Below are 72,089 nucleotides of genomic sequence, written 5' to 3'. Positions count from 1 at the left end.
GGGTCACAAGTTGTGCAGACGCAACCTGAACTCCAGTCTCAGAGAACAATGATTCCTCCTTGGAGCTGGTCACGGAAAAGTCAAAAGAGACATAAAATAATAATAATAATAATAATAATAATAATAATAATAATAATAATAATTTATTATTTGTACCCCGCCCATCTGGCTGGGTTTCCCCAGCCACTCTGGGCGGCTTCCAACAAAGATGAAAAATACACTAAAATGTCACATATTAAAAACTTCCCTGAACAGGGCTGCCTTCAGATGTCTTCTGAATGTCAGGTAGATGTTTATCGCTTTGACATCTGATAGGAGGGTGTTCCACAGGGCGGGTGCCACTACCGAAAAGGCCCTCTGCCTGGTTCCCTGTAACTTGGCCTCTCGCAGTGAGGGAACCGCCAGAAGGCCCTCGGAGCTGGACCTCAGTGTCCGGGCAGAACGATGGGGGAGGAGACGCTCCTTCAGGTATACTGGACCAAGGCCATTTAGGGCTTTAAAGGTCAGCACCAACACTTTGAATTGTGCTCGGAAACGTACTGGGAGCCAATGTAGGTCTTTCAAGACCGGTGTTATATGGTCTCGGCATAACTCCCTGCATGGTCCTGCGACCCATTAGTCATCCTAAGAATCCATGCCTAAACGCCTTTTTGTGCGTCTGCCCATCCGGCCCCTCCAGCCCCTCTTTCTTCTAGCTGAAGAAAGCCACCTGTGATTTGCTAGGGAGTGGAATGCTTTCATCTTAGGAGCTGCCCAAACAGATGTTCCATCTCCTGGCTGAACTGCTGAGGACTTCTCAAGAGGGAGAAAAGGAACAAACATAGCCCATCTCCTTCAAACCCTACAAAACTGCTGAATAGACACTGGCAATTATTGCTGTGCTTGCATAAATCTGTCATGTTTAGAAGTTCACTGCCATGATCCTGGTTTCATGATTTGTAGTGGTCTTTTCAGGGCTGGGCAGAAAATAGACTGGGGATTCAGTGCTAGATCTCTGGTTGATTTGCAGAGGATTGGCAAGGGTACTTTTATTCCGCCTTCCCAAGGTTTCTTCACCTGTTAATGTCCATGTTTTACATTATCTTTCACATGGTGTAAAAGCCGCTTCTGGAAATCTAGTGGAATCTAGTGGAAGTTTAGCACTCATTTCCAGGTTGATTGTTTCTTGGAAAAATCCATTTGCAACACCGTTAACCACAGCAGTTTTGCATTGTAATTTTCTGTGCTCTGTGGAGGAGTTGCAGTAACAGGAGACCATTCTCCGTCCATCAGTTTATGTACCTTCCACCAAAGGGCTGTGTGCATATCTCCCACTTGGACTACTGCAATGCGTTCTACATGGGGCTACCTTTGAAGGTGACTTGGAAACTGCAATTAATCCAGAATGCAGCAGCTAGACTGGTGACTGGGAGTGGCCGCCGAGACCATATAACACCGGTCCTGAAAGATCTTCATTGGCTCCCAGTATGTTTCCAAGCACAATTCAAAGTGTTGGTGCTGACCTTTAAAGCCCTAAATGGCCTCGGTCCTGTATACCTGAAGGAGTGTCTCCAACCCCATCATCCAGCCCAGACACTGAGGTCCAGGGCCTTCTGGCTGTTCCCTCGCTGTGAGAAGTGAGGTTACAGGGAACCAGGCAGAGGGCCTTCTTGGTAGTGGTGCCTGCCCTGTGGAACACCCTCCCAGCAGATGTCAAAGCAATAAACAACTATTTTACTTTTAAAAGACAACTGAAGGCAGCCCTGTTTAAGTTTTTAATGTCTGACGTTGTAGTGTTTTTAATATTTGGTTGGAAGCCGCCCAGAGTGGCTGGGGAAACCCAGCCAGGTGGGCAGGGTATAAATTATTATTATTATTATTATTATTATTATTATTATTATTATTAAGCTGGAGACAATGCCTTCATGGAAACAGCTTTTGCTCTTCCCACTTCACTTCTCTCCTGGTTCTCAGAGATGGTGGTGCAGAGAAGGATGGGGAAGCCCCTGGCCCCTCACTTGCCTGGCCTGCCTCTTCCTCCTCTTCCTCCAGCTCTGATGCTTCCCCTGCCTCTGACTCTTGCTTCCTGACTGGTACAGGTCCCAAAAGACCACCGCCCACCTCTCCTGAGTGAGACTCCAGCCCTGTTTCCCCCAGGGCACACTTGCCAGTCCCTCAAACACACAGACACACACACAAATTATAGCTATGCAGCAAGATACCAGGCTGCTATTGGGCAAAGTTCTTTTGTATGAACTTCTTTTCATGTCATCCCCAGCTCTTCCCAAAGCGTCACCACTTTCAGACTCTTTTCAGCACATTTGTCAATGCTGAAGCAATACCCCTGGGCCACGTTGGAGAGTCTGCCAGGGGTCACTTGGAAGGCTGCCCAAAGCTGTTGTGAAATGTGCCCTGTCTTGTTGGGCCCTTCGATGCTACATAACCTTCCTGCACCCACACAGAGATAACCCGTATGTTGCAAAGGAGGAAATCTAATGAAATCTGGGTTGAGTGCTTTGCCCAATAAGAGCATTGTTAGGTGCAGGAAAAGCGCGGGGGGGGGGGATAGCATCTGTGGCTTCCACATCACTCCACTGTTTGTTATGGAAAGCTTGTTAATAGGCGAAGGAGACAGGTGAGGTTCAGCAAAGACAGAACAACATATATGCACATGGTGTGTTGCCGAATAGCTGATGTGGCAAAAGAGCAGTCTGGGGAAGAAGGCAGAAGGTGCAAGTAAAACAAGATAGATTGCCATTTGCTTCTGATGCTTAAATAGATAGAGGGCTAGCTGGCTGAATTAGTCCTACTTGGGCCAGCAAGGAGGCCAGGGGAGAATTAGCTATGGGGTCTCAGAGCGGGTAATCTTCATAAAGGGGGTGGGGGAGAGAAGAGAAATAAAAGATCAGGCTGAATTCAAATTAAAGTCCAGGTGGAATAGTTCTGTCTTACAGGCCTGACAGAAGGAGGTTAAATCCTGAAGGGGCCTAGTCTCATGGGACAGAGCATTCCACCAGGTCAGAGCCATCACTGAAAAGGCCCCAGCCCTGGTGGAGGATAGTCTGACTTCCTTAGGGCCCGGAACCTGTAAACTATGGTTATTCATGGACCTTAAGGTCCTCTGCGGGGCATACCAGGAGAGGTGGTCCTGTAAATATTAGTGTCTAATAACCATGTCCAAGGCAGTATTCTTCTGAGCACCAGTTGCTGGAAACTGCAGAAGGGTCCTACTTGTGGGCTTGCTATAGGCATCTAGTTGACTACTGTGAGAACAGGATGCTGGACTAGATGGGCTCCTGGCCTGATCCTGCAGGGTTGTTCTTAAGTTATGCATCTTTGGTGGATTGGCTGGTTTCCCTGCAATTCCTCACCCCCCCTTTTTTTTGTCAGAGAGGTAATGCGTTCCATTCCTGAGACCACCATCTCACCTCCCAGGCTGAGGACCTGCTAGGGGCTCCAGGCCTAATGGCATACCACCTGTGAAATGGGCATAATGGTGCCATGAAAACGGACAGACAGTATTCGGAAGCCAGTAAAATATTAAGAGATGGTCACTTGACATCAGGTATTAAATGTTAGTAAAACAGCATGTGAACATAAGCGTAAGATTAATCATAAGCATCTCCCGAGGGTGAAATTCACCTTAATGCCAGGAATCAGCAAGTCAATGCAATGTCTCAAGTACCACTTATGTTCTTCTTGAGGATTGAAATGTGACTGAGAACTGCATACGTTTTGCACAGAGCTCTCCGACTTCCACTCCAAATATATCAAAGTGCTTAGCAACCAACTTCATTAATCATGCCCAGAGTGCCAATTTTTAAAATTTGTTTCCTAAATGTCACCTGTGCAAAAAAGTTTGTGCACTCTTGTAGCAGTATACAGATGGTCTTCCATATATTCTGGATATGCAAATAGGTAATTTTGAACATTTTTTTTTAAAGTCTGCCTTCTCTCTGTAAATGCCAGATTGCAGACCCAGTAAAGGTGAGCCATATTCCCGTAGCAGAAACAGAAACTATATGCCAACTAGCTACTTCTGCCTCCAAGATAATCAGTATGCTCATATGAAGTATGTAGCTCCTTTAACCTGTAGATTTGTTGGGACTAATTCCAGAACGCTTAGGAATTTGGATGCCTACTTTGTGTGTCCCCCTCCCCTCTTCTGCGAGGGAAAAGGAAATAACGCCATGTGCTAGCAGATGTACTTCTGGAGTACCACGATAAATGGAATAAAAAAATGCATCTTTCAGCAAGCATTACAAAATGCCAGGGAAGTTTTGGGTGGTGGCTAAGTGTCCAGTTGAGACTGGTAGGACAAAAGGCAGGGAGCCCAACTCTGGGTGGAGTCAGAGCCAATGGCAGGCAAAGCCAACTAATGTAGTGTCATGGACTGGTTGGATGCAAGGGAATGGTGGGAGGAACCAGCTGCAGAACCACTGTAGCCTTTTTGGAGTTCACCGATTGGGTCTGCATTGCTCCTGGGAGGGAGGGAGGAAGTCAAATGACACCGAGGGTTGGTTCAGAGAAAGAGTTCTTTATTTCTGCTCTCCGGAGCAGCAGAAAGGCACTTGCGTGGTCAATCCACAGCAAGTCCAAAGAAATGAGAAATTTCATGCAGTATATATATCCTCCAGGCACCCTCTCCCCCAGGAATCCAGCCACGTCAGCTTATACACGCAGGTTGACATCACAGATGTTCCTGCTCTGGTACTCTTAACCATAAAAGGGCTTTCCTTCCTGTATTCCTGACCATAAAAGGGTATTCCTGTTCCTATATTCTTTTCTTGGAACAAGAGGTCACCAACTTCAAGAACATACTCTGGTGCTGTTCCTGGACTAGGTCTGTGCGTCAGAGTGTGGTCAGGACGTAAGATAAGACCTAGACATGTCATCCCTACTCCACTGGAACAGCCAAGGTCATCCGTTGCCATGACTGATAAAGGAGAGAGCTTTGTTTATACAGCTGTGTTCTTGTTATGCATTTGCTCAACAGCTCATGTTTATGCATTTTAGAAATGCTTTCTTGGAGAAAGAAGAAAAGGGGGGGTTGGGGTCCTGTTTCAAACTGACTGCACAGAAACCCATTCCTTCACCACTAAGGCAGGCATAGGCAAACTCCGGCCCTCCAGATGTTTGGGACTACAATTCCCATCATCCCTAGCTAACAGGACCAGTGGTCAGGAGGAGGAAACTGACAGCCAGTGCCACCCCCTGGATTGGATGTAAGGAATGTTAGTGCAAAAGAGCAGCAGACGTTTTTCAGTAAAGGTTGGTTGATCTGGGCAAAGGGGGCACTGTCCCACCAATGTCAGTCTGCCCTCAGCCAGCCCTCGCCTGCCTTCTTCCTTACACCCTCCACCCTCCATTTTGGGGGACTCAATTTTAGGAAAATGAGGGGAGATGGCCCAAAGTTGTTGAGCCTCTCCCCCCAAGCAGCTGGGGCAGGAAACACTCCCTAGATTGTTTTCCGTGCACAACGGCATCAGGGGAAGTTGCGCTCCCACCAGCTGACCCAGGGAGCGCCCTCCACTCACTGCGGCATCGGGGGAAGTTGCGGTCCCACCAACGAGCTGGCTGGCTGGCACCACTTCTCCCCCCACATGCCACTATCTGTGTATTGGACGACCCCAGTTTTTTGACATGATTTTTGAGTCAAAAAACCTTGTCCTGTATACCTGAAGGAGCATCTCCACCCCCATCATCCAGCCCGGACACTGAGGTCCAGCACTGAGGGCCTTCTGGTGGTTCCCTCGCTGCGAGAAGTGAAGTTACAGGGAACCAGGCAGAGGGCCTTCTCAGTAGTGGCGCCCACCCTGTGGAACGCCCTCCCATCAGATGTGAAGGCAATAAACAACTATTTTACTTTTAAAAGACAACTGAAGGCAGCCCTGTTTAGGGAAGTTTTTAATGTCTGTTGCTGTGATGTTTTTAATATTTGGTTGGAAGCTGCCCAGAGTGGCTTGGGAAACCCAGCCAGATGGGCAGGGTGTAAATAAATTATTATTATTATTATTATTATTGTCTAATACATGGAAAAATACAGTAAATGCAGGACCCAGAAGAGGAAAGGGTCACTTCTTACAGGTGGTCTTCCCACTAGCAAATGAGCAGTCTCTTTAGATCACCTCTCTCATCCCAGAAAGGACACTGTTCACTCTAACAGTTCAGGTCTCTGAGCCCAGAGAGAGGGAGAGAGTCAAGTGCTTCATTCCACCAGGTACGCCATTGGGGACTGCATGAGTCTAGGTGGCTCAGACTACATAACTTCATCGAAGCTTAGAATTGTAGAGTTGGAAGGGATCCCAAGGATCATTTAGTCCAACCCCCTGCAGTACAGGAATCTCAACACACACAACCCCCCCCCCCATCCAATTTGAAAGCATACTGCTTAGCTTTGCAAATGTGCTAGCAGTTTTCAGGCAGGAGTCTTCAAGCTGCCTCGGGTCCCTCTGTGTTATTTGTTGCAATCCACACCTTTATTCCTTCAGCAGAACTTAAAATCATATAGAGATACAGAACATTAATGTGCACATAATGATGTTATCTAGAATGATTTCACCAGCTGCTTAAATAGCAGGAAGCCTGTCTACAATACAAATCAGGCACAATGACATCTGTATTAAAATAAATTCAAAGATGCATCTCATTAACATTTACCAACTCAAATCTAATTTTGGATGCAGCCAAAGCAGAAGAAGAGACAAAATGTCTAAGGCTACAATCCTAACTCCACATAACTGGCATGTTAATTTGGTCCAGAGTTAGACTTTTTCTGAAATACACATTTATAGCAGTATCATAACACTGCAAACAGACGTGGCTTCCCCCAAAGAACTAGTCTGTTAAGGGAGCTGAGAGTTGTTAGCAAAGTCCCTTCACAGAGCTACAGTTCCCAGAATTCCTTGGGAAGATGGATTGATCGTTAAACCACTTGGATCAATATCAATTACATGCCTTTAATGTTTAGAGCCACATGTGAGAAACCTCCTTGCCAGTTATACTTTTGGATTTGGATTGGCTAAGTGCTGCAGATACCTGGTTGGCCGAAGAACAGTAGGTGGACAGAAACGTTTGCAGAGTTTATCTGAGTTCCAATAGAATAATGGAATGTGGTGGGAACAGGAAAGAGTGTTTAACTCTGTAATTTTGGAGTACGGGTTAAAAAATTGCTTGACATGCTCCTTGGAAGCGCTGTGCCCTAGCAGCCGTCCACTGGACGTTACGAAGTCATCTATCATTCCTACTTTCTTAACTCACTAGTTTACTTTAGCCTTTGCAACCTTGAATCCCCAGGCACCTATTTTGGACCATACCTGTGCTGGTCTCATGGGTTAACCGTGAGGCAAGGTCCGAGTCCAGTCCGAGGTCAAGGGTGCAGTAGGGAGGCAGTCCATCAAAGCTGAAGCTGGGGCCAAGGCAGAGAGTCGGGTGATGTCAGGAGCTCCGGCAGGACAGGGTGCAGGCAGGAACTGGCTACCAACAATGTTGCTCCCGCAACTTGGGACTGGGGCTGGCTGGCTTTTATCTGCCCCGAGGCATAGGGCGGCCCCGGTCCACAGGTGACTCACCTCTCCTGGCCTGGAGGCGAGCACTCCTCCTGCGGGAACTCAGTTCCCTCCGCCTCTCTGCCCTGAGCCTCTGCAGCTCAGGAGAGGCTGGAGGGTTACTGGACCCAGAGGCAACCTCAGCTTCCCCTGACGGGGCTGAGAGTGGAGCACCTGCAGGCAATGGGTCCTCCATCACCTCAGGGGCCAGAGCAGACTCAGCTGGTGCCTGCACCTGAGGATCCAGCATCGGTGAGGACCCTTCAGGCTCAAGCCCCAGCCCCGGCTCAGCTGGTTCTGGAGGCGGGGAATCCTGTGCAGGCTGGGATTCCTCAGGTTCAGCCTCTGAGTCCGAATCCCAGGCCATCACAATACCACCTACTTGTTGTAATATACAGTTAATAACTCACACTTGCATGCATGAAAGGGTTAACCTGAGCCCTGAGCTGAAGTTACCAGTGGGCGTGGCTTAGCAGGACTCTCAGCAACCTCTTCTCCCCACTTCTCGGTCTCTTTTTTTCCCTTAGTGCCAAGCACTGGATGTGCCGTTGCCTTTATTGCCAGTGCTAGGATTCAGAAAGGACAAAGAATAAAATCCATGAAACGGGAGTTGGAAATGGGGGAGTTTTGCACAGCCTCTGCATGGAATGCTTGATTCAAAGTGCCTAAGACCAGTAAAACTCTGTCTGGGTGTACCTTCATGTGCCAGCAATGCTGTTTTTCACCTGGTTAAGCCTGCAGGATATGTGGAAAGCAGCTATGCAGACATAAGGAAGGACAGGCAGAGTCAAATATAAGTGTACATGACAGTTACAATTCCTTTCGACGGTAGAAAAAATAGATAGCCCACAGCAACAAGATGCAGTTAAGGCATTCAAAAGGTCACTGGGAGAAAAAGCCACAGTGGGTTACTGGCATTATTTAAGTGTAGGAGGGGCAGGAGATTTCAAGAAGTGCTGGATTAAAAAGAAGGTATTTAGGCAATGACGGTTCATGATTCTAAAAAGTGGAGACACTCTGTGAAACCTCTCCCACCAGCTCAAGACATGGAAGCTCATTGGTGAAGGCTCACAAGGCATAATGAAATATACTCGGAGTCGAGAGCAGATTTCATGCTCTTTATTCAGCTCAGGAGGAATGGAAGTTCCCCCAGAATGTCTGCTTTATATGCATTATTTACACAATGGGCCCCACATGATTGGCTAATTTCGGGATTCACCTGTAGGCCAATCAGGTTGTGGATTCACTTCCACCTGGAGCTGGATTGGGTGGCTCCTGTGAACCAATCAGTCTGCTTCATTCTGGATCCTATTGTTCTAGGACCAATCAGACTGCTGCATTCTGAATCCTATTCTTGTTCACAGATCCAGTTCACAAGTAAAGCCAAACATTTAAAGTGCAATTTGCCATGTTTCCACACTGCTTGGAGTATGAATTTCTCCTAACACACACAGTTTTGCATGCGGTTTTGTCTAATGCTCGCCTCGCTGCAAAGCAGCTTCCCCAAACTTTTTTGTCCGTGAATTTTTTTCCTTGAACAACTTTTTATTGGCTTTTAAACAAATACAAATGCAATAACCGCTAAACACTTATCCAGCAGTACATCGAATGGTGTTTGTCTCACCCATTGTCTCTAGACATACATTTACACATTCAACAAACATATTACGTAGCCCTCCACTGAGAATATTGAGCAGTTGGTATAAGAAGGTCTTGATTTCGGTCATTAGCATAGTTAAAGAAAGGGGTCTCTATTCGTTGCGCCTTTAATTGCCTTCCTGTGCCTGGTGAGATGCCCAGACATTGCTATATCCCAGATATTATTTTCCCATAGGTTCAGGGGTATTTCAGTCTGTTTCTTCCATTGGTGAGCTATCACTAATTGTGCTGCAGTCAGTAGGAAGCCTACTCGCTGGCTGTGGTGCAGGGTGGAGCCTAAGTCTATGTCCAATGATACAAGGGCTAAGGCAGGATTTAGAGAAAGGGTTGACCTGTAATTCTGAATATAAAGGAGAATACTCTGTTCCAAAAGTTTTTAACATGGGGGCATTCCCGCCAAACATGGCTAAGTGAACCAAGCTTTCCACAGCCTTTCCAACATATTTGTCTGTGAATTTCAAAGGATGGTTGTTGTTCAGTACATACACTGTTCTGCAAACTGCAAATTAAGCAGGTTCACACCAAAATGTGAGCTGAGTTGAATTCCCCCCCTCCCCCTACACACTTCCCTAGTGAACAGGTACTGTATAAATCCACCGCAAATGCCTCGTTTTTTTCATCAGTAACATGTTGTAGAATATACTTGCTAAAAAAAACCCTGTCAGTTCAGAGGGGCCCTAAAATATTACTCTTCATAGTGCGTAATCTTTTTCAGAATTAGTATAATTCCCTGGGAAGAATTTTGTTTGGAGGGTGCCTTGTCTGGTGTGTTGGTGTGTGTGTGTGTGTGTGTGTGTGTGTGTGTGGTGTGTGTGTGTGTGTGTGTGTGTGTGTGTGTGTTGGTGTGTGTATGCGTGCATGCATGCAGTGTGTGGAGGGGTTGATGAAGTTTCAGTTTCCTCCATTGCACCCTTTCAACACATGCATTATTGGAAATGTATAAAACGAGCTAAATTGTGCTGTGCACCTACATTGAACTCCAAGGAGTGGTAGGGATTGAAGACAGCTCAGAATTTGGCCCAAGGGCTTCTTAATATAAAAAAGGCTGCTTGCCATGCATTATTCAAGCGCTGCATTATTCCAACCCAAAATAGGCAATGCACTGATTTATTTACACAGTGGGTGCTGTAACGGGATGAAATTCATGAACTGCGGCTTGGCTCGCCTGAGTTTCTAACCGTTGCGAGCCAGACTGCATTAAACACATTTGCATGCCAGAGGCAAGAGGTGGAGTGCTAAAAGAGGCAACAAAACCTGCTTCCCGTTTTTGCACCGCTCTGTACCAATTGCCGGACGAAAGTGATCCAAGTCCAGAAGTAGTTGGTTTATGTGTTTGCTTGCTGCTGTTTTTGCAACTGCGTTGTACGTATGGCTGCAAAGCTCAGTGCTTTCCATGAAATAAACATAGCCACATATATTCTGGAAGAAAACTAGATAGTCGTAGCTAAATTGGGTAGCCTTCTGCTACCCAAAGTAGAGACGTGCACATAACCCAGATTAGCAGTTAAATAAGAAAGCATTTGGTTAATGCTGCGGTTTCCCAGTTTTCTACCTTCAGCAAACACATCTGCATCAGTTTGTCTGCTAAGACATCCCACCCTGAGAATCTGCCTTGGATCCCCCATTGCAGACCATCCCAGGCCACATGTTAGGGGGGTTATTCAGTTCACATAGGGCCCCCTGAGTATCATGGAATCATGGAATAGAAGAATTGGAAGGACTCCAAGGGTCATCTAGTCCAATCCCGGCAATGCAGGAATCTCAGCTAAAGCATACAGGACAGATGGCCATACAACCTCTACTTAAAAACCTGCAAGGAAGGAGAGTCTACAACTTCCCAAGAGAGACCATTCCACTGTTGAACAGCTCTTACTGTCAGAAAGTTTTTCCTGGTGTTTAGTGAGAATCTCCTTTCTTGTAACTTGAAGCCATTGGTTCGACTCCTATCCTCCAGAGCAGGAGAAAACAAGCTTATTCCCTCTTCCATGTGACAGCCCTTGAGATATTTGAAGATGGCTGCCATATCTCCTATATGCAGAATTCATCATGCGAAAGGCTGGACTGGATGAATCCCAAGCCAGAATTAAGATTGCCGGCAGAAATATCAACAACCTCAGATATGCAGATGACACAACTTTGATGGCAGAAAGTGAGGAGGAATTGAAGAACCTCTTAATGAGGGTGAAAGAGGAGAGAGCAAAATATGGTCTGAAGCTCAACATCAAAAAGACTAAGATCATGGCCACTGGTCCCATCACCTCCTGGGAAATAGAAGGGGAAGAAATGGAGCCAGTGAGAGATTTTACTTTCTTGGGCTCTATGATCAATGCAGATGATGATAGCAGTCACACACACAAAAAAGTGTGATGACAAACCTAGACAGCATCTTAAAAAGCAGAGACAAAGGTCTGTATTGTTAAAGCTATGGTCTTCCCAGTTGTGATCTATGGGAGTGAGAGCTGGACCATAAAGAAGGCTGATTGCCGAAGAATTGATGCTTTTGAATTATGGTGCTGGAGGAGACTCTTGAGAGTCCATGGACTGCAAGATCAAACCTATCCATTCTCAAGGAAATCAGCCCTGAGTGCTCATTGGAAGGACAGATCCTGAAGCTGAGGCTCCAATACTTGGCCACCTCATGAGAAGAGAAGACTCCCTGGAAAAGACCCTGATGTTGGGAAAGATGGAGGGCACAAGGAGAAGGGGACAATAGAGGACGAGATAGTTGGACAGTGTTCTCGAAGCTACCGACATGAATTTGACCAAACTGCAGGAGGCAGTGGAAGACAGGAGTGCCTGGCATGCTCTGGTCCATGGGGTCACAAAGAGTCGGACACAACTAAACAACTAAACAACAACAACAACAACAACAACAACAACAACAACAACAACAACAACAAATCATATCTCCTCTCAGTCTCCTCTTTTCCAGGCTAAACATACCCAGCTTCTTCATAAGGCTTGGCTTCTAGACCCTTGATTATCTTAGTTGCCCTCCTTTGCACACGTTCCAGCTTGTCAACATCACTTAAAGGGAGCTCCCAATTGCTCCTTTGCTGGAGCTATGTGTATTCCCACTTGCCCATCAACTGAGTACACCTTGTTCCAGCAGCATGAATCAGCTTGTCTTCAAACCATTGTTAGGTCAGAGGGCAAAAGCTCCATTTTAGCAGCAGTTTCAATGAAGACTTGGACAGGTGGGAGGGACAACCCACCTGCAAATAACTGACTGGTTGTCCCAAACACCTTTCATATAAAGATCTGCCTCCCCAGGATGAAAAACTTCCTCACCCCTGTTGCAAACTAACCATTCTTCATCTTAGACATTCTGCAACATAATTGGGCATAGTTTGGGATGCTGTAGCAGTGCATGTGATGAGAGCAGAGCTGCCCCCTGACACCAATATCACTGCTGCTTACCTGGACAGGTGGTGGGGCAATGGTGGGGCTGCATGGTTGCCCTGGTGGAACCAGCAGATTGGCAGCTGGTGCAACATCACAGACCCAACCTCACTGTGGTCCAGAGAAGTAGCAGCAACACAAGTGCTGGGAGGGTGTCTCTGTGTGTCGGGACGTTGCAGATAAGAGGTAAGTTGCTAGATGAGCAACTTGTGAATTTAGCTGGTCTCCTTTCCCTGTCACTTCCAAATCTGCCCTTTCTAAAGCAGGTGTTAAAAGCCTTGAACCCTTGAGCTTCATTAACTGAAATGGTTGAGAAAGCGTTGCAGACCCTGAAAATTCATAAGTAGCACACACATTCCCACAAAGAAATAAAAGGATCAAAAGAGCCCTTCTTCAGGCAGAATTGGGTAATCCAGATCACACCGGGTAATTCTGGCCCTACGATAAGGAAAAGAGACCTCCAACTGCATTTTTCAACTTCAAGAAAAGGAAAAATTTAAAGTCGCAAAATGGTCTTATGTTTCTTTGATTTTTCACTTGAATTGCATTCTAAGAATTAGAGGTTTTCAAAAAGAAAGCTCTTGATCTTAACTCAGGGCAGAAATATAAATAGACTGGCAAGCGTTGCGGCAGCGTAGCCCGAAGTTTGTACTCTTTCGTTTAGCTGGTGAGGTTTTTCACATGTCAGAAAACTTCCAAAGTTCAAATGAGCACTTTAGAAGAAATTTGTTCCTGGTGTAGGAGGAATCTTAGCTTGCTTTTGCTTCGGAGTAGAAACTTACAGCCCATGTTTGAATAGCGGATGGAGGCACATCGCTAGATGTCATTCTCAGCTAAACCTGTGAACGGGCTCCTTTCGGTTTCTGACACTGCAGTGCCGAGAAGTGAGTTGCATGGTACTGGTAATGTCAAGGTTGCAGGTTCAACCTCCGAAAGGGACAGCTGCATATTCCTGCAATGCAGGGGGTTGGATGAGATGATCCTCAGGATCATGATTCTATGAATGTGTGGACTCAATGTCACTCAGAAGTACATTCCATTGGGACTTAGCTCCTGGATAAATCTGGTTCTGTGAAGCAGTGTCCCCCAAACTGGTGCTCTCCAGATATTTTGAACTACAAATCCCATCAGCCCCAGCCAGCATGCCTGTGTCAGGAGCTCGTCCTACTCTCAAGTAGAACCCTGGCAGAGACACATGCCCAACTGGCATGTTCTCTCCCTCCTGGTCGATCGTTCGGGAGCTTCAAAAGCTTTCTTCTGCCCGAACATCATAGCGACCAATGCCAACAGACACCGGCACACTTAGGGATCCGCAGAGTCTTCGCAACTTGCGTAACAGACCTCAGCAACTTAGCATTTTGGCTAATCTACTTTATTTACATATAAACACACACGGAGCACTGCAACATGGCTCCCTCTCTCTCTAGCATCAGACAGCAGAGAGAGTGAACGAAGGACAATAGTCCCACTTCACGGAACACAGTAACACAAACATCCTACCTCTGTCACTTCCCACTCTGTGGAGTCAAAACATACACCATCATGTGATAGACAAAAATCCCATGACTGCAATCATGGAGCAGGAATTCTAACAGCCTGATGGTCAGAGATGATGGTGTTGGGTTTCAGTTCCTCTCACTGTGCAGATATTGTGTAGGATTGGTTCATCACATGTCTGTGTTACGCATGCCAGCACCGACTGTTGGAATCACGGGAGCGGGTGTTTACTGTACTCTGTTTCTGTTTGTTTTTGCTTTCGCTTCTGACTTCTCTCCGAAGAAGACCAGAGAGAAGAGACATGTTTTCTTTCTATTAAGCCTTATGCTTAATAAAGTAGCTTAGTGCTTACAACCCCAGCCTAGCTCTGACTGCATTTTATCTCTGCTGGACTCGGGATGTGTGCTCAATGTCTCCAAGATATGAGTCACTATAAATCATCAGGGAGGCTATAACCCTATATCATTACTCAATGTGGATTACAAAATTTTTGCAGACATTTTGGCAAAAAGATTGAAAAGAGTTTTGGTGGGGGAGATTCATAAAGACCAAGCGGGCTTTCTTCCAGGAAGACATTTGTCAGACAATGTGAGAAATATAATAGACATTATGGAGTTACTGGAAGTTAATATTAATACTAAGGCAGTATTAATATTTGTGGATGCGGAGAAAGCCTTTGACAATATTTCTTGGAGTTTTATGAAAAAGAATCTCCAAGGGATGGGGGTAGGCCAAGGTTTTGAGAATGGTATAAGTGCAATTTATTCTGAGCAAAAAGCAAAATTGATTGTAAATAATGTGGTTACAGAAGAATTTGCTATTGAAAAAGGGACACGACAGGGATGCCTAATATCCCCACTACTTTTTATATCTGTCCTGGAGGTTTTACTAAACATGATTAGAGAGGACCAGCTGGTTAAAGGGATTCAGGTCGGAGCTAAACAGTACAAATTGAGAGCATTTGCAGATGATTTAGTTTTAACTTTACAAGAGCCAGACACTAGTACGAAAAGAGTTTTAGAACTAATACAAGCATTTGGTCAAGTAGCAGGTTTTAAGTTGAACAAACAGAAAACGAAAGTACTGGACAAAAATTTAACAGCTGTTGAAAGGGAAAAGTTTCAGAGTGAAACGGGGTTAATGGTAGCAAAGAAGGTGAAATACCTGGGGATTAATTTGACATCTAAGAATGTGAATTTATTTAAAGATAACTATGAGAAATGCTGGTCAGAAATTAAGAAAGATCTAGAAGTATGGTCAAATTTGAGACTTTCCTTGTTAGGCCGTATTGCTGTCATTAAGATGAATGTCTTGCCTAGAATGTTGTTTTTATTTCAAACATTGCAGATTTTAGACAAAATGGATTGTTTCAAGAAGTGGCAAAAAGACATATCTAGATTTGTCTGGCAGGGCAAAAAGCCCAGAATAAAATTTAAGATATTAACTGATGCAAAAGAAAGAGGGGGGTTTGCCCTGCCGGACTTAAAGTTGTACTATGAATCAGCGGCGTTTTGCTGGCTGAAAAGCTGGCTGCTTCTTGAAAACACAGACATTTTGGATTTGGAAGGGTTTAATAACAGATTTGGCTGGCATGCATATATATGGTACGACAAGGTAAAAATTCATCAAGGTTTCAAGAACCATATTGTTAGGAAAGCATTGTATAAGGTTTGGATTCGATATAAAGATTTGTTGGAAAACAAAATCCCCAGGTGGCTGTCACCAATGGAGGCTAAGGAAGTGAAAAAACTTAATATGGAATCCAAATGGCCAAAGTACTGGGAAATTATAGAACAGGAGGAGGGAAAAGTGAAATTGCAGAGCTATGAGAAACTGAAGTCAAAAGTAAGAGACTGGCTTCATTACTATCAGATAAATGAAGTCTTCAAACAGGACAGGAAAATTGGCTTCCAGGTGGAGAGGTCAAAATTAGAAACAGAGCTATTGGAACCCAATACTAAGAACTTGTCAAGAATGTATAACCTGCTGTTGAAATGGAATACACAGGATGAGACGGTTAAATCAGCTATGATTAAATGGGCACAAGACATTGGTCATAACATTATGTTTGCTGACTGGGAACAGTTATGGACCACCGGTATGAAGTTTACGGCATGTAATGCCTTGAGAGAGAACATTATGAAAATGATTTATAGGTGGTACATGACCCCAGTCAAGCTTGCAAAAATTTATCATATGCCCGATAATAAATGTTGGAAATGTAAGGAAACTGAAGGTACTTTCTACCACCTTTGGTGGACGTGCCCAAGGATCAAGGTATTCTGGGAAATGATTTATAATGAAATGAAAAAGGTGCTTAAATGCACGTTCGTGAAGAAACCAGAAGCCTTCCTCCTAGGCATGGTAGGCCAATTGGTCTCAAGGAAAGATAGGACGTTTTTTATGTACGCTACAACAGCAGCAAGAGTACTATTAGCGAAGTATTGGAAGACACAAGAACTACCTACACTGGAAGAATGGCAGACTAAGGTAATAGACTATATGGGACTGGCTGAGATGACCGGCAGAATCCGTGACCAAGGGAAAGAGACGGTGGAAGAAGATTGGAAGAAGTTTAAAATTTATCTTAAGAACTGTTGTAAAATTAATGAATGCTAAAATGTTTTGGGTAATGCAAAATAGAATTGCAGCGACTAGCAATTGGATATGAGAAATAAGATCTAAATAAAGTGTTATATTGAAATTAGGGGATGCTGAAAAGATTGATAACAGGGATGCAGAAAGGGGAGGTATGGGGAAGTCGCTGAAAGAAGGCTTAAGAAATGAAAGGTTAAGAAATTATACGTGTTTACGTTTTTGTATGTCTTGTATTGTGTTGTATTGTCTTGTATTATGTGTGGAAAAAACCAATAAAAATTTTAAAAAAAAAATCATCAGGGAGGCTGTCGGAACTCCCTAGAGCTGCACGCTGACGGGAGGGACAGGCTGGAAACGTTCCTGTCATTTGCCTGGGGGTCGTCCATGCCCCCGGTCGACCCGACAGATGGGAGTTGTAGTCCAAAACATGAGCAGGGTGCTCATTTGAGAAAGGCTGCTATAGGCATACAAACTGCCTTACACTGAGACAGATCACTTTAATCTCCAGATTCTTGCTTTTGAAGCTTCACCCGTACCCACCTCACCTCTGATGTCATGTGAAAACAGCCTCACGTGTTAAATGAGGAGGCTTGGTGGGCCAAGTCTGACCTACAGGTCTACCCATTGACTAAAACACCATATCGCACCACTATTGCAAAAGCCTGGGCAAAAAGAGGCATCTTGACCAGATGACAACAGGCTGTAGAGAGGGGAGATGGTTTTAAAGCCCAGGGGCTACCACCAAAAAGACTCTCCCATGTGTCACCACCGCTCAAGCCATGTTTGGCAGAGGCATAATGAAAGTGTGTCTCTGACAGATTTCCATGCTTGGGCAGGGCAGAGCAAAGGTGCTCTGTTGGATATTTGGAGCCCAAGCTGTTTAGGATTTTATATGTTCACATACAAACTTTGAATTAGTCCCAAAAGAAAATTAGCCACCCAAGCAGAACTTTTAAAACTGGTGCAATATGTATCCTGCCATTGGTACCTGCCCGTATCCTGGCTGCCACAATCTTCACCAGCTGCAACTATTTGACTGTCTTCAGCATCATACAGAGTGCATTACAGTAGTCCAACCAGGAGATCACCAGGGACTATATAATTGTAGCCAGGCTTTCTCTGGCAAGGGAGGGCTAGAGCTGGGAGCCAGCCAAAGCTGGGAGCCGTCTGGAAATGTTTTTTGTAAGTGGCCTACATAATTTTATTGATGGACAGCCATATAAATTTAATATATTAATAGTACTTAAGAGAAATGTAAGCCTTTCCCTCTCTTTCCTCTCATCTCCCTCTGTCATCTCCTCCACTTTTGGAATTTTATTGTAAGTTCCTCGAGGAAAGGACATTACTTTTTAAAATACTCCGCTGTAAAATGGCATGGATATTTATGGCTGCAATCCTAACCCCACTTACCTGGGAGTAAGGCTGCACACAAGCCATACATTTAAAGCACACTCCCCACACCAGGAATCAGGGAGGGAACTATAGTCCTCCCTTCAAAGAGAGACAATTCCCGGTGCTCTTAGCACCCTATGGTTCCCAGGATCCTTTTGGGGTGTTCTTTAAATGTATGCAGCCTAAGCACCATTGAGGGATGCGGGTGGCGCTGTGGGTTGAACCACAGAGCCTAGGACTTGCCGATCAGAAGGTCGGCGGTTCGAATCCCCGCGACGGGGTGAGCTCCCATTGCTCGGTCCCTGCTCCTGCCAACCTAGCAATTTGAAAGCACGTCAAAGTGCAAGTAGATAAATAGGTACCGCTCCGGCGGGAAGGTAAACGGCATTTCCGTGCGCTGCTCTAGTTCACCAGAAGCGGCTTAGTCATGCTGGCCACATGACTTGGAAGCTGTACGCCGGCTCCCTTGGCCAATAAAGCGAGATGAGCGCCGCAACCCCAGAGTCAGTCACGACTGGACTTAATGGTCGGGGTCCCTTTACCTTTACCTTTAAGCTCCATTGAATTCAGTAGGATTTAGTTCTTAGGACTGCACTGTTCAGATACTACTGCAACTACCAATAATAATGATAGTGATGTAAAAATAAACTTTGTTGTATTTGACAATATGAAGAGAAATCGGGCAAATAACTTGGAGCAGAGATCAATTCTAAATCTGGTAAGTGTACATTTTTGTATTTTGATTCCACGGGATTGTGCCAAAGAGCACGATCCTAACCATGTCTACTCAGGTGTAAGTCCCATTTAATTCAACTGAGTAACTTCCAGGTAAGTATGGTTAGGATTGCAGCCTTTCCCCAAGCTGCTCCACAAAGCTTCTCCTGATATTGCAGAAATGGCAACTTATTTCATGCATGTGATCAAATTTATTCTTATTACTCCAAAGCAGTCCTCCAGCAAATGAGTGCCATCCCCCCCCCCCAAAACCAAGTCCTGCAAAGTTTATTAGTACGATAAGAGAAGAATAGACGGTTAGGAGTTTCTTAGAATATTTTTGTGAAGTTACTGACTTGTCTAAGTAACGCCAGACAACATTGATCCATCCCCTCATTATAGCTGCAAGAAGCATTATCATCCACTACCAGGAAAGACACTCAGAACAGAGAAAAGCTTTGGAAAACCTGAAGAGCTGCCTCAATGGAAAAACTGACAAGATAAATAATCAGAGAATTAGATCGAGTATATACAGATGGTTTTGAAGCAATCTTTTACCTCCAGACCATCATTATCACGAAGAAGACACACAAAATGGAAGTACTGGTTACTATGGAAATAGTGGTTACACCTTCAATAACGTATCACTGAAATGCACTGGTCCCTCCGAAGAACATAAGGATCAAATTAGGCTTGTCCACAGGTTACACTGAACGCTGGTATAAGCTGTATGCACAAATGTTTGTCAGAAAGAGTGTACACTTTTTTTAATTTGGACAGCTCAGCTGTTGTGTACACAAAAAGACCCATCCATTTTAGCATTGTGTATCTTCTTTCTTTTTGGTGACCCCTCATAGCCAAGTAGGATTGTCTTCCAAAAACATGGTTTTAACAGTGGGTCCTTAAGTGACTGTGGAGGCCATTTCTGGATCCACATGTCCTTCCACAGTGGGGACATAGGTTTCCGGGTGGGAGTTGATCACGGTGAAGGTTTGCCAAGCGTGCCTTCCTCTTAGCACGTTTCTTCCTTTCATCCTGAGTTCGAGCGTCTTCAAAACCCATGGCACCCAACTTCTGAAAGCAACAACTAATATTAACAACTAATGCAGACTCCGGAGCTGGAGACGGTTCTGTGTATGGAGGCAGCAAAACAAATTCTAAAGTGGAATGCTGAACTGAGCTAAAAAGAAGAAGAAGGTTAGTTAAGTTGCCTGCTTTTGACAAGGCCGAAAACCCACCTTATTGCTTAAGTTCTTTTTTCTTTTTCTTTTTTCTTTTTGCATCTTTTCACACACTCCTATTGCAGGCTTCCTATTCCAGGTTAGCAGCTCTCTCATGCCTTTGATCTCCCTTGCAATAGAGGGGTTGCCAGTTAAATTGTCATTTTCTCAAACTCCCTGTCAAGTTCACCTCGTTGTGCACATACAAAATCAGCAGCACTTCGTCATATTGAATGTAGGATTAGTTAAACGGATGTGGATGTTTGTATTCATGGAGACATCCTTTCTCTGACTTTTAAGAAAAGTTCCCATTACGGTTAATAGAGTCAGCCTTAGAAGGAATTCAGCTTATATACGAGCTGATATTTATTTATTTTTAGAAAAGAGAACTTGGCATGGATATCACTGCAACGCATAAGAGTATAGTTTCTCTAATTTATGAGAGAACTATATGTTTCACATCTGAGAAGGAGGAAGAAACCTTCAATAATGGCTGCGTAAGAAAAGAGAATACAACAGGCAATGTGGTATCCTTGTTGTTGGACCAACCTCTCAACCTGGTTTCCCCCACCCTGGCATGGGTGGAGCTATCGCCCACACGCAGGGGTGGCACCAGAATCACCCAGGGCTATTGCCCAATCCTGTCAAAGGGTGATAGTGAGGAAAAGCATAAAAGCAGCAGCGCGACATGTGCTTGGCTCCTGCTTTGCGCTGCCGAAAACCCGCCCATCCTCCCGTTAATTTAGGTGTCTCTGGCCTTGCTTTGGACTTTGGTTGGTTGCCCGTCTTGAGTCGGGGACTGGGTAGGAATTTTTTCCATTTGGCAAATTGGCACGGGCCACTTGGTTTTTGCCTACCTCTTAGCAATCGTCACAACTTTGTTAGGCGGTTAAGCATTGGCTTATGGTGAATGGGGGAGGGGAGGTCGGCCATCACCTGCCTCTCCTTTTTCAAAGGTATTCCGTTAAAGGAAGCCGGGGCCTGGTTCCTGTCCGAAGTCCGCATGAGGGTGAGGGCCATGCCAGGCCTCTGGGAACACCAGGGGAGATGCAGGCGGGTTCCCCCGAAGCAATTTCCCTTTGGGTGGTTTACCCTTACAGACTTCCTGCAAAAGGGGACAGGAGTCAGATGTAGTCTTGCCAATGCCTAAGCCAATACCACCCTCATTCCTGTAATCAACAAAGTTGTGGCCAAAATTTTGCCCAAAAACCTTAAACAAAATATCTGTGTCTGTGTGAATTTATTTACCCCATTGGGGGGTCGGCTTGTGGGTCTTGCTACACAACCAACTCCTAGGGGCCAAGGTCCCTTTGTCCTCCCCAATAAAATATTTGAGGGGGCCAGGACCCCCCGAAAGTTGATGGGCATTGCTATTCAAATGGTGTGTGTGTGTCACATCTTGTGATCAATTATGTGGACTTGGGCTACCTACCCTCCTCCAATATTTGATTCAAGTTGGCCCCCCTGGCTGTTATCATCTTCTTATGTGTGAACTGGCCTGTTCTGCCTGATAGAGAAGCGATGAGCAAGTCCTCTTGCTGCTCTCTGTGTGGGTGCCTGTACCAAATTTCTTCAAAAGAGCAGTGGTTTGACTTGCAACCTGATCATTTTCCTCCCCGTCTTGGGTATCATGGAAAACCACCGAAAGATGATTCAGCAGCCTGCAGTCCTGCAGCTGTGGGTTGGCTGGAACAGCAGTATTTCCTTCAGCTCGACAAAAGAACCCTGTGAATTCCTTCTCCGAGATTCAAAGACTTTCCCCAGCCACTTACTTGTTCAAAGTCTGCTAGGAGATAAGGGAGGAGGGCATTGCCTTCCTCTGTTATCTCTTCACAGACAATGAACAGTAGAAGTAACCACTGCCAGCTAACCCACTTTCTGGAAGGACACAATTCAGATATTCTTCCAACCCCACAGAAATGATGGCCGTTTGAAAAGTCACGCATTACAGAGGGGTTGCAGAGTAATTTTCTGGGAGTTCGTGGGAAAGGCTACAGCAAGGGTACCTTGGCACAGAAGAGTACAAAAGGGAAAGCCAGAGATGTTCTGCTCTCGACACCAATTACATCTGGAAATAAAAAATGTTGGAGTATAATGTTTAGCATTTCCAAGGCACTTTGGAGTGTTCAAAGCGCTTCATAGGCACAGAGTTAGTTTGCACTACATGGTAAACCGTAGTTTGGCTTACCGAGTCTTGTAGGTAGGAGGGGGAGAAAAATTCAGTTCACATTTAAAGGCAAATTCACGGTTGTTGAAACAGTTCATGAACCAACAAAACACAGCCATACTATGAAATTCACACTTATCTGAATGCTGCAGTGCAATTAATGTGCACAAAAATGCATATACTAAAGTTTGCATTAAAATGTATATGTTACTAAAAATACGCTAATATAAATAATATACAAAATACATTGCTTTGCAAGAAGATGTTTATTAGGCAAAATTGCATGCAAATGTGTATATTATGATAAATTCACTCTAAAATGCTGGTAAATTTTCATATAGACATCTTAAAATAAACACAGATTGATGTGAAAATGTGGAGAATTGAATTTAAGATTGGAAAAAAGAGAAACAGAGAGAAACCAAAGATTAGCTCATCCCTAGCTACGAACCAGACCATTTTCTCAGTAATCTTTGGAAGATCTCTGCAAGCCAGACCAGGGTTTTAAAATTCCCATATAGTTGGGTTACTTAAAGCCACCAGAGAAAGAAAATCTCTGGGTGCACAAAATATTATTTATTGGGTCTAATGCATTTTGAATCAAATTTTCCTAGGGGTCCTGTAAAATAAAGCCCTCTGTGTTCTGCACTCTCCAAGTACTCTTTTGCAAAATGAATCACTTTCCAAGAGGGTAATTAGAGAGTACACAACACAGAGTGAGGTATTTTACAGTACCCCAGAGGAAGATTTCATTCAAAATGCAGTGGGCCTAATAAATGATATTTTGCACATTAGAGGTTTCCACTTTTTCTTCCTGCTTTGGTGCCTCTCCATTTTTCTTCACTGAGGTGTGGTGAGATTTGGAGCAGGGCTCTATGCTCACAGCTCACACAAGAGATGGAGCACATATGTGAATGTCAGGATGCTATCAGCGGCTCCCGGCTGGTTGCCCAGGGAAGTATAAAGACAAGTTTCTTTACAGTCCTTTATTATTTCAAACTTTACGGAGAGAGGTTATAGAACCGAAACTCTTGGATACTGGCGTTGTCCCAAGTGAATCTCCACCCCACCTCCAATCTCTCCCACTTCCTCATTCGTCACTTTTCTGGGTGCTGCTATGTGCCCTCTGTCTTTGAGTTCTTTGCTCTCCTACTTTTAAGGCTCGCCGGGTTCTGGGAGATGGAGGGTCTGGAATGCTTTCTAATGACAACATGTCAACCAGCTCCCGCTCTGCCTTTCCCATGATTTCCCAACTTTTCCCCTCATCTGCCTTTGATCTGCGACCTCCCACAAACCCCTGCTGTAAATCTATACTGTCTTCCTCTTCCTCCTCCCTGGGAGGGTCAGGATGGGGAGACGGTCCCCACCACTCCTCCTCCTCTGCCCAGTCCCTGACATCACTCCCCCTCCAGTGTCCTCCTTCTTTGCCCTGTCCCTGACAGTGAGATTTCTGACTATGTAACTTGAAATGCTGGCAACTTTTGATTGTTTTGATTTGGGCAGGCTTTGAATATGAAAATTGATTAGTATTACAGCTTGTCTATAAAATACTGTCAAATACCAACCTCCACTATGTGCTACTTGGTACGTGTTCCCAGATCCAAAAACAACACTAATCTGCAGCTCCCAAATGCTATCCACTATTAAATACTATTTAATACATCAAATGTACTAGGATATGGTACAGCAACTTTTTCAAACTGCTCCCAAGTAACCCTGAAACAGAACTTTTTCCCAGTCTTAAGTCCAGGCTTCTATATTTCCCCATAAGTTTTCCTTTTTTAAAAAATCCTCCTCCTGGAAATTCACCAGTATTTTTGTATGCAATTTTTCTAAATATACACATTTTTCAGACCAATTTCCCCTATTGTGGATGCATCTTTATGTGTCATTTTCACCAATATATGCATTTGTTATGCACACTTTACCCTAGTATATGCATTTTTGTACACTTTACTTGGCTGGAGAACTTGGTTGCAAAATTCAGATAAGTGCGAATCTTGAAGGACAGCTGCACTTTGGTTCACATACTGGTTCAGACATCACGAATTAGGCAAGTTCGCATCTCAGCGTGAGACTGAATTGAATTTCTCCCTTCTTTCTAGTCAGAACGTAGATAGCAAGCGCCCTATAGAAGTTATGGGACACCAGCTCCCATCAGCCCCAGCCAGCAGGGCCAAAGGTCAGAAATTGTGGTAGCTGTGGTCCTTCAATATCTCAAGAGCACCATGCTGGTTAGCCCTGCCTGGTCTACACTGACTACCAGTGTCTTTCCTGGAAATTGTTTGAATCTGGGATCTTTTGCATGCAAGACATGTGCTCCACCAGTGAGCTATGGACCTCTTTTGTATTCTCATCAGGGGTTTCTTAATGAGAAATTCAGTAATATCAGACAAGCTTCCCTAGACAGCAAACCTGTCCACCACTACTGATCCGCAGCTACAGGGGTTTTTGCTGTGTATCTTCTAGGGCACATTCTCTGGTCACAATGGACAGTAATAAGGCCCAGCAAGGCCCATTGTGAATCCTATAACATTCCCCAAGAATCTTCTGCAATGCAGGGGGCATAGGGGTTGGTAGACAAGTTGCATATTTGCTATCAAATAACCAAGTAGGAGCCATCAGGTAGCAAACACTGAAATCTAATATGTTTGAGTGTCAGATGTAGGTTTACCAAATACACAAAGAACATGTGAGCATGCAGAGGGCATCTGGACAATATTTTGAAACCAACATTTGCTAAGGAGAATTCTGAGGAGCACATTCATTTCAGCTCTCTCTCACACCCTTAAACTTCTGCCCTTTACTCAAATTTGGAAACCCTCTTTTTTCCCCTGTCAAAGGCTGCATTCCTGTGATGGCCTGGGAATCTGATTCAGAGGCTGAACCGGAGGAATCCCAGCCTGCATAGGAGTCCCCGCCTCCAGGGCCAGCTGAGCCGGGGCAGGGCCTTGAATCTGAAGCGCCTGCACCTGTGCCGGATCCTCAGGAGCAGACACCAGATGAATCCACTCTGGCTCCAGAGGTGATTGAGGACCCATTGCCTACAGGTGCGCCTCTCCCAGCCCTGTCAGGGGAAGGTGAGCCTCCCCCTGGGTCCAGTAACCCTCCAGCCTCTCCTGAGCTGCAGAGGCTCAGGGCAGGGAGGCGGAGGGAACTGGTTTCTCCCAGGAGGAGTGCTCGCCTTAAGGCCAGGAGAGGCGGGTCACCTGTGGGCCGGGACCGCCCCAGGCCTCAGAGAAGATAAAGGCCAGTCAGCCCAGTCCCAGGTTGCGGGAGCAACATCGTTGGAAACCTGTTTCTGCCAGCACCCAGACCTGTTCTTCCTGAGTTCCCGACCTTGCCCGGCTCCTCGCTTTGGACCCCGCTTCGCCCTTGGTGGACAGTCTCCAGACCCTCGACCCAGGACCAGACTCTGACCACGCCTCACGGTAACCTCCTCCCGGGACCAGCACAATTCCCATGGGGAAAGGCTATCTGGAGCTATGCTGGATCTGGACAGGGGCAGAACCCCAAATGAGTGAAGCTCCCGTTTAATTTTTTTTCCAGCCACCTCCATCTTTTCCTCTCTCTCTCTCTCTCTTCTGCCCCACCAGGAACACACACAGCCCTGCCAACCTCAGTCTACCTGCCTTCGTACTTACAACCAGCCCAAGTGAGCTGCAGTGGCCGTCAGCTTCCTCCTCCTCCATAGCCCTTGTAGAATTCAGCAAGGAAGGAAGATGGGGTCAAAACCGTAATTAGTTAGCTCTGCCCACTGTTGGGCTCTGTCTTTTGCTGTATCTGCACCAATGGGTACCAGACACACTGATCCCTCCTTCTCCCATCAGTCCATTTTTTAAAGTTCCCATTTCCCCCTTTGGCTGTTCTCTGCCTCTGGACCCCACAGCCACATGAAATCAGCCTGAGGGACGCATGGAATTAAACCAAGGGATAATGTGGCCCAGCCCTCAGCCTGCAGTTTCCCCACCCCTGCTACACTCAAATTATTTGGGAGTAAGGTGCATTGAACATAGTGGGGCTTGCTTATGAGTAAGAATGCATAGGACTGCTCTGTTAGGCCAAAGTCCTTTATTCATATGCCTGGGATGGGGTTCCATTGAACTTCATAGGACTTGCTTCTGAGTTGACATGCATAAGATGGTGCTGTGAGCTGCTACAACACAACAGGAAATGTGTATATATATATATGTTAACTTAAGACCACCAGCTATTACAAGGACTTTACTACAGTGATACCTCGGGATGCGAACGGGACCTGTTCCAGAGCCCCGTTCACATCCCGAACGGAATGTAAGACGCGACGGCGTGTGGGCGCAGGTCACATTTCGCAGCTTCCGCGCATGCGCATGGCGTCATTTTGAGCGTCTGCGCATGCGCAAGCAGCAAAACCCAGAAGTAATGCGCTCTGTTACTTCCAGGTTGCAGCGGAGCGCAACTCGAACGCGCTCAACCCAAAGCACATTCAACTCAAGGTATGACTGTATTAGAAAACGACCCATTGGTATGTATACAGTGGTACCTCGGGTTACATACGCTTCAGGTTACATACGCTTCAGGTTACATATGCTTCAGGTTACATACGCTTCAGGTTACAGACTCCACTAACCCAGAAATAGTGCTTCAGGTTAAGAACTTTGCTTCAGGATGAGAACAGAAATCGTGCTCCAGCGGCGCAGCAGCAGTGGGAGGCCCCATTAGTTAAAGTGGTGCTTCAGGTTAAGAACAGTTTTAGGTTAAGAATGGACCTCCAGAACGAATTAAGTACTTAACCCGAGGTACCACTGTATTCACTTACCATAAAATCTCCCTCTCAGCCCTCCTCCTGACTGTCAGCTGTGAGCATCAAACAATATATTATTATTAATATTATTCAGAAATGAACATACTTCACCAGCACAAATATCACTCCTTATATCAAAGGAATAGCAGGAAAAGGAGCCCTCTGTCTATGATAAAGGAAAGTATCTGAACCCACATCACCAAAGCTCAACACACTGCCATCTATAGCAGGCTCATTTGCTTTCTGCCTTATCTGTCCCAGAGCATAATCATTCGCAGTGGCATCTCCACGTCTCTCTATAATTTGGGGTGATATGTGACATTAGGCTATATTTCATTTAGGTGCGGCACCTGCACTTCGGTGTTTAAGAACATCTGATCGGGAGAATTGCCCTACTAGAAGGCATGGGGCTATTTACGGCCTACAATAACTCAGCGTGAGTTACAGAACTGTAGCCCAGATCCTAATGGGCTGATTACCCCTTCTGCCGAATCATCAGTAAAGATATTAAAGAGAAGCAGCTTGTGTTCTGGCGGTAACAGCCTATGTGACAGCTCCAGCTCAGTTCGCTGCTACCTCTTCCCGCTCCTTGTTTACAGAGCCACAGACAGCTTTAAGCCTATGTGACAACGCTCAAGGCCAAGTGAAGTCGAATTGATTTTCCAAGATTACAAGGAATGCTCTACCTTATGCTTTCCTTTCAAAGAATAATTTTACCTGTGGCAATCATAGGGTCTGAAGGGAGCGGGGAGGACAGAGATACCCGTCAGTGTGGCCTTACTCTGCACCAGGTTTTAGCCTTGAGCCAATGCCCACCTGAAAGCCCGTTCAGTAAGAATCTAACCCATCTTGTCTTGGAGGCCAGTCCATTCTAGGGACACAGGTGGCACTGTGGTCTAAACCACTGAGCCTCTTGGACTTGCCGATCATAAGATCGGTAGTTTGAATCTGTGCGATGGAGTGAGCTCCCATTGCTTTGTCCCAGCTTCTGCCAACCTAGCAGTTCAAAGGCATACCAGCGTGAGTAGATAAATAGGTACTGCTGTGGTGGGAAGGTAAACAGCATTTCTGTGTGCTCTGGCACTCGTCATGGTGTCCCGTTGCACCAGAAGTGGTTTAGTCATGCTGGCCACATGACCCAGGAAAGCTGTGTGTGGAGAAATGCTGGCTCCCAAAGTCTGAAAGCAGAGATGAGCGCTGCACCCTATAGCCGAATTCATCTGGACATAAACATCCAGGGGTCCTTTGCCTTTACCATTCCAGTGAATCTCAGTCTGCCCTCAGCTAGTTCCCTGCATCTGCCCATCTTCTTACTCACAACCATTTTTCTAGAAAAAGAGATGCTGGAACTCACCTTGTTCTCTTTGAATGACATTGGCACTCACCTGAGAGTTCCAGCTGAAAAAAAAGTGCTGCTTACAACTGGTCCAAGGAGTGGCATTTGCAGTGGCGCTGTGGGTTAAACCACAGAGCCTAGGACTTGCCGATCAGAAGGTCAGTGGTTTGAATCCCTGCGACGGGGTGAGCTCATATTGCTTGGTCCCTGTTCCTGCCAACCTAGCAGTTTGAAAGCACGTCAAAGTGCAAGTAGATAAATAGTTACCGCCCCGGCGGGAAGGTAAATGGCGTTTCCATGCGCTGCTTTGGTTTCGTCAGAAGTGGCTTAGTCATGCTGGCCACATGACCCGGAAGCTGTACGCCGGCTTCCTCGGCCAATAAAGCAAGATGAGTGCCGCAACCCCAGAGTCGGTCATGACTGGACCTAATGGTCAGGGGTCCCTTTACCTTTACTTATTCCTCCTCCTTAGTCTCAGTGTCACCTTTATAGAACTCATGCAAAATATCCAAGCCAATGAAACAGGAAGTAACAGAAATAATTAATTAACGTGCAAAGGGAGATCCAACCTGTAAAAATATATTGTAATATAATATGGAATGTCAATGCAGATATGGATAACAAGGAATAAGCAACCAGTTACTGAAAATACAAAACAATACAGAACTAAATTTCAACAAGACTGAACTACCAATATGTATCATTATGGTTAATATTCCTATCAATGAAATGAATTCCATATATTTAAAAAAATCATGCATCTGTAAAGTTAATGTACAAATTCCTTGAGGAAGTGCACTTACTGTTGTTATGCAGTAGTACAGATAATATTCATAATCCCCCACCCTCAATTGAGTAAAACTGATCCATTAGTCTCTCCCATGACTTTAAGAACAGCAGAAGCAGCTGGGAAGGGAGAAGAGGAATTTAGGAATTTTCTTTTTTTAAAGAATAGCTTTAAAAAAAATAGTTTTATAAGTTGTGTGTCTTTGTTTCTCATTATTATTCTCACCATCATCATCACCATCATATACATTTATTGTAACTGTTAAGAGTGCATTTCTGTTTATTATTTGCTGATGTTTTGAGAGTTAATTTTATTGTATAGTATTATATTCCAATAGATTGCTGAATATTACTTATTTGATATAAGTCGTTCCATTTCAAAGTTTTGCTTTATTATGAGCTTTTGTATTGGCTCAGATTATTACAAGGTTTGTGTTCTTTTTTTGTATATTTTGTTGCTGTGAACTGCCCTGTGTATAATAATATAGAAAGGCAGTGTACAAATTGCAAGTGAAATGAAAATGAAATGAAAAATTGACAAGCCTTGAGCCCCAGTGGCACTACTGAAACTCAGATACTGTAGTAGCCACTACAGTTAACACTATTCCAGCTTCTGTAATCTCAGAGATGGCACGTTATTCTTGTTTGAAAATCAAGAAATCCTGCAAACCCACCCATCATCTTGCAGAAAAGAGCAGTTGCCAAAAAGAAGGGCATCCCTGTGAACGTTGTCATGGATTATTCCAGGATGCACACTGACATAGTTCAAGCCAAGAGACTGGGTTGGGGAAGCAAATTTTTTTAGTCTCCAAGGGGAGTTTAAAGATTGATTAGTACCTGTTCGTCATCCTTGCTCGGTGTGAGACTTGCCTTCCAGTGCTGCAAGTGCCATTCATCTGAAATGCACTTCTTGAGAATGATCATGTCAGCAAAACTTTATGTCACATAAAAACAGCCGTTGGGTATGTGGGGGGGGGGGGGATCCAGAAGATACAGAAGACAGGGAAGAAGAGTAATCCTTTTCAGCTCACACATAGATTCATGAGCTCAGATGCAAGAGCTCTAGGGCAAGGAAGATTGCTAGATCTCCTTTATGAGATATCCTTTCCTTCAGAACATCACAGATCTATTATACACAATAGATGATGCACCCCAGGGGAGGGGGGAACAGTTCTTAAAATATATGCTTCGCTTTATCTATGGGCCAAGCCAAACAGCATATGGAGAGACACCTGAACTTAAATTAATTTACCATATTTTTCACTCTATAAGACGCACCAGACCACAAGATGCACCTAGTTTTTGGAGGAGGAAAACAAGAAAAAAAATATTCTGAATCTCAGAAGCCAGAACAGCAAGAGGGATCGCTGCGCAGTGAAAGCAGCAATCCCTCTTGCTGTTCTGGCTTCTGGGATAGCTGCGCAGTCTGCATTCACTCCATAAGACGCACACACATTTCCCCTTACTTTTTAGGAGGGAAAAAGTGAGTCTTATAGAACAAAAAATACCGTACTTAATTTAAACCGAAAAGCAGCTTCGGAGGCTGTGGTCATTGAAAGAAACCCAGTGAGGAACAGTTGCAACTTCACCTTTCCCCTTTCTTCTGTTTTTCTAGTCAATTCCTCCCCCAACAGCTGCTTTCTTACAGGAGTCTTTTTCTCTTCTAAGGAGAAAAGCAGATGGCAGAAACCAGTTCAGAGTAAGGAAAGGTCAGATGGGGAAATGGCTAAGCACTTTTCTCTCCCTGCTGTTCCTCTGTGCTGCACCCCTCACCTGATTTTCAGTTTAATAGGTCCACCTAATGTGTACCTTTTAGTTTGGCCCTATGTCTCCAAACTGATCCCAAAGGCTTACTTTAGATGCAACAAGGTGACTAGCCATTTGCCTAGACTCCTAGAGCATCATCCTATGAGTTGGAAATCAGAAAAAGATGATCAGCTCTGAACAAACCCATTGTCCCATGACCGAACCTGGGACTTCCATCGCACTGGCTTGCTGAATGGACTCTACCATGATGCAGAGGGAGTCACTGCCTCTGGAAGCTCTGGAGAACCATTAAAAGTTGGCAAACGGTCCAATACTGAATGTGCTATTATATTATTTACTACTAGAGGAAATACTCTTTGGATATCCACAACGTCTCAGTCCAGCCCTTCAATATTTGATATTACCATCCAGCAGATTGCAATTAAAATGGCACTGCCTTGGAAAATTAAATACTTTTTCGAATGGGTAATTGAGTCTTGATTAATGTTGTTTATCTGGAAATAAAGTGCTTTCTCTCTTTTTTGGAAGCATGATGAGATTTCTCCTCATTTCAGTCTCCACAGTGCCCTGGTACAGTCCCATTTTCTAATGTTCCTTTTACAATGCAGTACATGCTGGGTTATGGAACTGTGGCTCTTTGAGTGCTATACCAGCAATTCACACGAAATTTCATTTGCGCCAGTGGACATGGTGTGACACAACAGTGAACATCATTGGACAACAGTGCTATTCCCCCGCCCTTTCTGCACATACATGCTTTCTGTTCCTTTATGATTCCACCAGAAAGAACCATACAGTGGTACCTCAGGTTAAGTACTTAATTCGTTCCGGAGTTCCGTACTTAACCTGAAACTGTTCTTAACCTGAAGCACCACTTTAGCTAATGGGGCCTCCTGCTGCCGCCACGCTGCTGGAGCACGATTTCTGTTCTCATCCTGAAGCAAAGTTCTTAACCTGAAGCACTATTTCTTAGTTAGTGGAGTCTGTAACCTGAAGCGTATGTAACCTGAAGCGTATGTAACCCGAGGTACCACTGTTGACCAGTATACTGTCTCAGACTTTGTCACTTTACTCCTATGATCTTCTGGGTTAAGGGGGCTGCAAACAGGTTGCTTTCTGGAATTGTGTAACACAGAAATGAGCGCTAAACAAGCACTATATTCCATTAGCTTTCCAGAAGCGGATTTTACATTGTGTGAAAGCTCGGAAAATATAATGTGGAAACAAACAGATAGGGAGGAAATGGAATAAACTGCCCTGCGAATTCAGCCAAGACAAAAAACGAAGAGGGTGAAAAACTGGGAGCCCTTTCTGGGTACAGTGGTACCTCAGGTTAAGAACTTAGTTTGTTCCGAGGTCTGTTCTTAACCTGAAACTGTTCTTAACCTGAGGTACCACTTTAGCTAATGGGGCCTCCAGCTGCTGTCATGCCGCCAGAGCACAATTTCAGTTCTCATCCTGAAGCAAAGTACTTAACCCGAGGTACTATTTCTGTACCCTGTCTGTAACCTGAAGCGTCTGTAACCGAGGTACCACTGTATAGAAATGACTAGTTATGACAGTGAGCTTTATTTCTCTTACAAGCTGCCCTGGAAATCTCATAGAACTTCATTACTTTGAGATTTCATTTTCACTTTGGATAAAAAGATGTCATTCGGCAATGTGACAGCTCCACAGGGTATTGTATCCACGGCCATCGCTGACTTTGTCAAATCAACATGGAAAATTCAAGACTATTACTTTCTTCTTTTAAGTACCACCACTAACACCCCTGACACGTAGCTTACTTTTTCCCTCCCTTCCTAATGCACTGAACGAATTCTGTGTCAACTAAAAAAATAAATGCAGGGTGACTTCAGACTTTACCGTCCAGAAAGCTCTTGAAGGAAAACTCTCCATCTCTTTATCAGGGGAGAAAAACACAGATGTGGCTTAAATTGAGTTTCATGGCTGGATGGAAGATGTTGCTGAGATACCGGATAGGCACTTCCACCCGATTCATCCTGTCAGGCAATGGACATTAGCTATCAAAGATTTGTTTCCTAAGAGAGATTTATCTGCAATGTACACTCTAAATGTCAATGGTTTTTCATGATACAAGCAGACTCCCCTCAAAGCTGCATGCAAAAAGTAATGGATTATTCTAGGTGTTGAGTTCTTATTAATTGAATACAAAGCAACGTCACTCACTTTGTGGGTTCAGAGCTAGAGGCTGTTTATTAATGGACAGGCTGACATAGGAAAATGAAAGCAGCCACAACAAGCTAAAGGGTGGGGTCTTAGCTCCAACCCTTAATGATTAGAGACAATATTCAACTCTATAATCACTAATTATTACACGGGGGGGCCCTACAAAATATTTATTTTTATTTTATTTATTAAATTTGCATGCCATCCTTGATCCGAAGATCACAGGGCGGTTCGCAGCTTAAAAATACAAACTGAAAACACAAAATACATAATAAAACAAAAGCAAGACAAACCAATGAAACCGCCGCCCCCCAACACATTTAAGAGGTCATAGTTTCCACATTCTCATTTTCTGGAAAATGTGAGGGGCAATATTGCTAGTTATATAAAGAAGTTGCTTGCAGAGTTGGCTAAGAAGTAGAGATTGTACCAGCTGAATGTCCTACAGGTGGTGCATCCTAGATCAAAAGAGGCAAGGTTAGGCAGGAGACGCTCCTTGTCACAGCTTGTTCAGGCTTCATGTGACCCTGCAGATGTTTCTGGACTCCGGTTCCCATTAGCCACTGCGGCCAATGGCCAGGGATGATGAGAGTTGCAGTCCTGAAACAACTGGAGACCCACAGGTTCCACACCCCCTGGGCTTCCAGGAAGAGAAAGAAATATGGCAAGAAACCGTAAGGCTAGTGACTTGGGATGCATTCCAAAGCCGAAAGATGGAACCAAGCAAATCACCTATCACTAAGCTTGAGAGACTGCATGCATTGTGAAATAATACAGACTGTGCCAGGGAATTAAGGTAACAATTCAGGGCATTTGCTAGAGATCTTTTAAGGGGGGAAAAATTTAAACACAAATCTGAAATATAAGCATCTAGGAGCTTCCATGCAGCCCTCACTGTATCAACATCAGAAGGAACAGTTCTGATTGTTGTCACAAAGGAAGAAGAGAAGCACAGCCTGCCTAACATTTAGAGATATAAAGCTTTCATATCCCCTTCAGTCTTCTTCCCTTTGTGACTTCCACAGGATTTTCATTTCCAGAGATATTATGCTACTTGCTTTCAAAGGAATTCAATATCCCCCCCCCCCTTTCCCTCATTCAGAGAAGTAATTTCACAGCAAAGTACCACAGAGCAATGTCCTGGGTATTCATTTTCTGAGCCAATCTCAGAAAGTCAATTTGTGTTGCAGGAGAGTCATGAAAATGGGATAAATCCACTGAGTTTGTGGGATTCCGTGGCCAGCCTCGTCCGTGTCTCCTGTTGCACAAAGGTTATGGTGGATGCTCAAAAGGAGGGCGCCTATGGATGTGAGCTGTGTGGCGCTGGAGCCTGACTACTGTGAGTTCCATAACAGTCTGGCTAATGTTACCTGAAGGCATTGATCTTGATCCCAGCAATGGATTACCACTTCATCTATCTCTGGCCTCTCCATGAAGGTCATATAGCTGAGTCTGTACCCATCACAATTATTTACTTGATTTGCTCCTCGTTGTTTTAGAAATTAGAGGAGAAATCTTAAGAGTCTGAGGTGAAAAAGAGATGAGTTACTTGCTTGGTTACTCCTCTGCAGATAAAAAGCTAATCCTGATAAAACCTAGCCTGAAATCCTTCCAGTCTACATAAAGTCAAGGTCAGGCATTATTAGACAATCAAGGTTAGAGCTACACAATTTTCTGAAGGAAAAGAAAATAGAGAACACAGCCCTCATCTATTCGTATGCCTTGACATATTTAAGTAATATAGGAATACTTTTTTAAAAAAGAGAATTGTTTATTAAGGTTCAAGGTAAGAAGAATAACAAGACAATCTCACCCCAGGGGCCCCAAATCCAATAGAAAGTTAAGTATGCTTAACCTCATTTGTTTGAACCTAGGCTTAGTAGACACAGAGTAGACCAATTGAAATAAATGGAATTCAGTTCATTCCAACTCACTTCAATGTGTTTTTTCTAGGTTTGACTAATTCTGGATCCAACCAATTAATTTTCATTTTTCATTCATTTATTTATAACATTTAAATCTCCACACACCCCTTCATTTCAAGTGATCCATTTGCAGAGTTAAGCAGTTGGATAGTGGCTACCACCTTATATGTACCATTATGGGCCACGCACATGGTTGGTGCTTAAAAAGGAAAGAAAGCAATAATTGCTACTTCATTTGGCAAAGCAACCAAGCCTCTTGCCTTAACAATGACTTTCTCATTATGGAAAAGTAAACCCAGAGATCCATTGTGTTGTGTGTTTCTTTTCCCTGCTCCAGCCCACAGATTACCAATAATATTTAGCATTTACAGAACACATTTCACACACATTATTTTAATAGCTCTTATAATGCCCCTGTAAGATATAACACCATTTTTATTCCACATCGGAATGTGGAGAATGTATATAGAAATGTGGTTGTAAATATGAGTTGTGGGTGAGTTTGTGGGTGGATGTTCACCACAGCTGCATTTTCCTGTTCTCCTGGACTTGGTCACTTTTCTTTCCCTCCACAGCTCCTTTCTCTGGCATCACTTGTGTGCCCTTAAAAACTGTACCTAACCAGCCAATATTGATAACTGCCCCCCCCAAAAAAAATCTTTATTTGAAAAGAGATTACATGAGAGAGCAATGATTGGTCTACTGGCTGCTGTTCTCATAGCAGTCTAAACCAAAAGACCCTTTTCTTTATTGCTGTTCAGGCAAGACTGGGAAAGATGAGAAGCTTCTTCATATATTAAAGGTTGGACATTCCTCAGACCCTGATGTTGGGAAAGATTGAAGGCACAAGGAGAAGGTGACGACAGAGGACAAGATGGTTGGACAGTGTTCTCGAAGCCACAAACATGAGTCTGACCAAACTGCGGGAGGCAGTGGAAGACAGAAGTGCCTGGCGTGCTCTGGCCCATGGGGTCACGAAGAGTCGGATACGACTAAATGACTAAACAACAACAACATTCCTCAGACCTAGAGATAGATAGAGATAGGGATCTGCTTCTCCTCCCTTTCAGTTTTCCAAGAGGACTAGCCTAAGCTAGTGAAGGAAGAGATGGTTGATGGATACACTCAGCCATAGATACCCAGAACTTTGTCAGATAAAGTATTGCAGATGAGGCTGAAAATAGGGTCTAGTCTTCAGCAACAAGTTCATTATTTTAGTGATACTTCCAGGCTCACAATCCCTAGGTAGATTTACTCATATTTACTCAGAAGAAATAGTCACATCTGGCTAACTTGATTCAAAAATACACTCTCACACCCCGCTCACACACAAAAACAAATCTCACTACAGCCAACCAACCACACCCTAAGCCACCCTCAGCCTCTCTCACCACCAAGGAAATACAACAAGCGAATAGTAAGAGAACTCATACAACTAAAGCTGTCACAACCCCCCCCCACACACACACTAAGTAGAAAAACAGAAGCATAACCACCTGACCCCACCCTACTTTCCATTTCCCCCCCTTTTCTTCCTAACCAAATAATAATTAAAAGAAAAGGATAGGAAGCTTTAAACAGAGCAAAGCAGAGCAGTTCTATCCTGTTCCACTTGCTGTTTTTATTTAATCAACTCCACTTGGTTTAGTTAAAACCAAGGACTTGTACACTGACCACTAATAATGAATCATATGGTGTAGATATTATTGCAAATTTATTGTGCTATTTTTGCGGTGTACAAATGACATTAGAAGACTTGGTCTTTTTATTTATACCGTTTATTATTCCTATGATCCTTGTTTATAAAATCCAGTTTAAAAAATTTGAAGAAGAAGAAGAAGAAACAGCCACACAGTTCAGTGGGACTTATTCCCAGGGAAGTATGTCTATGACGATTATAACCTTACAGTGGTACCTCAGGTTACATACGCTTCAGGTTACATACACTTCAGGTTACAGACTCCGCTAACCCAGAAATAGTGCTTCAGGTTAAGAACTTTGCTTCAGAATGAGAACAGAAATCATGCTCCGGCGGCGTGACGGCAGCAGGAGGCCCCATTAGCTAAAGTGGTGCTTCAGGTTAAGAACAGTTTCAGGTTAAGAACGGACCTCCGGAACGAATTAAATACTTAACCTGAGGTACCACTGTATAACCTCTGACCACTGGAGATATGGTTGCAATTGAACTTCTAAAGTACAGATCTAAACCTGCCTACTAAATGCATGAAGTTTCATAAACATATCAGGGTGCTGCCTTGCTTTTTTTTTTTTTAAAAAAAGGCCCTTTAACACAGTTGAAAGAAAGTGGTGCAAAATCCCACATATTTTTAATTTTTAGTTCTTTTTGGTGCTATCAGTTATACAATTATAATAACCTTATAATTGTTTAGTGACACACCAGCAGGAAAGACGATATGAAAACAGAGGGCAAAAGATTATACCAATTTGCATAAAATGTGGGTTTGTTAATTGACACACATAGATGCAAAATGAGAAATAATTGCTAGAATTTAAATTTCACAGAAGAGAAGCTAATTCATTCCCCATCCATATTGCCCCAAATAAAATTGTTTAATTTGTACCCCACTCCCAAATCAGCCAGTTATCCTCCTCTCCCTCCCTGCCTTGGAGAATCAGCAAAGCCTGGGAAGAAAGGTTCGTCTATATGTTTTGTAAATTAATTAATAAGGGTGTTTTATGTAAAACAGTTATTTGGTTTGTGACTTGTTAAAAGCTTAGCAGCTTACTTCTAACTGAGGTCTAGAAGCCCTGTTGCATATGTGGTATACTGTTGGCAGCCTGCCAGGAAACAGCAGGACCGATAAAGTTTATGTCAGAGGAAGTAACTATTTGCCTCAAAAGGTTTACCATTATATCAGTGTCATTAGAGTCCAGCGCTTCTATAGTGGACAGCAGAATCAAAAAGCAGGGCAGCAAAATCAGGCAGTGATAGGTCAATTAGGGAACCAATACCTTTGCTCATTGGTTCTTAGTTAGGAACCAAAGAGCTGTCAGGCTGCTGGAGTGTAGCTTTTGATTGGCTTGAAGGCTATGGCTGGAGAGAATAAAAGGGGGCAACCACAGCATAGTCAGAGTGAAGATGGTGCCTGGTAGGTAGGTAACAGTGTGGAGAAGACGATACAGAGCTCAAAGATCAGAACGAGCAGCAGAGTTGCAGCAAGTGCTGCCTATCTCTGAGGAAGGAGAAGAAAGACCAGCACTGAGTAATTGAAGGTGGAAATTGTGAAGGTTTGCAGAGAGAGGAAGACTCCATTAGATATTGCGGAGGAGACTTGCAGCTTCAAGTGATCTCAAGAAGTTATGAGTCTTCAGCGACAGACTTGTTCTAAACTCTATCCTTACCAGTTGAGTCCCTGGCCAGAAGGAATACTTCAGGTTTATTTGCTTATTTTATTATATACATTTCTAGTCTGCCCAACATCATCATCAGCTTCCACTTTGAAATAAATTAAAAAGTTGTCCAGTACCACCTTAGAGACCAACTAAGTTTGTTCTGTGCATGCACACATCTTAAGATACACTGAAACAGAACTCGCCAGACCCTTATATATAGTGGGAGGGTGGGGTGGGGTTTTTCTAAGAAGGGTAGTAGGAGGTAAACCATTGAGTCAATCACCCATCTCCTACTACTCTTCTGAGAGAAAAACCACCCCAAACTTTAGAGAACAAACTTAGTTGGTCTCTAAGGTGCTACTGGACAACTTTTTATTTTTATTTCGACTGAGTCAGACCAACACTGCTACCTACCTGAATCTAGCTTCCACTTTGTGAGCACTAACAAAAGGATGTTACGGGATGGGCAATTGGAAACAATGGGAGAGAAATACTGTTCCAATTCCAGGGCTGATGTGACTTCCTTAAGTTTAGGAGTATATCTTTTTTATTTTTTTATTATTATTTTTGCAGCCCAGCTTGAACTCAAGCTATGTGGCAAAGAAAAAAATGGGTTATGCCATGGCAATGTCAAGTGATTAACAAGTCACCCACCCCTTGTCAAAAATGACCTGTGGGGGGTTGGTAAACACAGGATCTGGCCCACTGGCCTTATTCCTACAATGTTGTTGTTGTTGTTGTTGTTGTTACCTGCAACAGACAACTGTGGCAGCTCATGTTAGAATTGTAAGGACCTCAGTTTTATTTTCTGCTATATTGACCCTCAAGGCTGAAAGGTTAGGATTATATATATATATATATAATCAAAACTATGCCTATATCCCACTTTAAATCTCATGAAGAAATAAATGCAGAAGAAGTAAAGCCTATTAGCCAAGCTTTGGTCTCATGCAAATTGTAAACAGGATATGCAAATTAATTACACCACCTTTACTTGTAATACATTTCTATGGTGGTACTGAGCTCTGAACCATTTCTCTCCCCCTACTCAACACATAAGGTTGATTCCCAGATATTGCAATATGTTACTTTCACCGCTAAGTGTACATTATTTTCTGTTAAAAGACCCCCCACAAAATCAAGCCTGGCTATGTTTACACAACTTCAATTCTAGATGGGATACATTCTCCCCCATGAAGTGTGTAGTCTGGGGGCACTCCATCTTCCAGCATTGCCACTTGAGGCCCAGGTGGCTTTCAAATCTCTTTCTACCCCCATGCAAATGTTTTTATTCTTTCCCCCTGCAGGGTGATTGGAAAGAAGAGCATCTCTGAACACTGAGATCTTCCCTCACCGTCAGAATTGCCCCCGTCTCCCGCTTGCAGGCTTCAGATGGGTTCATACATGCATAAACACGACTTCTCTGCACTTGATTGTTTCTGTGATGACCCGTTCACATCTGCAAGTTATCACGTGATGTCACAGCCATCAAGTGAAGAATGTGCATTTGTGAGCCAGCCCTTCTTCTTCTTCTTCTTCTTCTTCTTCTTCTTCTTCTTTAAAAAATATGCAACTTCTAGGTCAGAATGTGTTGTTTCCAGGCAGGCTTCTCTTCCTTTACAAGATAAGCCCTGAATAATCCCCAGCTTTCTCCTATTTTTTATTTCTGGTTGGCTGCCGTTGTTTATCAGAGCTTTATATGCACGTTACAAAGCAGAAACAACTCTACCAGGGAGGCCAGGAGCATGTTAACTACGAGAATAAAAACAGTTGTCATAAACACTCTGCATCTTAATGCCGAGCTCCAGCTTTTACGTAAGATTAATTAAAGAGCAGATGTTCTGTCATCGCCTGCATTAGGTATGGTTATCTTTACAATTCCAGCTCTTCCATGCGCCGTGTGCTAATTTGCATTATTATGCATTTTGAGCCTGGGGCATAAGTGGCAAAGTGGTAAACATTAGATATATGCCGAACTATATTTCCAAATGCACTCTCCCTCTTAGGCCAATAGCTAGTTGCGTTCCATTCTGTTTTTTTATTGAGAAACCTCTCCCTTTTTTAATTTGCCTTTGACACGTTACATGACAGCGAGACAGGCCTATTCCAAGATGAGCGTGCTTTCAAGCACACATGCAGAGCCCTCGTAACAAGGCAAACGGGACATTCGTCCTGCACATTGCAGCCAGGTTCCTGTTCATATCTTCAGTTTCTGACTAAGTCCTCCAGATTTTATTCTTCCTAGAGTTGCGCTCTAGCTGCAGGGAGATGCATTTGGCATTTGCAGTTTGGAAGGCAAGAGTCAAAACTGAATTCTCTTTATATATATAAAAACCATGATTGCCAGAAACTCGTGCCTTCCGAAAACTTTTCAAGCAGTGATCAAAGGCGGATGTGAATTAATTTGTCATGCTAACAGAACCTTGCTTGGGAGTCATTTCAGGCTGTGTTTCAGCAAAAGGCAATAACTCTGTGGGTTGGCGATTTCATTTAAAAGGACAGAAACTCCCTCATCCCACACAGACCCTTCATTGGTTATCCGCTGCTACTAATGATTTAATGAACAGACACATCACCACCATATGCTACAAAACTCAGCTTTGGCGCTTTTTGTTAGGAATATCTTGGAGAAATGCCAACAGACGGAGCTCAGAAAGGTTATGAGACACAACCTGGCGGCAAGCGGGAACAAACCCACCGGACATTAATTAGTCAACAATTTTGTCTGAATGGTAACGTCAATAAACAGACAATAAATGCTTGATGATCTACATTCTATTAAGGATAACAAAGCTGATTTGGTGAGTGGCTCAATTTCCTAACGCTGATATGACATGAAATCGCTACGGTAGGTCATAAATATTGACCAAAGTGTTTCTCCGTGGCTCATTGTGAAATGATTCCAGAAGGTGTTGCCCCAAACAAGGCTGCAAGTCTCACTTACCTGTAACTAACTCCTTTTCCTGTGGCTACATGCCCAAACTTACTGGATTATCTTCACAAAAGTTCTCCTGATAGCTTGAGCCTATGGCTTTGTTCACCGTCAAACTTCTCACAGAATGCAGACCAAGAACCACTTGAGTGCCATTTCTGTCTTATTTTATTTATAAAATATGTATATACCACCCACTCATAAAATAGCAAGATGGTATACAACAGTATATACACATACAATCAAACACAAAATAGCAGAAAACAAAAAAAACCCATCCTGAAAATGGCTGCCTCAGCTTGGACGGAGAAATTAAAACTCCTGAATAGGCCTACCTACATAAAATACATAAGCTCTTGTCTTTACTATCAGGACTGTGTGGACATCCATCTGTCTCAGGAGACAATGGGAAAATGTGCCTTCGGGGGTGAAGTCAAGTCACTGGAGAGTTACAGCACCTGCAGTGGCTGTAGAGACCAACGCAGGAGACATGATAGCCATCTTCAAATATCTCAAGGGTTGTCACATGGAAGATGGAGCAAACTTGTTTTCTCTTGCTCTGGAAGTTAGGACTAGATCCAATGGTTTCAAGTTACAAGAAAGGAGATTCCAACTAAACATCAGGAAGAATATTCTGACAATAAGAGCTGTTCTGCAGTGGAATGGACTCCCACAAGAGATGGTGGATTGTCCTTCCTTGGAGGTTTTTAAGCAGAGGTTGGATGGCCATCTGTCATAGATGCTTTAGCTGAGATTACTGCATAACAGAGGGTTGGACTAGATGGCCCTTAGGGTCCCTTCCAACTCTACAGTTCTATGATTCTATGTTGCATTTGGGGCAGGTGAAGTCATCTAGTTGTGCTGATACAGGTGTGCTATGGAGTTTCTGCTTTCTGCACTCCTCCCAGTAGTCATTCCTCTGGACTGTTTTGGACTACAACTCATATTCCAAAATCCTTAGCCAGGATGGGGCTTGTTTTCCAAAACAGCAAGGGTGGGGAAGGCTGCTCTAGAGAGCTGGGTCCCTGCTACTGAGCTTATCTGAGCTTCCCTCTTCTTTTTCCTTGCATGTGGCTTGTAAAGGAGTCCCTAAGATAGTTTATCTTATCACAAGACTGTGGAGAAGCAGTCATGCTCCAGAGTGGAGATGAGCATTTCCAGCTGAAACACGTCACCAGAAGCCCCAAGTGATAATATTATCTGATGCTAAGCTGTATCGTTTCATACTGCATGAGGGGGATTGAACGTTTGGGTTCTCCTGCACAGATAATGCTTTCGATGCACATCAAACTAATGTGTCAGGGGAAGCTGCTAAACTACAGCCTCTCCATGACATCCTTGTTGTCTAAATGTGGGAGTGTTTGATGCAGGAAAGGTGCATTTCCAGCTCATCCATCATAGCCAATCCCCAAGCAGTTTACAAAAGATAAACACGTAAAAATGATATAATTAGATTCCGATCGGCAGCAGGAACCATTAACACTAGAACAATGAAAACCACAGCCAGCGTAACCTCTAAAGTTATTTGCATACTACCCAGCCTCCAGCAATTGAACTAACTCCATCAACATCCCCTCCAAAACTGAGGAAGTAGCCACATTTTCAGACAAAGCAGACAAAGTTGGCACTGCCCACATGTTTGAGGAGAGGCATTCCATAAGTGGGATGCCACCACCACAGACAAATGCATTCCCCACATGACTGCATGATGTATCACTCCTGATGGTGCAGTTTTGAGAAGGGCCTCCTGCTAATAATAATAATAATAATAATAATAATAATAATGCGCTTGAACATCAAACATTAAAAACTTCTCTAAACAGAGTTGCCTTCAGATGTATTCTAAAAGTCAGATAGTTGTTTATTTCCTTGATATCTGATGGGAGGGTGTTCCACAGGGTGTGTGCCACTACAAAGAAGGCCCTCAGGCTGGAACATAAAGAGGTATTAATTCAATATTGGTCCATTTGGAGTCCAAGCCATTTGGGAATTCGTAAGTTATCTGTATCACCTTGAATTGGGTCTGGAAGCAGACCAGCAACCATTGCACATCCTTCAGAACCAGTGTCACATGATTCTGTCTCACTAAACCCCTCAACACTCCGGTAACCACATCCAACACTACTTGCAGATTCTGAACTAGTCACAAGCAGGGGTTTACCAGAGCATGGATTACCATGACAAGGCCAGACCTGTCCAGGAAATACCATTGGTTGAAAACGAGCTCACAGAGCTTTCCTCTTGTGATTCACCATCAAGTTATTGGCCTTCATCTCATCTATTACTGCCCACAGGCACCAAACAAGCACCTGCACAGGCTCACCTGATTCAGATGACAGGGAGAAATAGAGCTGGGTGTCACCTGCATATTGGTGTCACCACGCTCCAACCCTCCTGATGAGCTCACCAAGGGATGTCATTTAGAACCTTTTAGGACTGGCAGACCAGATCTTATCTGTCCCCACCCCTTTTGGTCCAGCTGTGACAGGAGACAGAGTCATCCCACTTACCAATCTCTTGGCATCATTATGATGTCAGATGGTTGACAAGTGGCTTGTCCCACCCATCTGTGAATGAATGGATGGTTGGATGAAACTTTATTTGCATCAGCCATCGGCCATAGCAACAAAAAGCATTGCGATATACACAGAACAAAATAAAAGTCGGTTATATAAAAAACAGTTTAGGGTCCTGAATCAGCAGTCAAATAGTGGACCTTATTCTGATTGCCCCAGCTAAAAACCTTGCAACCTTTGCATGACTGCATCTGCTCCTCTTGATCTGCCAGGAGAAACGACACTGTGGCAGTGGTTGGGCGACCCAGAATGATCAATAAAAGAGGCGTAATAATCTCATTGTTCAGGTCTTTGTAAAGAATGCATGTGAGGATGGCGTACACCACTGATTCGGTGCTGCCATCTCCGCAGGGACATACCGTATTTTTCGCTCTATAACACGCACCCGACCATAACACGCACGTAGTTTTTAGAGGAGGAAAATCCGTAGGCATGCCACCCGCAAGCATTCCCTCCATAACACGCACAGACATTTCCCCTTACTTTTTAGGAGGAAAAAAGTGAGTGTTGTGGTGCAAAAAATACGGTAAGTGTTTTTTGTATGGAATCTGTTGGAATCATCCCTCAAGTACAGCCGAGGGCAGTACATTCAGGCGCATCTATATTTTGGAATTGCTAGATTATTCAAATAGGGTGCCAGAGACTCAAGTGGAAGGATATAAAATGGTCATACCACGGCTCAAAATTTCCTTATTGTGGCCAAGTTGTTCTGACGCTCAATATCATTTAGGCGTTGGCAAATCAGACCGTGAATGTCCTTTGCACAGCAGTTCCCAAGGACTGCTTGTCAGGCACTTAGGAACCACAATGTAAGGAGTTTTGCTGATCCAGTATCTTGCAGCCATTTTCAGCCAATATGTTGTAGATATAGAAGATCATGGTAGACATGAGCACAACAGCCAAGCAGATGTTGCCCAGTGCTACTTTCTGGAATCAGTCCTGCAGGTAGGAGCGGAATTACATTATTACCATACCTTCTGGTTCCCAACCCACAGTCATTACCAAGCAGTTCATGCAAAGAATGGTTCGCCCCAAACTTAGTTTAGGAATAATAAACAACTTGCAGCTGCGAGCTGGCAGAACATCTCAAACACCCAGACAGATTTATCTTAGGTACAATGTGCCGGAACTTAAACTAATATTTAGGCTGTAATCCTATATCTGCTTACTTGGGGGTAAGTTCTAGTGAACTCAGTGGGTCTTGCTTCCGAGTAGACTGCAAATGATTACACGGTTGGATCTTGTGGGTGAAAAGGCAAGCTCTGGCAAGGAACCAGCACAGGTTTATCCTTTCTGACTTTTATGAAAGCAAGCTAAGATGGAATGTAGCTGCACAGGTAAACTGTCTTTGGAGTCATACAAATGATGTCAGTGCAAAATAATCATTCAGGCTCCACTACAGCACAATTTCAGTGAGGCAACACTGCAAAGATGACATATCTGTAGATGCTGCACAGTGCAGAGTCCACCTTGAAGGAAGAATTTAATAAACCACCAACATATTCCGTTACTTCTATCCTGCCTTTCCACCACCCTGCAAGAGCTCCGAGTGGCATTTTATCATCCCTAACAACCTGAGCATCCTCCCATGTCCAAAGATAGCCAGTGAGCTTCATGGCTATGGGAATTTTATAGCTAAAATGACACCTTGAAGATATATTTGACAACATTTTAAATTTCACCATTCAAATTTCAAAGACATTGTTTCAAACCTGAGCTTCAAATTGGAATTATTATTTTTTAACAAAAAAAATTTATTTGATTTTAGATAGCATAAACATATTACAAACAACAATTCAAAATCCAAATATCGAGATTACGCTGAATCTCCTGACTTCCCCCTATCCCTTCCATGGGTCTTAATGATAATATTTACAGCTGCATATTAATATTTATCCAAATTCTTATCCTTCTAAATTATCCATACTTTTTTTTCCTTTACAAGTGTGGTTAAAATCCTGCCAATGTTTTAAACTGCTTGCAGTGGTCTCATAAATTACAAACTTTTCCCATTCTTTTTAAAAGTTCTTGTCTTCTTGATTTCTGAGCTTCCCAGTTAATTTTGCCATTTCTGCAATCTATCATCTTGGGTTGCCATTCTTCTCTGGTCAGAGTTGTGTCTTCCTTCCACCTCTGGGCTAGTAGCACCTGTGTGTCACATACATGAACAATCTTTTCTGGTCCTTTGGAATCTTGGTACCTATAATTTCTAGTAAGAAATCTTCTGGGGTTGTTTTTTTTAAAACAAAAGTTATTTTAAACATTTTTTTCATTTCATTATCTACCATCTCCCAGAAATTCTTAATAACTTTACACGTCCACTACATATGATAAAAAGTACCTTCTTTCTCTTTACATTTCCAGCAAGTATTTGCGCTCGTTCTGTACATTTTTGCTAATTTAACAGGGGACAAATACCACTGGGTCAAATTTGAATTTTGAATGAGAAACCTAGTCTTAAGCTAAAAAGATCTCAATCATCCAATTGCTTCAGTTTTGCTAGGGACTCAATATCAGACCTCACTGGTTGGCTAGCACAGAGTGGGAATGGCTAAGTCCTATTAAGATGTCCACCCTGACATTGTCTAACCATGGTTTTCCTCTAGCATCAGTGTGCAATGTAACTATTAAGAGGAGAATATGTTTTAAAATCAACAATTAATTTATTTTAAAATCAACAATTTTTTATTTCTTGTTTAAAATTTCAAAACAAACTATTAATTGAGGGATTACATATAGCATTAGACTTGGACAGGGACATCAGCTGCAATTGCCATTCTATATCAATCATAGCTAAAGAGATGTATAACGTATATAAATGCATTTTCATTATTCACAGCAGGATATTTGGGAGCAAACTTATTTCAGCCTAAAGGGATCTGACCCTGAATTTTTCATGTCCAAGCCTAGTGCTCTAACCACTACACTTCACTGGCTCCCCAGCCCTTTAACCTAAAGGAAAACTTCTCTTTTCCTTGTGCTTTCTTGCATCTTTCAATTATTTGTTGATTGAAATACTGGGTCACATTGTGACATGCAAAGCAACATATATAAAAATTATATCCGTAAAGCCACCATGAAGCTACAACACAGATGCAAAACTATTGAGGAATGCTAGGCAATCAATTCAGTACAGTCCAAGTCCATAAATGGCAAAGCTTAAAACCCTATTATAGTAACAGCAAGGTTCACGACATGGGTGACAGTGATCAAGACTGTCTGGGATTTATGTCACTTGCTCCTATCTTCAGGGCCAGAAACAGCATTCAGAAAATTAAAGGCACAAAAATCAACTATGGCAAACACACACACACACACACACACAGAGAGAGAGAGAGAGAGAGAGAGAGAGAGAGAGAGAATGAAAGTAGAAACTATTGCATCCTATCAAGAGAAAAAGAATCCTAACTACATTATTTCCCTCTGTTCCTCACCCCACAAGTTTAACCTTAGACATGGAAAGCCATGGAAAGCCTCATTGGGGTAGATACTCAGGTTCAAGTTTTGGGTGGAACCTAAAAAGAGGAAATTCCTTTCCTGCAGATTTGCCATCAAATCTTTCCTTTATTTCCTCATACTCTTGGCTCAGTGGGGATAGCAAAGTTGTTCTCATAAGTTTCAGGCCTGAACCGTGAATTTTGCTAGACCAGTTTAATCAGGCAGTTAGATACAGATCCTGTCTTATTTTTATTAACCAATACCAAAAAGAGTATTTTCACAACACAGAGAGCTACTTTCTTTATATGATTATGACAGGAAGATTGTGTTATACAGTGGTACCTCAGGTTACAGACGCTTCAGGTTACAGACTCCACTAACCCAGAAATAGCATCTTGGGTTAAGAACTTTGCTTCAGGAGAAGCAAACCAGCTTTAGAGAACAAACTTAGTTGGTCTCTAAGGTGCTACTGGACAATTTTTTTAAATTTTTTAATTTATTTTGACTGAGTCAGACCAACATGGCTACCTACCTGAATCTAGCTTCCACTTTGTGAGCAATCATAGCTGACTGGTCAGTTGACCAAACCTTTTCTTGCCGTTGTCTCCTAACAACACTCAGACCTTCAACAACCTACAGTTCCCAGTATTCCCAGCCATGACTGCTAAAGTGGGATAAGAGTGTTTTAAATATACAGTGTGGATGTGATCCACATCTTCTGATCAACCTTTTACCCAATCCTTAATGTCGGGTGCTGTGACTTTGACCTCAGTGCTCTTGTCTTCTACCTTCTTCCTTCACCCAACTTCAACAGCTAATTAGTGCCAGAGAAAGCATATACTAGCTAAGAGACTAGTTACATAGCGGAAGGCTCTGCCAACAGAGAGATTCAGCAGGCACCTTCTGTTTCAACCTTTAAATGCTTGCTGAAAACTTTTCCTATGCTGCCAAGCTTCTGCAGACACTTTTAAGAAAAGAAAAGAATCTTTCTGCTAATACTTAGTTGATGCCTCTGATTCAAAAATTTTACATGCTTTTTGTTGCATATAGACATTCATGATGCAAACCGCTTTGAGGGTTTTTATGATACAGAAGTACAGAAATATTATATATATATAATGTGTGTGTAGTGTGTGTGTGTGTGTGTGTGTGTGTGTGTGTGTGTGTGATGGTGGTATTTTGCTTCTAAGCCTCTACCTTCCTACCACAGTTCCTCCCCCCGCCCCTTCTTCATATTCCCTTATTTTATGTCTTTTGGGGCTCACTTGGCAGCACTGGTACATGGCTCTATTGTTCCTTTTACAATGAGCTTTCAAATGAACGGCTCAGCTAACTGTCAGCATTGGGGAAAGGCCACACACTATGAGATTCATTTTCCTGTCTTGCATGTAATATGGGCTTTTGTGGGTGGAGGGGCATAAAATGGGCATAAAGCGACTATTTGCATCACAGGCATTCTGATCCGTGCTTTTGTTACAGAGCAACTTTACGACGGAAGGTGCTTGGCATGGGGTGAGGGGTTCAAATGCTAAAGGGTTGCCAACTCTCCTTTAATCCACTATCACACCATTCCCTGGCCTTTTTGTCCACTTTCATCTCCCCACCCCACCCCACCACCACCACCCCATCGCAAGGAGGACTTGGAGGCTGGAGGATAAAAGGACTGGAGTGAAAAGGTTTGAAGAAGCTTCCACTGAGAGCCAGTATGGTGTAGTGGTTAAGAGCGATAGACTCGTAATCTGGGGAACCGGGTTCATGTCTCCGCTCCTCCACATGCAGCTGCCGGGTGACCTTGGGCTAGTCACACTTCTTTGAAGTCTCTCAGCCCCACTCACCTCACTGAGTGTTTGTTGTGGGAGAGGAAGGGAAAGGAGAATGTTAGCCACTTTGAGACTCCTTCGGGTAGTGATAAAGCGGGATATCAAACCCAAACTCTTCTTCTCTTCTTCACTGTCTCAGCACCAACTTTAAAAATCAAGAAGTCAATGCAACCAGGTCCCCAGCACATAGCGGCTTTCTGTCACTCCCATTACCATAGCCACTGTTATCTTCTCCCGCTCCAATATAAATCTATTGAAGAAGAACCGTATCTCATGCAGAAGGTGACAGGTGTGACTCATTATAAGGCAGCTTCCGACGTTTCTATTTCCAATTCAACAATAGTAAAAGTACTAACTCCACTCCCCGCAAAAGCCAGCATCAGTAACTCAGACATAAAGAAGGGGATTAATAGTAAGGTTGCAGGTTCAACCCCCACACGGACAGCTGCATATTCTTGAATCGCACGTTGGACTAGATCAGTGGTTCTCAACCTGTGGGTCCCCAGATGTTGTTGGACTACAACTCCCATCATCCTTGAGCTCTGGCCTTGCTGGCTAGGGGTGATGGGAGTTGTAGTTCAACAACATCTGGGGACCCACAGGTTGAGAAAGGCTGGATTAGATGGTCCTCAGGGTCCCTTCCAGCTCTACAAGCCTGGGGATGCTAGACTATCCCATTGTCTGTCCCACTTGTGGAATGCAGACTGGGCCTTCAGAGGACGGCAGCAAGGGGCACCGCTCAGCGCTGAAGACTTGAAATAATGTCAGGCATATAAAGTGGGCATGGAGAAGTTGAAAAAAGAGTTCTCCCAAGTTTTAATGGAAGACGTGGACCCAGCATAGACGATGCACGCCGCACATGGTTTTGCATTCCTGAGGAACGGCAATGTTTTCTTATGAGATGCAAGCACTTCCCCTCTCCCTCCCTTCCCCACTATCAGCATCTCTGATATCAGTATCTTAACTGCACCTGCTGTGTAAGTGATCATAGCATCTGTAACGCCACATCTACCTTGGAGGATTATGGGTATGGGGAGAAAACGCTCCACTGCTGAGCACACCAATTTCAAATTGCTAGCTACACCCCTGGTTAACACCAGTGTTTTCATGTTGCAAATCTTGCGTTGTTACATAAAACAGTTGGCAAGAATGCCTCCCAACCTAGATAGAGTAATTTGTGAACTGCTGTCGAGAAGCACTGATAGTTTTGAGGGTGTGTGTGTGTGTTATAAAAACCTAGGATTTTGGTTTGGGTTGTATGTCCCCACCACATCTAAAATATGCTTCCTTTGAACTTCCTGTGGAATTGCCCATACTTCATTTAGAAATGATAGGGCCACAAGCTTAATTGGTAGATTACCATATTTTTCCATATATAAGACACCCCCATGTATAAGGTGTCCCCTACTTTTGGGGACCCCACGTTTAGAAAATGGGCATATGCACTATCCGTATATAAGACGTCCCCAGATTTTTAACCTTATTTTAAAGTAAAAAAAAAAAAAACTAGTCTTATACATGGAAAAGTACAGCAAGCAACTCAAATGTTAGATGGCTAATTGATAGAGGTCATTTTAAGTGGTGGGGCCAGGGCCGGACTTAGGTTTGATGAAGCCCTAAGTTACTGAAGCTAATGGGGCCCTTTGAATGTCCAGCTGTCCTTTGTCAACAACAAATTGTCGCTGCTTTTTATGTTGAATATATGCTGTATGGTAATTTATGAACCTAATAGGTATCTAAAGCCATTTGCACATGCAGAATGTAGGCACCCTGTATATAGAAATGAGCAAACCAGTGATATTCTAGGGAGCAGACTAGCAGGCGGGGCCCATTACTTACATCATAGGAGCCTACACAACACAAAACACTGTTGCTGTATGAAAGATTTATTTCATTTGTTTTTTTATCTTATATTTTGGAAATAGTCATCCAGGTTTTTCCCCCTCTAAATTTTTGGGGGGCCCCCAAGAGAGTGGGGCCCTAAGCTATAGCTTGTTTAGCTTATACGTAAATCCAGCACTGGGTGAGGCTGAGAGTTAAATAAATACATTTCTTTTCCTTTGGGCTATTTTAGTTCTGGTGCTACAGGGGCCCGAACCTGTAGATCAAACACTGACTCAATGTTAGGGCATCAAGTTCAGACCCTCCAAGTGTTCCTAATTCTTAGGGACAGTCCCAGATTTACAGAAGCTGTCTCAGTTTCTGATTTGATCCTGGAATGCCCTGCTTTTCCTAAAGATGTCCGTATTTTCATTGGAGAAATGTTGGAGGGTGCAGAGTTATGCAACCTCTGAGCCAAGGAGATAAGTAACTATAAACCTTTAGAAGGCATATGAAGGCAGCCCTCTATAGGGAAGTTTTTTTAATGTTTAATGTTTTGTTATGTTTTTATATATCCTAGAAGACACCCAGAGTGGCTGAGGCTACCCGGTCAGATGGGCAGAGTATAAAGATTATTCTTATTTTTATGGAATAGGACATCCCTATTGTCATCTGATAAATGTTGGAGGATATGCCAGTTATGCACTGGCAACAAAAGAGGATTTTCATCACCAGAAAAGAAGATTCAAGATTATTCCAATCTGCATAAAATCTGTATATTTATAGGTCCAGGTGCAAATTCACAAATAATTTCTATAATTTAAATAGGGATATATCCCATTATAGATACCAACTTTCTGCTCAGTCTAGACGGGGTGATTCTTGTTGTTCATGAGCAACTTTAAGGATCCTGCTCTCCCTCTTCGTGGTTCCTTATTCTTCAACCAGATTCTGTCTGGACAACCTTCAACTAGAGAACACCTTCAAACAGAGGACTTCCACTCACAGTCCCTGAAAAATAGAAGACTGTCCACTGTAAAATAGTACATGTGGTCAACCTACTCACTGTGCTACTGCCCCTGCTGGCTGGAGGAAAGAACTGCAGTCAATGTTAACTGGGACACTTTGGGTCTAATGAAGTGTGAGGTGGGAACACTGTGCTTGGAACTACTGGTGTCTTTTTATTTTACAAAAAGGCAGCCACAAGGTAATGAGATATTTGGATTGGGGCTGAGGTTTAGAGGAAGATGACTCGTACCCTTTATCTCCAAACCATGGACCTAATCCATATCTCCCCCTCAAAGGGGGGGGGAGCTTAATTTAAGAGCTTAATTCTTCTCTCTTTGTGGCTAATAGCACCTTGAAGGGAACAGCAATTTAAGTCAGATAACGGTCTACAAACAAAAGGTTGAATGCAGCTCCTGACATGTCACGTCACAATTCAAATCATCCTCCCCAGTGTGGCTTCTTTTCATGAAATCAGAAGATGTCAGGTATTCCAGTCACAAATCTGCCACATCATGTCTAGTTTGACCCTTTCACAATATGTCAGAATCCTTCCAAGTTGGAAGTCAGGTGACACCAGAGAGCCAATCCAGTGCCACTGTCCAATATAAAAGTCCTGAAGTCTGGACAACTTTTTGCTGAAGGAGACCACTGCAGCCTTCCTCTGGGCTGCTCAACCTGGAAGATCGCTTGGTTGTCTTGTGGAAATGACTTAGCTCACAGCCGAACCATCCATATAGGGTCAATGCAAGGATTGAAAAAGAAAATAAGTTTTGAAAAACACAAAACTCCACTGCTGACAAAATCACGTGTAAACTCAAGGTACTCTGCAGGGTCTAGTAAACAGCACAGTTTTCCTGGATAGCATGTGAGTGGAAAACATTCCCATCTGCTGTGAAGAAATGAGTGGGGATGTGTATTTTTGTCAGCACTGTGCAGGGGCAACAGAAAATATTTTGCATGGTATACAACTGGGTGCATAGACTATAACCAGAGGCTGGCTTATCCACATGCGGAAACAAGCACTATAGACCTCAGAGAGTAGAAAGTAGCTCTTTGGACCAGCCTTATTTTCGCCATGAACAGTATCTTCTGCATATAGCTACATGTGGAGGTGCTGTTTTGTCTGTGCAAACACCCAAGATGTGAGCAAATCAAGTATTTTTTTTTAATGCAATGCTGCATAGATCCTATTAACACATCTTGCTGTAGGTAATGTGATGTCTGCCACCCAGACCCATCAGTCTGCTTACTATCAATAATCTTAAATAATGTGATGTGATTGACAAGGTTGGAACATTTCCAAATGTGAATTATTATTATTTTTTAAAAAAAACAACCTTCAAAGCAACATGATTTCCATAATCATTATCTTTATTTAGCAAGTATTTCTGATTATTTGGACTTTTTTTTAAAAAAAGATGATCTAATTCACATTTGTAAGCAATTATTTAGCTCTGCCTGATATCAACCAATGATACCAGCATATTAACCTTCCTTCACATAGATATGCATTGAAAACTAGGCACTATATTCCAGCCTTGTTTTTAACTATTCACCTGTTCGCCTTAGATGGCCTAGGTGAGCAAGTTAGCTGTCAGGAGAGAGATGGAGCAGCTTGGTTCCTTCTCTGGGATCTCACCTCCTTCTATGCTGGGTGTGGAGACCAGTGCTTTTCCTCCAGAGCAGAAGGCAAGCAGACTGCTAGCAGAGGTGCCAATCACTTTCTTCACCATCAGGAAGAAACCATTGTGTTTCCAAACTGGGTGTGCAGTAGAAGAAGAAGAGTCTCAAAGCGGCTAGCATTCTCCTTTCCCTTCCTCCCCCACAACAAACACTCTGTGAGGTGAGTGGGGCTGAGAGACTTCAAAGAAGTGTGACTAGCCCAAGGTCACCCAGTAGGTGCATGTGGAGGAGCGGAGACGCGAACCCGGTTCCCCAGATTACGAGACTACTGCTCTTAACCACTACACCACACTGGCTCTCACAGTAGGTAAATCCCCCCCCTAGACACCCAACATAGAAACCAAGAGAGGAAAAGCAACACAGGAACATAGGAAATTGCCTTAACACTGAATCATTTTTTAAAATTAATTTTTAATGAATTTTGCTTCTTACATACAACCACGAGGGGGAAAAGTCCAGTATTTGAACCACAAATAAAGATAACCAAAAACATAAAAATACATATTAACTAAATATTTTTTCCTCCACCAGTTACCAATAATTGGTATTCTAAATTATCAATCATTGATATTCTATTCCTTTGAGATGCGTTCCTTCCACCTCAATTTGAGTCATACTTTTCTGTAATTAACTGCCTTCTTTAGATGTTTCTCATTTCTTAGTACTTTATGATTTAATTATAGTCACTGTTTTGTATTTTGCAAACATTAGACAAAGCATAATAAAAGTTTTACTTGCGAACAATTTTTTTAAAAGTAGATTTTATAAAACTCCCATTCCTTACTGAACTTTTGGTTTGTTCGATTCCTAATTAATTCTGTCATTTTAGCAAACTCATTGTATTCATTTTTATTTTTTTTATAAATTTTTTATTGGTTTTTCAACATATAATATAAAACAATACAAAAAACCAACACTAACAAATAAACATATAAACATGTATAATTTCATAAAATTTTTTCATATACCCAATTTCAGCGACTTCCCCATGCCTCCCTTTTCTGCATCCCTGTTTTAAATTTTTTCAGCAACCCCTGGTCTGAATTACTTATTAATTCCTTTCTTTAACCCTTTTCTTTCCTCTTGTCTAATCATTTATCGCTGCAAATCTGCTATGCTTAAACCATGACATTTTAACACTCCATAATCTTACAAGAATTTTTAAGATAAAGTTTAAATTTCTTCCAGTCTTCCTCCACCGTCTCTTTCCCTTGGTCACGGATTCTGCTCGTCATCTCTGCCAGTCCCATATAGTCAATCACCTTCGTCTGCCACTCTTCCAGTGTGGGTAGTTCTTGTGTCTTCCAATACTTTGCTAGTAACACTCTTGCTGCTGTTGTAGCATACATAAAGAACGTCCTATCTTTCTTTGACACCAATTGGCCTACCATGCCCAGGAGAAAAGCCTCTGGTTTTTTATGAAAGGTACACTTAAGCACCTTCTTAATTTCATTATATATCGTTTCCCAGAAGACTTTAATCCTTGGGCACGTCCACCAAAGGTGATAGAAAGTGCCTTCAGTTTCATTACATTTCCAGCATTTGTTGTTGGGCAAATGATAAATTTTTGCAAGCTTGACTGGGGTCATGTACCACCTATAAATCATTTTCATAATATTCTCTCTTAAGGCATTACATGCCGTAAATTTTATACCGGTGGTCCATAACTGTTCCCAGTCAGCAAACATAATGTCATGACCAATGTCCTGTGCCCATTTAATCATAGCTGATTTAACCATTTCATCCTGTGTATTCCATTTCAGCAGCAAATTGTACATTCTAGACAGATTCTTCGTATTGGGTTCTAACAATTCTGTTTCTAACTTTGACTTCTCCACCTGGAAACCGATTTTCCTGTCCTGTTTGAAAACTTCATTTATCTGGTAGTAATGAAGCCAATCTCTTACTTTAAACTTCAATTTCTCATAACTCTGTAATTTCACATTTCCACCTTCTTGTTCTACAATTTCCCAATATTTTGGCCATTTAGATTCCATATTAAGTTTTTAAACTTCCTTAGCCTCCATTGGTGACAGCCACCTAGGGGTTTTATTTTCCAACAGATCTTTATAACGAATCCAAACATTGTATAATGCTTTCCTGACAATATGGTTTTTGAAGCTTTTATGGATTTTTACCTTGTCATACCATATATATGCATGCCAACCAAATCTATTATTGAACCCTTCTAAGTCCAAAATGTCTGTGTTCTCAAGAAGTAGCCAGTCTTTCAGCCAGCAAAAAGCTGCTGCTTCATAGTAAAGTTTTAAGTCCGGCAGGGCAAACCCCCCTCTTTCTTTTGCATCAGTTAATATCTTAAATTTTATTCTGGGCTTTTTGCCCTGCCAGACAAATCTCGATATATCTTTCTGCCACTTCTTGAAACAGTCCATTCTGTCCACAATCTGCAATGTTTGAAACAAAAACAACATTCTTGGCAAAACATTCATCTTAATAACAGCAATTCGGCCTAACAAGGAAAGTCTCAAATTTGACCATATTTCCAAATCTTTCTTAATTTCTGTCCAGCATTTCTCATAGTTATCTTTAAATAAGTTCACATTCTTAGTTGTTAGATTAACCCCTAGATATTTCACCTTATTTGCTACCATTAATCCAGTTTCACTCTGAAACTTCTCTCTTTCTTCCACTGTTAAGTTCTTTCCCAGTACCTTTGTTTTTTGTTTATTTAACTTAAAACCTGCCACTCGACCAAAGACTTGTATTATCTCCAAAACTTTTTTCGTGCTAGTGTCTGGCTCTTGCAAAGTTAAAACTAAATCATCTGCAAACGCTTTCAACTTGTATTGTTTAGCTCCGACCTGAATCCCTTTTACCAGCTGGTCCCCTCTAATCATATTTAATAAAACCTCCAGAACAGTTATAAAAAGTAGTGGGGATATTGGGCACCCCTGTCGTGTCCCTTTTTCAATAGCAATTTCTTCAGTAACCACATTATTTACAATTAGTTTTGCTTTTTGTTCAGAATAAATTGCACCTATACCATTCTCAAAACCTTGGCCTACCCCCATTCCTTTGAGATTCTTTTTCATAAAACTCCAAGAAATGTTGTCAAAGGCTTTCTCAGCGTCCACAAATATTAATACTGCCTTAGTGTTAATATTATTCTCAAGTAACTCCATAATGTCTATTATATTTCTTACATTATCAGATAAGTGTCTTCCCGGGAGAAAGCCAGCCTGGTCTTTATGAATCTCACCCACCAAAACCCTCTTCAGTCTTTTTGCCAAAATATCTGCAAAAATTGTATTCAAACACAAAACCCCACTGCTGACAAAATCAAGGTGCTCTGCAGGGTCTAGTAAACAGTGCAGTTTTCCTGGATAGCATGTGAGTGGAAAACATTTCAATCTGCAGTGAAGAAATGAGTGGAGATGTATTCAAATAATTTTATCTGCCACTCTTCCTTTGTTGGAATCTCATCTCCCTTCCATTTTCTGGCAATAAGTATTCTTGCTTACACTGGTCCATTGAGCTCAATATGGTCTACAACTGACTGGCAGCTTCTCTCCAGCATTCCAGATAGGGAGACTCTCCCAGCCTTACCTGCAGATGCCAGGGATCAAAAAGGGACGCAGGTGGCACTGTGGCCTAAACCACTGAGCCTCTTGGGCTTGCTGATCAGAAGGTTGGCAGTTTGAATCCCCACAACAGGGTACGCTCCCGTTGCTTGGTCCCTGCTCCTGCCAACCTAGCAGTTTGAAAGCACACCAGTGCAAGTAGATAAATAGGTACCGCTGCGGCAGGAAGAGCAATTGTGTTTCCATACGCTCTGGTTTCCGTCATAGTGTTCCGTTGTGCCAAAAGCGGTTTAGTCATGCTGGCCAAATGACCCATAAAGCTGTCTGTGGACAAACGCCGGCTTCCCTTGGCCTGAAAGCGAGATGAGCGCCACACCCCATCGTCGCCTTTGCCTGGACTTAAGTGTCTAGGGATCCTTTACCTTTTTACCTTACCTTGCCAGGGATCAAACCTGCCACTGAGCATATTGCCTCAAATGAGTCATGGTGATGGTGATGAGTTCATTTCTGCACTGAAAACTCAACTAAAAACTCAACATCTGATTAGGAGATGGTGCCCCATTTCTTCTTGGCAGACAGTACAATCCTAAGCACATTTAGCACAATAAGACTCTCCCTTCATCTCTCCAGCTCTTCCAGAATGAGACCATTACAGAACGAGACCAGCACAATAAGTCCTGGTGAGCTCAATGAGGCTCATTACCTAGTAAGACTGCTTTGGATCACACTGCATGTGACTGGGCAGCAGATACGCTGATGGGTAATCTGGCTTCTTTTATGGAACATGCCTGCAAAGGCAGGGGAAGGAATCCAGTCTTTTCTAACTGCCACCCATCTCTCAGCCCAGGGCCCAATGATTAAAAGAGGAAGGAGGAGGAAATCACCTCTTGAGAGCCTGCCTCACTGGCGAGGAGATGGGAATTGGCAGGGCAGAAGGAAGACAGCCGCTTTGGGCAGTCCTCTGCTCTGTGGGCGAACAAAGGGCTTTAATATCCCAGTACTGTCAGCCTGGCTTTCATTCCTTAGCAGCAGCATATGGTTTCACTAATAAATCAAAATTAAGGTTTTTTTGCTCTCTCTCACTCTCAATTTTTCACATTACAGTAGAACTCCCTTTCCTTACATTTTAATGGTCTCATTCTGGAAGCGCTGGAGAGATGAAGGGATGGTCTTTTTTTACCTGCTTAACAAGCTCCTATTACTGTTAATGGACATCCTAACAGTCTGGAGAACAAAGGTGGAGAGATGGGCACAGGGAAGGACAAGAGCATCTGCAAATTGAAACGTGGAATTTGGCTCTGTATTCTCTCTAGGAACAATTTTTTCGAAATGCATCTGGGTGGTGGTGGGGGGACCAGAGTTGGGAGATGCTTTAATTTCTTGGTTCTGGTTTTGGGTTTTGTTTTGTTTTTTTAAAAAAAGAGGACAGAAGAAGGAGAGATGCCAGTGGATTTAACTAACGGAATCAAATACATATAGAAGGCATTTCAAAGAACAAAGGATTTGGGCAAATGATAAGACTATGAAGCAAATTAAATATAAGAAACCGAAATGAAAGAGGAGTCTAGGATGAAGCAGCTCAGCAATCTTATGGGGGGGGGGAGAGAATCAGACCACCGATAAAAAGAAATTAGGCTTCCTAAGCCATGCTACAGGGTATCTGTAGAATGGAGACAGACACATGAAAATAGCTGCTTTGCATCTGAGATGCAGGATTTTATGTCACTCAGTTTCTGCCGCAAACATATTCACACCCTTGAGCTGTAAAATTTGCATCATGTAAAGCCCGGTATACTGCTGTAGCATAACAACAACATTATGTTCTTAACTGTACAGATAATGCAGCTATTTGGCTAAAAGAGGGCCGGAGTTTCAAGAAATTAGTTGTTTCCCCACCTTTAATAATAGATGTGCAGGGAGGGTAGAAAACTAATGTACTAGAATCTGGTCAATCTGGTAGCAAAAAGAAGAAAGCACAGTTTAGATTTAACAAGGTGTGTGGATGAGGGACCAGAAGGAATGATGTTGTATTGAGTTCAAGGAGAAGAGAAACTGGCCTACACTACAGGTAAAATTTATATTCATTGACCCACCCACTTTTACCCCGGTCCTAACCCACCACAGGCATGTGGCCCCCAGAGGGTTGCCCAGAAAGCAATGTGGCCCTCAGTCTGAAGAAGGTTTCCTATCCCTGCCCTAACACAATGGTACCTTGGTTTGCATACGTCTTGGTTTGCATATGTTTTGGATTACAAGTTGGATCCTCCTAACAGAGGGTCCATGTTGTGCTCTGCCCCTGCAACTCTTCCCAGCCGGCTTGTGGGTGGGGCTTGGCCCGCTCTAAGCCGGTGGTGCCACAGTTATGTCACTGGCCTTTAGCCAATCAGCATCGTGGCAAAGGTTGGAGATTGGGGGTATCTATTTGGCAGCGCGGCGTAAGGACCTCCTTTTGCTTCGCGCTGCCGAACACCCACCCACCTACCCGTTAGTTAGGTCATGTCTGGCCTTGCTTTGGACTTCGGTTGGTCGCCTGTTTTAGAACGGGGGCCAGGTAGGAATTTTCCCCAATGTGGCAGATTGGCTGTGGGCACTTGGTTTTTGCCTACCTCTTAGCAATCGTCACAACTTTGTAAGGTTTGGCGGTTGGGCATTGGTTTAGGGGAATGTGGGGAGGGGAGGTGCGGCCATCACCTGCCCCTCCAATGAATAGGATTCCGTTAAAGGAATCCGGGGGTCTGGATCTCGTCTGAAGCCCGGAGAGGGGCTAGGGCCATGCCAGAACCCCCGGGAACCCCAGGGGTGAGCACCAGTCAGTATACACAGATGGAGATCCACTTGCTGATGGTTAACCCCTCCAGACTTCCTGCAGGGTGGGCAGGAGCCAGATATAGTTTTGATACCAATGCCTAAGTCAATACCAATCACATTTGTGTATTCAATAAAGTTGTGGCCAAAAATTTGCCCATTAACATTTAAACTAAATTCTGTCTCCACTGTGTCTTTATTTCCATGAGGAATGGGTTTTGGGGCTCGGAGCACAAACACATCAAACCCGGAAGTGCGTGTCCTGGTTTGCAACCCATTTTTGGGGGGATTACAATTTTTTTTGGGAGGCCCCATTGGCAAAAGTGCACCTTGGGTTACAACCTCCGGAAAGGATTAAGGTTGTAAACCAAGGTACCACTGTACAGGAATGTTTTAACTAGATGGCAGAAGCCCCATAAGGTCTCTGCAGCCTATACCTTCGGGAAGCAAATTTCAAAGTCAGGGAGTGACAACAAAGAAGGTTCTACCCCGTATCACCACCCAGTGAGCTAAGTCCAAGGGGGAGGGAGCAAACTGTAGGAGCCTTTGGGAAAACGTGGAATAGCTTAACCAAATTTGGTGGTTGAGACCATGCTAATATCTTGCCGCTGTATATATAAATGCATCCCTATTTGCCAAGAAAAGCAGAGTTGTGCTTTCTAACATAAAGAGGGGAACTGGGAACACTTGAAGAAAAATTCCCTGGTGATATCAGCCCGATCTACAAACTATACTCCCGAGCTGCATCAAACAAAGTGAGTAATATTTGAGTGTACAGCGTAGGAATGGATAACATAAATTAAGGTAGTAGTCTTTATGATATAATCATATAATGGAAATATTGGTGCAATCCTTGGCAAAGACATCAAGGTATCATTTAAGCCATGCTTGCAACATTTGGCTACTGTATCTTAGAAGCGACCCAATCTAGTTGCTCACAAAAAGGGGGGGATGGGACGACAAAGAACTATGAATCAGGCACAATGACTTAATACACACTGCACTGACTCAAACTGAAGGAGAATAAACTCTTTATTCCAGTGCTGTGTTTGTTCTTTACGTTTCAAAAGCTGGGGAAAGCAATCAAATCCGTGGAGTTTTCTTCTTCAATGAGTTCTATTATAAAAACTCAGTTGGTTCAAGATTTATTGATCTGGATCAAGAATGAACTTCACAAACTCATACCAATGAGCCAACTGGTTGTAAGACCATCCAAAGGCATTACGGTTCAGCACTTATCAAAATATTTCCCCTTAGACTGTGTTCACTCTTAACTTTTTCGCTTCCGACTCTACCTCTGATTGGACTTCCAGGATAGCTTCACCATTAATGGCAGAGCTTCTGTAATGAAGACAAACACTGTCTCACTGTGTCCGAAGAAGAATCAATATGATGTGATGTCATTTCTGATTCCCTTAGTGGCAGAGTGGGGGAAGAGATTTCAGTGAGGGTCAACATTCAACAAGATCCAAAGGCCCACAGTTTATCCATTCAATATTAAAGGTAAAGGGTAAAGGGAGCCCTGACCATTAGGTCCAGTCGTGACCGACTCTGGGGATGCGGCGCTCATCTCGCTTTATTGGCTGAGGGAGCTGGCGTACAGCTTCCGGGTCATGTGGCCAGCATGACTAAGCTGCTTCTGACGAACCAGAGCAGCGCACGGAAACGCCATTTACCTTCCCACCTATTTATCTACTTGCACTTTGATCTGCTTTCGAACTGCTAGGTTGGCAGGAGCAGGGACCGAACAACGGGAGCTCACCCCGTCACGGGGATTCAAACCGCTGACCTTCTGATTGGCAAGTCCTAGGCTCAGTGGTTTAGACCACAGCGCCACCCGCGTCCCAACAGAATAGAATTCAATATTAAATTACAAATAAACCTTAAAGTTGTATGTTTAAAGAGCATTCATTGTCATTTGAAACACTGGGTTAGGTTCTCCCCTCTGGAGTAACATCATCTACATGGCAGACCTCCAAATATGTGAGGATTGGTAGCCATTTATTCTCTAGGCTAAACATACCCAGGACATTTACCATCTTTGTTGTCCTCCTCTGGATGCATTCCAATTCACTGATGTCCTCAAAATACACTGTCCAGATAACTGGACACGGTATTCCAGATGAGATGTGACCAATGCAGAACTCAGAGTAGATCCACTTGCCTAACTTAGGTTCATTAATTTCAATGGGTCTACTCTGAGTAGGGCTTTGTTGGCTATTATCCAGTGGTACCACGTCTTCTTATAATTTGCTCCTGTGGCTCTCCTGAGCTCTGAAACAGGGAGAGCGGGGCGTTCCTCTTCCTCCCCACACTGCTGCCGCCAGCCGCAATGCTATTCCTAAATCTCTGGTGCAAAAGGTTAAAGTGTGAGGATACAAGTGGTTTGGTACAAAAATAATTATAATACTATTGAGAATGCGGTTTTCTGCAAAAAAAAAAAAAAAAGACATTGTACCGGAATATACAGTGCATTACATGTTGAGCATGTTTCATGGATAGGATTGTTGAAAGCATCTCAGGTTTCTGATTGCCCAACGGTGTTTTTAAAAGCCGTGAACCCACAACATAAAACCTGAATTTGTATTCACTACCACCCGAAATAGGGACGTGGGTGGCACTGTGGGTTAAACCACAGAGCCTAGGACTTGCCAATCAGAAGGTCGGTGGTTCGAATCCCCACGACGGGGTGAGCTCCCGTTGCTCAGTCCCAGCTTCTGCCAACCTAGCAGTTCGAAAGCACGTCAAAGTACAAGTAGATAAATAGGTACCGCTCCGGCAGGAAGGTAAACGGCGTTTCCGTGCGCTGCTCTGGTTCGCCAGTAGTGGCTTAGTCATGCTGGCCACATGACCCAGAAGCTGTAGGCCGGCTCCCTTGGCCAATAAAGCAAGATGAGTGCTGCATCCCCAGAGTCGTCAGCGACTGGACCTAATGGTCAGGGGTCCCTTTACCTTTACCACCCGAAATTCAGTGATGACTCCATAAGATGTTAGCCTAAATGCACCACCAGTGAAGTTGTTGATATCTGTATAGCTTATGCCACACCTTCACTGAAAATATTGAAGCCTTCTTCTCTAATGCCCACCAGAATGCCTCAACAGTTTGAAAAGCTCCAAGCAACAACCTGCATGAAGTCTAGCTTGAACAATAACTGAGATGCCACAAGGTTCAAACTTGCAACCCTGGCAGGCCAGATGCTATTTCCCTGCTCCTGATATTAGTGTCTCATATTTCAAGATAGGCAACAGCTGCCGGTAGCCAGAACCTGCATTTCAGAGTCATGTGATCTGAGTTAGGGAGTCATGTGACCAAAGCAAGCTAATCCCACTCCAGGCTGTTGTTTTTCTTCCTCCCTGCCAGATATTTACTTGTTTCCTGATGTTCCTTCCTGGTCTGTTCTCCAGCTTGTCCTGCCCAGCTAGGTAGGGTTTTGCCTTTAATATTATGGACTGTGTGGCTTCAGCTTCTTTGCAAATACCAAAGAACCCTGCCTCCGCCCGTCTCCTTGGCTCATGGGGCCTGAAGCCTTGTGGAAGAACTCAGATTCTGTCAGTCACAGAGCAGTCCTTCCTTGGGGTCACATCATGAACAACACAGAAGTTGGGCAACACTTGGGCAACAGCCAAAACCCACCTTGGAGTTGCACATAGAAGCTTCACCTTTTTAATCCTAAAGATGCCCTGAACGTCACACACAGAGAGATAGTTCTGCAGTGGTTTGCCTGGAGTTCTGCATAAAAATTCATGTGAGGCTGTATCTATTTCAGCTACATTAGAGAGCACAGAAAAACAGAGGAGGAGTGAGGGAAGAGGCGGAGGAGTTGTGGAGGAAAAGTTTTGCCTTACCATTCAGACAGGGTTCATTTTTGAGTGATGATTGCAAACCAGCCGTGGAAATTACAGATGCTCTTCTGCTCACTATTATTTTGCAGCAGCTCCAGTAATCGCCAGTGATCATTTATAACAGCATGTCTGATGACTTTCAAAACATAACTGGAAAGGATACTTCTGTGGAGAGCATGGGCTACTCAAAGGAGAAATCAATCTTTGCTGCTTGCGGAGTGAACTTCTCGCGGCTGCCGCCGCCGCCGCCGCTGCAGCTATCAAACAACCAGACATTTCAACAGACAAAAATAGGGCTGGGGGTGTATCGCTCTTAAAAGGCATTCCAGTCGGCTGAGTGTGAAGCACTGGAGCACATGGAGATAGAACATTCTGGCCCATGCCTTCAGATCAAGAGGGACAGGGGCCGGGATGGTGAAAAGGAAGCAGGCAAATGAATGCATTTATTCAATCAGCGATAGATTTACTGGAAAGAACAAATGTAACATGAGAAGCTGAGAATATCCCACATAAACCCCTTCTGCTCTCAATCCACAGAAGTTGTGTGCCTGTTGTACAGCTACTGAGTCCAGTTCTTTGATTCAACTTAGCTTTCTTTTGGATTGTTTATTGTTCGGAGTGGGGGAGACCCACTTGGTTCTCATGGCAGGTCTCTCCTTTGTTGTTGTTGTTTAGTCGTGTCCTACTCTGCGTGACCCCATGGACCAGAGCACGCCAGGCACTCCTGTCTTCTACTTCCTCCCGCAGTTTGGTCAAACTCATGCTGGTAGCTTCGAGAACACTCTCCAACCATCTTGTCCTCTGTCGTCCCCTTCTCCTTGTGCCCTCCATCTTTCCCAACATCAGGGTCTTTTCCAGGGAGTCTTCTCTTCTCATGAGGTGGCCAAAGTACTGGAGCCTCAGCGTCACGATCTGTCCTTCCAGTGAGCACTCAGGGCTGATTTCCTTAAGAATGGAGAGGTTTGTTCTTCTTGCAGTCCATGGGACTCTCAAGAGTCTCTTCCAGCACCATAATTCAAAAGCATCAATTCTTCGGCGATCAGCCTCTCACTTTATGCTCCAGTCTCTCCTTAGTCCCAGCCAAAAGGGCAGTCAATACAACAAAACCAACAGAAAGGAGCCTGTCCTGCTAAAACTTTTGCAGAAGTGTAAGGGGAGAACTGTAGCTCAGTGATAGAACATCAGCCATCATTCCCTAGCCTGAAACCCCCGAGAGATGCTACCAGTCAGTATTGACAATATCCAGATAAATAGCCAATGGCAGCTTCCTTTGTTCCCTAATTTCTTATGGCTTTAGTGGCATAAATAAGGTGCTTCTGCATTGATCCCAAAGCACTGTATTTGTGTGTACATAAACACACACACACAGAGAGAGAGAGAGAGAGAGAGTAAATGTAATATATGTCATTTTAATTTAAATTCTCATAGTGAATTCTCAAAGTGAAGAAATGGAATCCAGTTAGTTTCAAAAGTCTTTGCTACACAGAGTCCATTTGCTTTCCCCTTCCACTCTTCTTATTTCTGAGATATCTCTTCGCTTCCTGTGCTGTTCTAAGATTACTGGCATAACCTGCATGAAAACAATTATTACAACCACAAGAAGGTTCTCTCGTCAAAACACCGTGAGTTGTGATTGCAATTAATCAAATACCTTTAGCAGATAATTTCATGGGTGCAGGTTTCAGCATAAATGAGCCACTGTATGGAACATTGAGAACGTTCTTAGAGGGCTGTGAGGCGACATGGAGCTCTGTATAAGGTATTGTCATCTCGTTCTTTCCAGCATCAAGGAGCACTCTGCATGTGCAATACCATTGTGTAGCATTTCCTGACACAAATGTGAATCGGAGCAGCCATTCAGAACATAAAGAGATATCAGGTTCCAGGACACAAAGATATCCGATGCAAGAATCCTAAATTAGCAAAGGCCGCCTAGGATTCATTACAGGTTTGGCCGAATATGTGAACATTCAAACTGTGGATGGTGGCAGTTGCATGCATGTAAACCGTGCCCTCAAGCTCAAGGCAATGTTTGCCCTACCCTGACTTTCTCATGTTGAACAGGCTAGGGCTTGACAAATGTTTGCTTGAATGCAAGCAGGGGTGGAGAAAGGCGGTGTGGTGGGGGCAATCCGCCCTGAGTGTCACCACTGAGGGGGGTGACAAAATGGCAGGTGGCACTCACAGCGGGGCCTGCAGCGTGCCCGAGCCACAAGTCTCTCCTGGGAGTGACGTGGTGGCTTGGGCGCCCGCAGGGTCCACACTGCCCCGAACGGTCCCCCTCTGCCTCCCCCTCAGCTGTAGGGTGGCTGAGTGGGAGGAGGCAGGCAAAAAGCCCCACGGAGTGTTCTGCCCCAGCTCGCCCCGCCCGCAGGGACAGCTGGCCCCACCCCTGGGCACAGGGCACACATGCTGCCCCAGGTGTCCAATCGTCTTGCTCCACTGCTGAATGCAAGTACAGTGGTACCTCGGGTTACATACGCTACAGGTTCCATACGCTTCAGGTTACAGACTCCACTAACCCAGAAATAGTACCTTGGGTTAAGAACTTTGCTTCAGGATGAGAACATAAATTGTGCTCTGGCGGCATAGCAGCAGTGGGAGGCCCCATTAGCTAAAGTGGTGCTTCAGGTTAAGAACAGTTTTAGGTTAAGAATGGACCTCCAGGACGAATTAAGTACTTAACCTGAGGTACCACTGTACTACCCTCCATGTGGACCCTGAGTTCTGCTAGACATGGGGAGGTTCTGGACAGATGCACATGGTCAGATGCACAAGTGGGAACAGGTGCTCATGGGCACACCATGGGGGGGTGTGGCTTGTGAGGGTGCTTCTGCCTCCATCCTAGGGATGGGGAAAAATTGGATTCAGTTCGCACTCAAAGGCAAACTTACCAATTTTGAAGCAATATGCACTGAAGCAGCACCATCCGTTGAAAGCCACACTTCTCCAAATGCCGCGGCACACTTCTCCGGCCAAGTAATGTGGATGTGGGTGATGCTGTGGTCTAAACCACTGAGCCCCTTGGGCTTGTCGATCAGAAGGTTGGCGGTTCAAATCCCTGCAACAGGGTGAGCTCCCGTTGCTCTGTCCCAGCTCCTGCCAACCTAGCAGTTCGAAAGCATGCCAGCGCAAGTAGATAAATAGGTGCCACTGTGCTGGGAAGGTAAATGGCGTTTCCATGCACTCTGGTTTCTGTCACACTGTTCCGTTGTGCCGGAAGCAGTTTAGTGATGCTGGTTGCATGACCTGGAAAGCTGTCTGTGGACAAACGCCAGCTCCCTCGGCCTGAAAGCGAGACTTTTTGACTGGACCTAACTGTCCAGCGGTCTTTTACCTTTACCTTTTACCGAAATGCATGTACAAATAAATTCATATATCAGTGACAATAACATACCAAAAAAGACCCACATTATATATATTAGGGGAAACAGCTTTGCTTTTCATAGGAGGAAGAACGGCATACAACAGTGTGCATGTTAGGAGAAAATCAAGCTAAAATGATGAATTTCACAAGGGCTTAAAGATATCGCTGTTGCAGAAATGTGGAGAACTGTATTTAGGTTTGCAAAAATGATAAACTGATAGAAACCAAAATTGACATAAGTTTTCATGTATTCAGGGGAAACCCAGCCAGATGGGCGGGGTAGAAATAATAAATTATCATATACTATTACTATCTCATCAGGTTGTTAAGAGAGTATGAGTCGTGTATGCTACCCAGAGCTCCCTGGAAGAAAGATGAGATATAAATATAATCAGTGCTTATTTCCTGGGGGTACGCATACCCCTAAACATTTTGTGAATCTTTGTACTTTTGTCCATTTACTGTGTTTTTTTTTCCTGATTTGGACTATAAAATGGTGATTTTCTTGAGTCAAATGAGAGTACCCCTAAACATTTTTTAAGAAAAAAAGCACTGAATATAATACATGAATGAATGGTTGGTAAACCTATATATATTTGTTTGGGAGTAGGCCCCAATGAACACAGGCTTATTCCTGAGAAAGCATGCATAGGGTTGCTTACCTTTTTATGATTTTTCCACCTTGGGACTACCAATTGTATATTTTTTTGACCCCAGTGTATCTTACAGCCCAATCCCATACCTTTCTACTCAGGAGTATGTCCCACAGAGTTCAGCAAGTATTACTCCCAGGCAAGTGGGCATAGAATTGCAGCTTTACACCATTTCTGGCAGCATGGTACAATTTTTACTTTGAAAGCCAAGTATTCTTACAGCAAAAACAGACAGCATAAATTCCTAGTGCAAAGTGGGGGTTTTGTTGTTGTTGTTGTTGTTGCTCTAACATGAGATACATCCCCCCCAAAATGTTTCCTTTTATATCCATATACGCAAACCTCTACTAATTCTTCTGCAAAGTCTAATCAGCCATCTTCATAAATCTAAGGCATGCTTATCTAAAGAACACAATACCTGTGTTAAGCAGGAGGGGTATATAGCTGAATAAATAATATGTGTTATTTATAGATTGTAGCTACACACAAAAAATATATATCTAGTTCTGTACAAAAGGACATACAGGGAATGCAATTAAATCTTTTTGCTACATAATTTGCTATTAAAAACAGCTATTAAAATAGGAAAATGTTTGGAAAAGCAGGTTAATGCATTTGCCATGGTTTTTACAGGCTTGCTTTTCTTAGAAAAAAAGAAAGGTTATCTTTGCATAATTTACCTGTAATGGAATATTGTTTATTTACAATACACTTATTTGCACCTCGATAATGACCGAGTTCTGGCATAACAGCATCTTTTGAGGATTGACGGAGTGCCTTCCAGGGTGATTGTCAGAGGGATGCAGCAGGGCAAAGTGTCTTTGCCCTGGTATGTCCTTTTAAGGGTCCCCAAAGATTTGGGGGGAGGGCCAGCCCCCTCCTTGAAAATACTGGGGACCCCTCAACCCACTCCAATGGTGCCCCTGATCTGAAGACAGCCCTGTATAGGGAAGTTTTGAAAACTGTTCTGTGCATTGCAATGCTTTGAAATGTCCATCCTAAAACAGATTACGGCTCAGGAAAATGGCAAAAGCTTAAGCGGTGCTGTGTGCTACTCCTGCTGATTTCAAACTGAGAGTTTTTTTATTTAGATTTAAGGAGTTTGCAGTTTCAATTGATTTTACACGATGTGCATTAGCTTGTTGCTAATGGAAAGGCAGTACGTTTTTTGAAAAGTAAAACAAACCTTTGATCTGCCATCCTCAGTCTCAGGCTTCTATTTTTCTGTTCTGTTTACCATCACAAAGAAGGTTCTCTAGTTCATATGTCAACATTTTCAGTAACAGAACTGAAGGTGTGATCAGAACTGGTCCTTAAGCCTAAATGGCTAAGAAGTGAATTGAATAACTCTGATTCAGATGAATATTGGTGCAAACTTGCACATTCAAATAAATCACCAAGTAAGGTGTTTCCAGGCATTTTGACCATTTATATTATAGGTGGGAGGAATGATGATGTCTAAATGCTAGAACTTCCAAGTGTCCCTGTTTTGCAGGGACAGTCCTGGATTTACAGAAGCTGTCCTGGTTTCTGAATTGATCCCAGAATGTTCTACTTTTCCTTGGGATGTCCCTATTTTTATCAGAGAAATGTTGGAGGGTATGGAGTTATGTGACCCCCCAAGCCAAGGAGATAAGTAATGATACAACCTTTAGAAGACAGTCCTCTATAGGGAAGTTTTTAAATGTTTAGTGTATGTTTTTATATATGTTGGAAGCTGCCCAGAGTGGCTGGGGCAACCCAGTCAGATGGGCAGGGTATTATTATTATTATTATTATTATTATTATTATTATTATTATTAAATGCTGGAGGGTTAGAAATGTTCCTTACATCAAAATCTCCCTTTCCATTCCAGGATTAGTGCACCAGCCTAGTCTTCTTCCTGAGGTGCTAATGTTCAACACAAGGGAGTCTTCCTATGGCAGGCAGCAGCATTCAAACAACCTCTTACACCATCTGCAGTCTAAACTCTGCATATGATTTATGTGAAAGCATAGATTAGCTTTCACTCACCTACTGCACTTGAAGTTATGACTACAACATGCTGGCTGGGGCTGATGGGAGTTGTTGTTCAAAACATCTGGATGGCAACACGTTGATAAAGACTGGTGCAGATCAGCTGTCCATTTTGAGACATTCCTCAAAACTTCTAGAGTGTGTGCCTTCAACCCATTTCTCCTGAAATTATTAAACCTGCAAGTAGATTCTCAGTTTCCCCCTTATGTTGACTGTGCTGTTTGTTGGAAGTGCTGCAGTTGGAACTGCATATTTTCTGCTAAACATTTTTTTAATTTTAAAAAAAATCCCTTCACCCCATTCCATGTGCAAAACTATAACAGACGCTGGAATAATGTCGGTGGGGGAGAAACCCAATAGAAGAGCTATTCTATAACAAATATCTCATCAAAAATTACATACTCAAAATGAGTTCAGCAGCGAAGTAGCAGCTGTTGTATGTTTTTTATAACTGATTAATATGCCGATCAGATTCTCATAATCAGGAATAAGAGCCATTAATCTCAAAAATATGAGCACTGTTAGCAAGAAAGAAATTCTTAGTTCAGAATGGAGCTGTTTTTGAATGCCACTTTTTATTTTTTTTTATTTTACTTTGGCATTCCAGTTGTTCAGGGAGCTGCCGAAGGCCAGCCTTTAACCTGGAGTATTATAAAAGATGATCAAGGGTCTGGAAATCAAGCCTTATGAGGAACGGTTGAGGGAAGTGGGTATGTTTAGCCTGGTAAAAGGGAGACTGAGAGAAGATACACTAGTCATCTTCAAAGATCTAAAGGGCTGTCACATGGAGAATGGAGCAAGCTTGTTTCTCCTGCTCTGGAGGGTAGGACCTGAACCAATGGATTCAAGTTATAAGAAAAGAGATTCCCAATAAACATCAGGAAGACCTTTCTGACAGTTAGGGCTGTTTGACAGTGGAACAGACGGTTTCCCTTGGGAGGTGGTGGACTCTCCTTCCTTGGAGGTTTGCAAGCAGAAGGTGGATGAGCTCTACATAGATTCACGTGGTCCCACTGCACCAAGAAAAGGCATCCAGGAGTATTCTGGTGGCAAGCTCCCGCTGATTATTTTAGAATACCTATGTTGAACAATACTGATATGCACACACAAATCATTGTGAGAGTACACAGCCCCGGCCGTCATCGTTAAAGTCAATCAAGAGATGCAGTCACCATAATGATTACATCAGATCTCGTTTAGATTTGCCCAACAGGATTTGTCATCTAATCTTCCCTGAGCAGATCCAGTCACATGAGGTTAAATCCAGTTATACGCACGCAGAAATGCTCACGAATCCTCACCGTAGCCAGGTACCTGAATCGGAAGACGCAAGCGAAAGAAAGAAAGAAATAGGGTGAAGCTGCTAGGAGAAACCTATCCCTGTACTTGTTCCGGGGAGAAGATTTGTTTTGCCATCCTTTATCTCCTTGCCGATGCCGCCATGAATTATTTATCAAATGAGCAATTAAATATCAAATTGTGGGGCCGATCGCCTAAAAGGGTTGGGTGGGACTTGAGAGTGGTGCTCTTTGAGAGCAGCAGAATTCGGAACTTGCCGTCAGAGGGAATGTGGATTTTTTTTTTGCTTTTTGTAGGGGAGGGTGGGGAAATAAGGGTTTTTTAAAAATAACAATAATAAGACCTTCACTACGTATTGGTGCTTTAACGTAACTGTGTTCCCACTGCCTGCTTTGGAGCAGCAAGCAGTTCCAGAGGGGTTAGGTTCCTAGGGAACTGCCTTGCACCAGGTCGAACGGTCTCTCTCTAGCCTTGTGATGCAGAATGTCCCCAGGGTCTACTCCTACCAGCTCCTTTTTAACTGGAGATGACAGGGAAAGGAACAGGGGCTTTCTGCATGCGAAACAGGTGGCCTGCCTATGAGCTACTCATCTTGGTTGGGCAAGAGAGACATCTGGAGACTTAATATGTCTTTGTAATGCTTCCTTTATTATACACAGAGCACATCAGCGGTGAGGCAACCCTTTAGCGGGCGGCAGGTCCCCTGGGAACAATTCCCTCAGGGTGCACCTGCCTCCACGCTTTTGATTTTACTTCGTATTTTAAGAAAACACATCTCCTAACTTTCTGATTATGCAGGTAGCCAAAGCTTGCTAGAAAACGCCTAGAAAACACCACCCCACATCTCTCTGTGTGTGTGCATATCTCAGCCGGCCCTTTCATTAGGCAAACTGGGGCAATTGCCTCAGGTGGCTGGTGTGGCATGCTGAATTTGCACCCCCAGGGATCCACTTGATTGCCTTTCCAGCT

Source organism: Podarcis raffonei, chromosome 17, assembly GCF_027172205.1.
Source record: "Podarcis raffonei isolate rPodRaf1 chromosome 17, rPodRaf1.pri, whole genome shotgun sequence".
NCBI lineage: Eukaryota > Metazoa > Chordata > Lepidosauria > Squamata > Lacertidae > Podarcis > Podarcis raffonei.
Note: the sequence above shows the minus strand (reverse complement) of the source record.